This window comes from Arachis hypogaea, chromosome 3, assembly GCF_003086295.3.
Source record: "Arachis hypogaea cultivar Tifrunner chromosome 3, arahy.Tifrunner.gnm2.J5K5, whole genome shotgun sequence".
Taxonomy (NCBI): domain Eukaryota; kingdom Viridiplantae; phylum Streptophyta; class Magnoliopsida; order Fabales; family Fabaceae; genus Arachis; species Arachis hypogaea.
Genome location: NC_092038.1, coordinates 49,311,083 through 49,383,171, shown reverse-complemented (window position 1 = coordinate 49,383,171; position 72,089 = coordinate 49,311,083). Strand labels below are relative to the sequence as shown.

General features: G+C 34.6%; 1 protein-coding gene across 6 annotated transcripts; it reads right to left on the bottom strand.

Annotated features, from left to right (window-relative positions):
• Positions 1 to 30,962: 30,962 nt before the first annotated feature.
• On the bottom strand, positions 30,963 to 71,548 carry LOC112790526 (uncharacterized). Of its 6 annotated transcripts, none has more exons than XM_072232953.1 (6): positions 71,221 to 71,548; positions 70,830 to 71,045; positions 70,679 to 70,746; positions 49,306 to 49,542; positions 48,997 to 49,144; positions 30,963 to 31,493 (listed from the first exon to the last, which is right to left on the bottom strand). In XM_072232953.1, the coding sequence occupies exons 1-6, from the start codon at positions 71,365 to 71,367 to the stop codon at positions 31,221 to 31,223; spliced, it is 1,089 nt and encodes a 362-aa protein (XP_072089054.1). In that variant the 5' UTR covers positions 71,368 to 71,548; the 3' UTR covers positions 30,963 to 31,220. The 6 variants fall into 6 exon arrangements, with proteins under 6 accessions (XP_072089054.1, XP_025688756.1, XP_025688755.1 ...); XM_025832971.3 differs by having other exon boundaries at positions 49,012 to 49,144; XM_025832970.3 differs by having other exon boundaries at positions 70,830 to 71,048; positions 71,221 to 71,472.
• Between the last annotated feature and the right edge of the window lie 541 nt (positions 71,549 to 72,089).

Here is a 72,089-nt window from a genome sequence, read left to right as displayed (position 1 = left end):
TTCTTAATTTTTAATCAAGTTTCTTATGTTTTCTAGTGAAATTTCAAAACTAATCAAGTATTTCGAGTTGTTTTAGTATTATTGTATTTTCAGAAGTTTTTTCTCTCAAAGTAATTGATAAGCAGATATTTTATACGGTTTTTGGTAGTGTTTTCATATAGTTTTTAGCATGTTTTATTCACTTTTTGTTATATTTTTATTAATTTTTGTTCAAAAATCACATTTCTGGACTTCACTATGGGTTTGTGTGTTTTTCTGTAATTTTAGGAATTTTCTGGCTGAAATTGAGGGACCTGAGCAAAAATCTGATTCAGAGACTGAGAAAGGACTGCATATGCTGTTGGATTCTGATCCTCCTGCACGCAAAATGGATTTTCTAGAGCTACAAAAGCCCAATTGGCGCGCTCTCAATTGCGTTGGAAAGTAGACATCTTGGACTTTCCAACAATGTTTAATAGTCCATACTTTGCCCGAGATTTGATGGCCCAAACTGGCGTTTAACGCCAGTTAGAAACCATTTTCTGGCGTAAAATGCCAGAATTGGCACCAAAACTGGAGTTAAACGCCCAAACTGGCACCAAAGCTGGTGTTTAACTCCAAGAATGGCCTATGCATATGAAAGCATCAAAGCTCAGCCCAAACACTCACCAAGTGGACTCTAGAAGTGGATTTCTGCACTATCTGCACTTAGGAACTCATTTTTCTGTAAACCTAGGTTACTAGTTTAGTATAAAAACTACTTTTAGAGATTCATTCAGGACTTATGACATTTTTACATTTCATATTGTATCTTTGATGGCATGAGTCTCTAAACCCCATAGGTGGGGGTGAGGAGCTCTGCTGTGTTTCAATGGATTAATGCAATTACTACTGTTTTCCATCCATTTACTCTTGCTTCTATTCTAAGATATTTACTCTTACTTCAATGTGATGAATGTGATGATTTGTGACACTCATCATTATTCTCAAATCTATGAACGCGTGCTTGACAATTACTTCTGTTCTATCTGAGCTTAACGTGGTCATTGGGCGACAGCTTGAGTGCGTATCTTTTGGGCTCCTGATCCACGAGTTTGACTACTTCTCCTGACAACAAAGCATTCTCCGTGAGATCATAACCTTCGTGGTAAAGGTTGGAAACAATTTGCAGCATTCTTGAGATCCGAAAAGTCTAAACCTTGTCTATGGTATTCCGAGTAGGATCTGGGAAGGGATGACTGTGACGAGCTTCAAACTCGCAAATGTTGGGCACAGTGATAGTGTGCAAAAGGATAAATGTATCCTATTCCGACACAAGTGAGAACCGACAGATGATTAACCCTGCGGTGAGAACCTTAGCTGGACCATTTTCACTAAGAGGACGAATGGTAACCATTGACAACGGTGATCCACCAACACATAGCTTGCCATAAAAGGAGCCGTGCGTGTTTGGAGAAAAAGACAGTAGGAAAGCAGAAATTCAGAGGGCAGAGCATCTCCAAAACTCCAACCTGTTCTCCATTACTGAATAACAAGTATCAGCTATTTCATGTTCTTTTACTTTTTGTAAACAAAACTCTTTTTATTATTAAACTCCTGACTAAGAGTTACAGGATAACCATAGCTTGCTTCAAGCCGACAATCTTCGTGGGATCGACCTTTACTCACGTAAGGTATTACTTGGACAACCCAATGCATTTGCTAGTTAGTTGTGCGGAGTTGTAAAAAGTGTGATCACAATTTTGTGTACTAGTAATCAAGAATTAAAGCCTTTTTGACAACAAAACACAAATACAGTTCAAAGGAGGCCCAGACAGGATCCAAAACCTCAAAATTGGATGCCCAAATAGATGTCCAGCCTTAACAAGCAGCACGCCCGGTAGCCATCACCCACGCCCGGCCTCCAACTACAAATGCCCAGCGGCCATCACACAAGCCCGGTGTCCATATGGCAAAAGAGAAAGCAATGCCCGACAGCCTTCACCAAAGCCCGACGTCCATATGCCAAAAGAGAGAGCAACGCCCGGTGGCCAAACAGTAAGCTCGACGCTCCTAAGCCTCAACTCCTAAGATGCAACACTTGTTAAGGCCCAATTTCAACATGTAATCATGGGAAGCCTTAATCTCTTCCAAAAATTCAAGATTCAAGAGATTAGTTAGCATTAATTCTTTTTAGAAAGATAAAGATTTGGTTGTTAGAATTTAATTCTAGATTAGCTTTGAATTATTATAAAGATTTGATGTGAATTCAAGTAGTTAGTTATCTTATCATTCCTAAAGATAAGATTAGAGTTAGTCTTTGAATTTGAATTTTAGATAGAACTTAGGATATAAATAAGTAAAAAACAAGGTTCACAAGAGAGACATCTGGGGGAGAATCTTTGAATTCCAATCCAAGATCTCATACCTTTATCTTCTTCTTTTGCTTTAGTTTTCTTGTTATCATAAGTAACTAAACCTCCATTGTTAAAGGCTAGGAGCTCTGTTTGGTTTATGAGTGTTTTCTTTATTTTAATTCATGCTTCTTTACCTTTTTAAGAATGAGTTTCGTTCTTCATCACTAATGGTTAGAACTATTGAAAAGTATTCTAATTCTATCTTGGATTCTGTTATTATTGTAGAAAATTTAATTTCAGAATTAGCTTGGAATTCATCAATCTTCAATTCTTTAGAACTAGTTTTGAATATGTGAAATATAATTCAACTAGGGATAATTTTTGAATATTGTGTGGCTTAAATTCAAAACCGTTCTTCACCTCTTCTCTCAATTTGTTGACCTAGGGATTGGCGATTCATTGGGTTAAGAGAAATTAAAATACCAAAGGATTGGAATTTGATTATAAATGATTTGCTGTGAAAAGATTTTTGCATGAATTAAGATAAGAAAGCAAAAGCATTATTCTTCCAAGAATCAAACATCTTTGAGGCCTTCAACATCCCCATCCATTGATTTTCTTTCAACTTCATAAAGCATTCTTTCATTCTCTTTTTCATTGTTCTTTCTTTTCTTCAAGATCTACAGTCCACAATCCAAGGTTTGATTGATCTAATTAGAGATTCAATTAGACGTTGCTTGCCTCAATCCATTAATTCTCGAGGGAATAATATCCACTCACTGTGGTATTATTTGAATGATCTGGTGTACTTGCCAGTATCCGAGCGCATTTAATTTTCGCTCATCAACTATGTCAAACCTTGATAAAAAAATTAAACTAACAAATAATAAATTAAACTAAACAATGAGTACTCTAACTAATCAAAATTATTCTAAACCCTAAATAAACCCTAATTACACACTAATCACTCTAAATGATTTCAATAATAAACCCTAATCAACCCTAATTAAAGTCTAATCAATCCTAATCTAACAAAATTTATATATTAATATCCTAAACCCTAAACTTAATCTAATCTAACAAAATTAATCCAACCTAAACTAACATATGAACCTAAAGATAATCCAACCTAATCTAACAAAATTAAATCTATTGAACTTGGATTAATGAGGGTATAGACTGTGTCTTGCTTGGAACTTTGAATACTTGAATGCTTAAGGGAGGCAGTGATGAACATGCAATTAATTGAGAGAAAGTAATGGTTGGGAATCTCAAGGGTTTCGAAGATGTTTATTTTTCAGGAAGATTAAACCTTGTGTTTATCTATTTTGAGGCATGCAAGATCCTTGCACAACAAATTATAAATAATTAAATTCTATTTTCTTGGTAATTCAATTTATCTTTAATTAATCAATCGCCAATTTCTTGGTCAATCGATTAAATAAAGATGTTTAACACAATTCTGATTTAGTTTCAAATAAGATTCAAAAGTAGTTCTAGTTCAAATTATAAATCACGTATTCAAAACTAGTTCTAAACAATTGAAAATTATGAAAACGTCGCACACTCTTTACATTACTATTCCTAATCAAATCAAAAAGTCGTGAGAAAGGGATTTCAAGCTTTAATTCCAATATTAAATTTTCCAAAGTAATAAACAGAATTCAAAATAGAATTAGAATATTTTTCAATACTTCTAACCTTTAAAGAAAGAAGAAAAACTCAATCTTGAAAATAAATTACTGCATAACCTCAAAATAGAATGAAACTTAGATTAATAATTCATGAAAACATAAGCGGAGCTCCTAATTCCTTAACAAAAGGATTAGCGACTCATAGAGAAAGATGAAAAACAAAGATGAAAGGATGCGGCTAGGGTTTCGAACTTCTCCTCTGTGAACAATGTTCACTTATTTATATCATAGGTTTACCTAAATTTTAAATTCAAAACTAAATCTTATCTCATCTTTTAGGAAGAATAAGATAATTAATAACAATAATTCAAATCTTAATTAAAACCAAATCAACTTGAATCATATCCTAACAGAATCTTCCATAACCTTGATTGAAATTGCACTTTCTAGGGAAGTGGGCTTGCTTGGCGTTGCACTTGGACTTGTGGCGTGTCATGCCAACTTATTGGGCTTCAAGGCGTTGCACGCCTGGGCTTTGCGTGGCACACTAATTCTTGTAAAACTTCTCAGGAGATGAAGGCATTACATGTAACACCCTACCATACAGAGTCTTATGCTTAAGTCATAATTCAGAGATGGCAAGGTATTATGACCTCTAAAATAAAAATTTAGTACGTATAGTAGTATGAATGATTGATTATAACTAGGAGCCTTTATAAAAAAAGGGGTAAACAAAAATCGCAACTCGAAAGCGCAACACTCTGATCGATAACGTAACGAACAAGGATAACCAACGCGAGATTATATATATATACAAAGGAGTGTCAAAACAGGAATATCAAGACTCAAAATCCGGCTACGAAGATAACCGGTCCGAGCATAGCAATATATACATATGATAAAATAAGGAAAACCATAAAGGAAACCCAAAGGGACACAAACACATAAAACATTTTCTCCAAAATCTCCCATAAGAGGAGTCATCACAGTTTGTATTATTTAATGGAGATAAAAGTATCTAAGCAAAACATATAAACTAAACAGAGTCCCCAAGAACAAAGGATCTTCGCTAATCCAGAAGTCTCCAGCAGGCCTCAGCGAGAAACCTCACGTCCTGCATCTGAAAACCACAAAATCTGCATGGGTGAGAACCAGAGGTTCCCAGCATGGTAACAGCTTCCACATATATAAATACATAATAATAGAGGAAAGCCGAGGGCAATCCTAGAATTTCCTCCAGATAATTCAAAAGCTTATAAACAAGCTAAACCATAAAGGGCATCTGACTAAAGATTCTTCAGTCTAACTAATACTTTCCTTTCCAATTCCTTCAGACCACCCATCCACCAGCAGGAGTATAATGTAGCAAACACAGTTATATCAAACAAGAAATATACAAATAGGAACAATTAAGGCATTTAGACAATTAGCAAGTAATATGCAGTCAAATAGGCAATCTCAAATAATTCATATAGTATGCATATGATGAATGCCTGTGCCTAGCGGCTGATGATATCATCTGTCGGTTACCAAGCCAACCCGACATGTCCGGTAGCTAACCCGGACACAGTCTCTCTGTTGCGCATTATTATCATTAGAGGGTATATGCGCCCTGTCGCCCTTACAACCAGAGAGAAAACACAAGCATACTCGCTTACGATATAGGGTCAAACGAGCTTCGAGTCTCAACCTGGAGCACGTGGTGGCTAGCCACTGCTTCCTTCCAGGGAAACTCTCATCTCCAACAGTGGAAGTGCAACATTCACAATTCATTCAACAGCATATATGCATTTATACTAGCCATAATCATGGCTCCGCCGTAACACGACAATAATCTAGCCATCCGGCTCACGGTTAAATCCATAACCAGCCATTCGGCTCACGGTTAATCCATAACCAGCCATTTCATTAACAATTACGGCCCTTCGGCCCATGGCATAACAAGCACTTCCACCACCATCCTCCGCCTCTCACATAATCATGCTTGATCCTCATTGATCATTCATTTTTCCCTTGCTTCACTCGCAAGTTACCACATCCCCTAGCTCCTTTTCCCATTGCTAGGCATATCATAATTATTTAAGACATAAGTGGTGAGATCGGAGGCTTAGAAGTATGAGATTTGGCTTTTAAAACTCAAAAATCAACTTTGGGATGAAAACAGGGCCATGCGTACGCGCACTCCACGCGCACGCGTGGATGGCCACCAAAACTCATCGACGCGTATGCGTCATGCACGCTAACGTGTAGATTGAAAATTAGCCAACCGACGCGCACGCGTCAGCCACGCGTACGCGTGGGTACTCTCGTGCCCCAAGCACAAATCTGGCATAGTTCTGGCACAACTTTTCTGGAAAATGGCTGGGCATTGGGTGCAGCACATCGGCGCGCCCACGCACACCACGGGCACACGTGGATGGCATTTTCGAGAAGAACGGCGCGTACGCGCCAAGTGCGCCTACGCGCGGGGGGTCATTCTGCTAAAAATTTTCTAAGTTAAAAGTTGCAGAATTCACAAATTCAACCCCCAATCTTCCAACGGACATAACTTTCTCATTTTAAATTGTTTTTCACCCGTTCTTCGAACGGCATGGACATCCCGGATCCAATTTCATTTCTAAATAAATTTGGCACAAAACAGAGATCCGTAGTCCAAGATATGTCCTATCAAAATTATGCCCAAAAACCATGTTTTTTATACAAAACCACAAAGTGCCATTTTCAAAACAAGCCATTTTCAACTCTTTTCAAAATCAATCAAAACATGCCAATTTCATCCCTTTTCTTTGAAATCAATCAAAATATATCAAATTCAACATCAAGCCTCCTCAACTCACATATTGACACTTTACCACAATTCACCAAAATCACTATCTCATCATTTTAACCCACTTCACCCAAGTGGCTCAAACTCAAACACATTGACATATCATATACTCTTCCTCATGCCAATTTTTAACAACACCAATTCTAATAAATCATCATTGTACACAATCAATGTCATACTCACCATCAACCTGGTTCAATCCACAATTCAACCATAACCAATCATCAAGCATATATCACAACATGCATATGTCTCATACATCATACCATCAAGGCATCAATAATCATCATCACATATATGACCACATCATATATTTCAACCATTCAACAACATCAACATTTCAATGCCTATCTTAGGGCCTCTAGCCTAAGTATTTCCTACCACATTACATATTAGATACAGGAAACCGAGACCATACCTTAGCCGATTTCCCAAGCTCAACCGGAGCACTTTCAAATCACTTATCCACAAGCTCTCAAGGCCTCAACACCTCCAAGAACAGATTTTTCACCACCAAACCCTTTTCAAGCTTTTCAATGTCACCAATAAAGCTCCAATATTCACATATACACAACCTAGGCCATAACCATCATACCCATACACAACATCTCAAAACCCAAACATCATAGAACCACAAATTACACTAGGGTTGAGAATCTTACCACACCCAAGGTCCAAGAAGACAAGTTTAACCTTCTCCTTCAAGAGAGTTAGGTCCTATAACATCAAAGAGCCCAAAATCTCAACATTTTTGCTCATGAAACTCAAAATCAAGGCTAGAAATTCGAAGAGAAAAATGTGACTTACCTCAAGATTAATTGTATGGGTTTTGTAGAGCTCTCTACAGTGAACGCGTGGCTGCAAACGGAGCGGCAATCGGAGCTCTAGATCAAAAGTTATGGTGGTTTGAAGATCAAGTGAGAGAAAGAACTTGAGAGAGTATTCTTCCCTCCATGGCCTCCATGTCCATTGTGTGAGTGTGTTTAATGAGGAGAGAGAATGCTGAAAACTAGGGTTTTGGTTTAGTTATGTTGGGCCAAGGGCCCACTTTGGGTCCGGTTGACCCGGTTTGGCCCGTTCGGTCCAATCTTGGTCCGAATTCTATAAAATTGGTACCGAAATTCTCGTCTCAATCTCCTTTATCACATTAAGCCATAAAAATCACATTTTAGGCTTTCTAGAACAAATTCTCATTTATGGGTTAATTAGCCGTTAATTAACCGGGTCTTACATTCTACCCACCTAATTTGGAATTTTGCCCACCAAATTCAAATGCAATTACCTGAAAATAAATGCGGATAATCCGTTCGCATCTCCGACTCAAGTTCCCAAGTGTGTTCCTCAACACCGCCTCGACTCCATGCCACTTTGACTAATGAACCTCTTTTCCACGCAACCGTTTGATACTAGTATCATCAATTCTAACTGGAGCCACTAGAAGCGTCAAATCTTCCCTTAACTGAACCGACTCAGGTTCTAACACATGGCTAGCATCAGGAGTGTACTTCCGAAGCTGCGACATGTGAAACACATCGTGTAGGTTCGAAAGATGAGGTGGTAGAGCCATTCGATACGCCACCGGTCCAATCCTCTCCAAGATCTGAAATGGACCAATATATCGAGGATTCAACTTCTTTGTTTTAATCGCCCTACCTACTCCCGTGGTCGGAGTAACCTTAAGGAAGACATGGTCTCCTTCCTCAAATTCTAAGGGCTTTCGCCTCTAATCAGCGTAACTCTTTTGACGACTCTGTGCCGTAAGCATCCTATCTTGGATTTTCTTAACTTGTTCAGTGGTCTCAGCTATCATTTCTGGCCCCAACAAGCTTTTCTCTCCAGCTTCATACCAACATAGCGAAGATTGACATTTTCTCCCATACAAGGCCTCATACGGAGCATTCCGATGCTCGCATGATAACTATTATTGTATGCAAACTCCACTAATGGCATATACCGATCCCAACTTGCCGGTTGGTCCAAAATACAAGCTCTCAATATATCCTCTAGTGTTTGGATCGTCATCTCAGATTGACCATCTGTTTGAGGATGGTAAGCCGTGCTCAAGCTTAATCGGGTTCCAAAAGCTTTCTGAAATGAACCCCAAAACCTTGAAGTGAAACGAGGATCTCTATCAGAGATTATAGTAGCAGGTACACTATGAAGTCTCACAATTTCCTTTATGTATAACCGTGCTAGCTCCTCAAGGGTGTAAGTCATCCGAATGGGTAAAAAGTGAGCTGGCTTCGTCAGTCGGTCCACAATCACCCAGATAGCAGCAAAACCAGCCCTAGTCCTTGGCAATCCTGACACAAAGTCCATTGCAATGCTTTCCCACTTCCATTGTGGAATCTCTAAAGGTTGTAACATCCCGGAAGGTTTTTGATGTTCAATCTTTACCTTTTGACAAGTTAAGCACTTTGAAACATATTCCGCTACATCATTCTTCATACCCGGCCACCAGAACATCGCCTTTAAATCATGGTACATCTTAGTACTTCCCGGGTGAATGGAGAAGCCGCTTTCATGTGCCTCCTTTAAGATATCCTGCCTCAGAGTACCAACATTCGACACAATGATCCTACCCTTGACTTTCCATAACCCATCTTTCTCTTCTGACACTCTCCACTGTTTTCCTTGTTCAATGGCCAGTAACACCTTCCATAACGCTTCATCATTTTGATGAGCCTTTAGGAGTTCGAACTTAAAGTCACTTGAGATTTCTAATCGGCTCAAACATAAGGTTCCGGATACTTCTCGAGCACCAATTTTTAGACTCTTGAATCCCTTGAGCAACTTCTCCTCTTGGAGCATCATCCAAGCCGCATATAACGACTTCCGACTTAACGCATCTGCCACTACATTTGCCTTTCCCAGATGGTAATTCAACTTAAAGTCGTAGTCCTTCAATAATTCCATCCACCTTCTCTGCCTCATATTAAGCTCTTTCTGATCAAAGAGATATTTCAAACTCTTGTGATCGGAGAAGACTTGGAACTTAACCGCATAGAGATAATGCCTCCACACCTTCAAGGCAAACATAACCGCAGCAAGCTCCAAATCGTGCGTAGGATAATTAACTTCATGCGGTCTCAACTGCCGTGAGGCATACGCCACCACATTATGATGCTGCATCAGCATGCACCCTAAACCCTTTAATGAGGCATCACAGTACACCTCAAATGGCTCGTTCGGCTCAGGTAACACTAACACAGGTGCAGTGGTCAACTTTTTTTTCAATGTCTAAAAGCTCTCCTCGCACTCAGGAGTCCAAACAAACGGAGTGTCTTTGCGGGTTAACTTTGTCATTGGCAAAGCTATCTGTGAAAAGCCCTTGATAAACCTTCGGTAATAGCCAGCTAAGCCCAGAAAACTCCTTATCTCCGTTGCGGTGGTTGGTTGCTTCCAATCCATCACAGCCTCCACGTTAGTTGGATCTACGGCTATTCCCTGTTTACTCACTACATGCCCCAAAAACTTCACCTCCCTCTTCCAGAACTCACACTTAGACAATTTTGCATAGAGTTTCTTCTCCTTTAGAATTTGCAACACGGTCCTCAAGTGTTCCGCATACTCTTCTTCAGTTTTGGAATAAATTAGTATGTCGTCAATGAAGACAACAACAAATTTATCCAGAAACGGACGAAAAACTCTATTCATGTAATCCATGAATACCGCAGGAGCGTTCGTCAACCCAAAAAACATTACAGTGTACTCGTAATGACCATAACGAGTCCTAAAAGCAATCTTAGGGATATCCTCACCCCTCACCCTTATCTGGTGATAACCGGATCACAAATCGATCTTGGAGAAAACTCCAGCTCCTTGCAACTGATCCATGAGATCATCAATTCTCGGCAATGGGTACTTATTCTTTATTGTGACCTTGTTCAGCTGCCTGTAATCCACACAGAGCCGCATACTCCCATCTTTCTTCTTTACCAGTAGCACTGGCGCACCCCATGGAGAGACACTCGGTCGGATAAAATTCTTACCCAACAAATCCTCTAACTGAGACTTTAGCTTGTTCATCTCTAACGGTATATGCGCCCTTAGAGGGTATATGCGCCCTGTCGCCCTTACAACCAGAGAGAAAACACAAGCATACTCGCTTACGACATAGGGTCAAACGAGCTTCGAGTCTCAACCTGGAGCACGTGGTGGCTAGCCACTGCTTCCTTCTAGGGAAACTCTCATCTCCAACAGTGGGAGTGCAACATTCACAATTCATTCAACAGCATATATGCATTTATACTAGCCATAATCATGGCTCCGCCGTAACACGGCAATAATCTAGTCATCCGGCTCACGGTTAAATCCATAACCAGCCATTCGGCTCATGGTTAAATCCATAACTAGCCATTTCATTAACAATTATGGCCCTTCGGCCCATGGCATAACAAGCACTTCCACCACCATCCTCCGCCTCTCACATAATCATGCTTGATCCTCATTTATCATTCATTTTTCCCTTGCTTCACTCGCAAGTTACCACATCCCCTAGCTCCTTTTCCCATTGCTAGGCATATCATAATTATTTAAGACATAAGTGGTGAGATCGGAGGCTTAGAAGTATGAGATTTGGCTTTTAAAACTCAAAAATCAACTTTGGGATGAAAACAAGGCCACACGTACGCGCACTCCACGCGCAAGTGTGGATGGCCACCAAAACTCATCAACGCGTATGCGTCACGCATGCTAACGCGTGGATTGAAAATTAGCCAATCGACATTCACGCGTCAGCCATGTGTACGCGTGGGTACTCTCGTGCCCCAGGCACAAATCTGGCACAGTTTTGGCACAACTTTCTGGAAAATGGCTGGGCATTGGGTGCAGCACATCGGCGTGCCCACGCACACCACGCGCACGCGTGGATGGCGTTTTCGAGAAGAACGGCGCGTACGCGCCAAGTGCGTCTACGCGCGGGGGGTCATTTTGCTAAAACTTTTCTAAGTTAAAAGCTGCAGAATTCACAAATTCAACCCCCAATCTTCCAACGGACATAACTTTCTCATTTTAAATTGTTTTTCACTCGTTCTTCGAACGGCATGGACATCCCGGATCCAATTTCATTTCTAAACAAATTTGGCACAAAACGGAGATCCGTAGTTCAAGATATGTCCTATCAAAGTATGCCCAAAAACTATGTTTTTCATACAAAACCACAAAGTGCCATTTTCAAAACAAGCCATTTTCAACTCTTTTTAAAATCAATCAAAACATGCCAATTTTATCCCTTTTCTTTGAAATCAATCAAAATATATCAAATTCAACATCAAGCCCCCTCAACTCACACATTGACACTTTACCACAATTCACCAAAATCACTATCCCATCATTTTAACCCACTTCACCCAAGTGGCTCAAACTCAAACACATTGACATATCATATGCTCTTCCTCATGCCAATTTTCAACAATACCAATTCCAATAAATCATCATTGTACACAATCAATGTCATACTCACCATCAACATGGTTCAATCCACAATTCAACTATAACCAATCATCAAGCATATATCACAACATGCATATGTCTCATACATCATACCATCAAGGCATTAATAATTATCATCATATATATGACCACATCATATATTTCAACCATTCAACAACATCAACATTTCAATGCCTATCTTAGGGCCTCTAGCCTAAGTATTTCCTACCACATTACATATTAGATACGGGAAACCGAGACCATACCTTAGCCGATTTCCCAAGCTCAACTGGAGCACTTCCAAATCACTTATCCACAAGCTCTCAAGGCCTCAACACCTCCACGAACAGATTTTTCACCACCAAACCCTTTTCAAGCTTTTCAATGTCACCAATCAAGCTCCAATATTCACATATACACAACCTAGGCCACAACCATCATACCCATACACAACGTCTTAAAACCCAAACATCATAGAACCACAAATTACACTAGGGTTGAGAATCTTACCACACCCAAGGTCCAAGGAGACAAGTTTAACCTTCTCCTTCAAGAGAGTTGGATCCTATAACATCAAAGAGCCCAAAATCTCAACATTTTTGCTCATGAAACTCGAAATCAAGGATAGAAATTCGAAGAGCAAAACGTGGCTTACCTCAAGATTAATTGTATGGTTTCTTTAGAGCTCTCCACGGTGAACGCGTGGCCCCAAACAGAGCGGCAATCGGAGCTCTAGATCAAAAGTTATGGTGGTTTGAAGATCAAGTGAGAGAAAGAACTTGAGAGAGTGTTCTTCCCTCCATGGCCTCCATGTCCAATGTGTGAGTGTATTTAATGAGGAGAGAGAATGCTGAAAACTAGGATTTTGGTTTAGTTATGTTGGGCCAAGGGCCCACTTTGGGTCCGGTTGGCCCGGTTTGGGCCGTTCGGTCCAATCTTGGTCCGAATGCTATAAAATTGGTACCGAAATTCTCGTCTCAATCTCCTCTATCACATTAAGCCATAAAAATCACATTTTGGGCTTTCTAGAATAAATTCTCATTTATGGATTAATTAGCCGTTAATTAACCGGTTCTTACATTACATGCCCTTGAAATGACATTACACGCCAACTTATTTTACATGCTGGGCTTCGAAGGCGTCTAACTACATAGGTGGCATTACACACCACTTCTTTTTTCTTGAGGTGTTACACGCCACTTTGTGGCATTGCACGCTAGCTTGATGGACCTCGAAGGCGTTGCATACCAGATTTCTTGAATTAGAGGGCATTGCACGCCCTTGGTGGCATTGCACGCCACTCTCTTTGCTTGCCTTTGAATGGTGCTTCCTTTGCTCTTTGGATTTCTTCTTTTTATCTGTATTTTCTTGAAAGTACTTAGAAAATATATTAGCAATAAAGAATTCCTCAAATCAATTAGTTTAAATGAAAGAAATTGTAATTAAATATATGAACATGTGAAAATAATGAAAGAATAACTACTAAAGATGTAAATGAATTAGCGCATCTCCATAGTGGCAGCAATGGCTGATGAGGTTGAACACAATCTTCCCTCACGTAGCACCCACCTATTACGACAGAGATGGGGATATTGGTAGTAGAGTGATGGTGGCTGTGGTGAAAATGAAAGTTGGTGGTGGTAAAAGAAGAGAGAAATTAGAGAAGAGAGATAGTGGTCACAGCAAACGTTATTAGCTACGACATAGAAAGAGAAATTGACGGTGGCTGTGACAGACGTCACTGGTGGAGATAATGAAGGCTTATGGCAGTGGCAGTGGGAGAAGGGAGAGAAAATAGAAAATAGGAAAGAGAAGAGAAAGGGAAGATATATAAATGAGGAAGAGTGCGTATTCGAATTTAGGTTAGGTTTTACCATTGGATTTTCCATAAAAAATATCCAATGGTAATATTGGTTTCGTTAAGTAAAATGATGCATTTTGAATTTTTAATTATCGTTGTATTTATATAACGTAAACTCTGACAGTAATAAGTACACCATTTTACTTTGAATTCACACTAACCGTTATGGTTAGATCTTCCAACGGTTTCTTTAATTCGATGATAATACTAACAGCTTAATGAAACTGTCATCGACAGTAAATCTGTTGGTAATGGCTGACACAGAATTGGTAGATAATTTTGATGATTTTTAGCAAATTTCTTGTAATGAATGAACTGCTTGGTATTTGTGCTAGGTCTTTTAATGCAAATAAATGCATACATTTCCTTCAAAAATGGAAACTAAAGGGTTTAGGCGCCAAAAATGACCAGGAAAGCTTGGAGCACGCAACTAACTCGAATGGATCATTTGCAAGATACAACAATCATCTGAGTTTGAGAACTAATGAATAATCTAGAATTGGGGGCTGTCCAATCCACTTGACCAAAAAAATAAAAAAAAACATCAGGATCAACAGGAATGAGTTGCAAAGTCATATAAATCTGGGACCACTAATGTGTAATGTGTAATTCATCATACGGTTTAGTGATTTACAATAAAGCTTAATAAATAGGCCAAGTCTCTGGTGGCCATGCCTATGGTAACTAGTGGTGGCTATAAAATGCACCTTTAATAAAATTCAAAGATGTGCTTACGTGGCAAAATCAAAACCACACATTCTAAAACCACACTTTTCACTTAAAACCGTAACTCTTCACAAAGAAAAGCGTCACTTAATGGAAAAAAGTAAATTAGAAGATTTAAGAGAAGAAATAATTAAGTTATCAAAATTAATAGATCAAAAATTAATGATTTTAACTAATGTTAACTGTAATGACACCGAATTCTTAAAATCAATACAAAATGATTTTTCTCAAAATCTCTATTTTACTATAAGTTTTATTGAAGGACTTCAAAAACCTGAAAAAACTTATTTTTCACACGGAATTTCTAAAAAATGTTACCATGGAAATGATTCCCCACATCTATATCATACTTTTAACCCACAATTAAATTCTATAGTAGATATGCTTGAAGAAATATTAACATCCATAAAATTTCAAAGAAATAAGGAAAAAGAGAATCCCAAGGAAGAAAAATTTCAAAACATAATCAACATAACAGATTTAAAAGTAAAACCACCACTAAAATTATGAATATTGAAGAAAAATTAGAAGAAGTTACAATGCTTTTTAAACAATTAAAAATGGCTCAAGAAAATAATATTATGGAACAGGAATTTCAAATAGAAGAAGAATTAGTAAATTCTGAAAATATAGAAAATGAAGAACATATCTTAGATTATTCAAGTGACGAAGAACCAGCAATTCCAATACAAGTTAAAAATGAAGCTGGAACATCTAAGGATAATCAATCTCAATTTAAATGGGAAACAGGTTTTGATAATTATGCTTTTAAAAAAGGGTTTATAAATAAAGATTCAAAATATATAAAAATACCATCAAAATACGTCCCTAAAATCCAGGAAATGGAAGGAGAAAGAATGCTTGACTTAGACTGTAAAAAGAATGAAAAAGAAATTTTCAAAAATTGGTTGAATTCCTTTTTATTAGAAGCTTTTACTAATCCAAAGCTTAGTGAATTGTCTGGAAGAGATATTTGGAATTACATAGGGTTTCATACTAAAGGAACTATAAGAGATTATATGACATCAATAGAAAACCAAATAATAGAAGATTTAGCAACAAAAGCAACAGCTTATGATAAGATATTATATATAATGATGATTCTATATAAAGAATTTTTGAAAAAAATATTATAGATCATAAACAAGAAGTCTATAATAAAGAATATCAACAAGTAAAAAACCATTTAGCTAATATTCAGATATATGATCTATGTAATGTGGAATCTTATATATGCGAATATAGAATACATTATTACAAATTAAAAGAAGAAGATAAAAATCATTATCTTAGTATGTATATAACAAAACTTCCATATCCTGCTAATGAATTTATAATGGGAAGATTTATAAGAGAAATAAATAGTGGGACAATTAAAAATAATTTTGGTAGAGCAACCTCTGCAATAAGAGAGGAAATAAAAGAACGTTGTATGCAAGAAGCAACTCAAAAAAGATTTGCGAATATAATTAGAATTTGTTGTCAGGATAATGAAGAGATACCCCAAAAATATGGTCTTAATAAAAATTTTCAAAGAAAAAGAAAATATCAATTTAGAAAAAGAAAATACTATCCAAACTGGAGAAAAAAGAGGTATTTTAGAAAAAGAAATAACGATAAAAACAAAAGACAAAAAATGACTATTGTCCGAATAAAAAAGAAAATTGTAAGTGTTGGTATTGCCAAGAAGAAGGACACTATGCAAATGAATGCCCGAAAAAGAAGGATAAAAAGGATCTTACTAAACAAATAGAAATTGCTAAGTCTTGTTTCATGGAACCATTAGAGGAATCTGATGATAACTTAGACTATATTTTTGAATATGTCTCGGAAACAGACTCAGAGACTGAGTAATAATGCCACATTTATTACTATAAAAATAACAGAAAAGTTTATAAATGCTTTCATAGATTTTGGAGCAACACAATGCTTTGCTAGTTCAAATATAAAACTTGATTGGAAAAAATTAAAGAAACCATTAAGAGTTAGAATAGCTGACAAATCAATACATAAAATTGACCAAAAAGCAGAGATGGTTGAAATTTTTATTCAAAATTATAGGTTCATTGTTCCATCAATATATATGTTAGATTCTGGAATGGATTTTATCATAGGAAATAACTTTTTAAAGCTATATCATCCATTCATTCAAGAATTAACATATATAGTTTTAAAAGCTCCACACGATTCTTCAATAAATCAAAAATCAAAACGTATAAAAATACCAACTACTACTATAGACAAGATTCTAAAATTTAAAATATTTTCTATCTTAGAGACATGTTATTTAAATTTATACTTTCAGATAAATATTCTGAAAAATAATCTTGAAATAAAGATAGAAGAACTTTTGGATGAAATTTGTGCTGAAAATCCTTTAGATATTAAAAATACAAATAACGAATTAATAAGCATTAAATTAAAAGATCCTACAAAAGAGATAAATGTTCCAAATAGAATTCCTTATTCCGCAAGAGATAGAGAAGAGTTCTCATTAGAATGTAGAGATCTTTTGGAAAAAGGAATTATAAGATTAAGTAAAAGTCATCATGCGGCTCCAGCCTTTTATGTCGAAAACAATAATGAAATTAAAAGGGGAAAACGAAGAATGGTTATTAACTATAAGAAGATGAACGAAGCAACTATTGGTGATGCTCATAACTTCCAAGAAAAGATTCTATTTTAGAAAAAATCAAAGGAGCAACTTGGTTTTCATCTCTTGATGCAAAATCAGGATATTGGTAACTTCGTTTAGCCGAAGAAACAAAGAAATTAACTGCTTTTACTTGCCCAACAAAAGAATCAACAAGTGTGTTGCTCTATTAATGGAATGTATTACCATTCGGATTAAAACAAGCCCCAGGTATTTATCAAAGATTTATGGAAGAAAATCTAAAAGAATTAAATGAATTTGTTTTAGTGTACATTGATGATATACTAATTTTTACAAAACAGGATAAAGAAGATCATCTTCAAAAATTATTAATAGTTTTAGAAAGATGTAAAGAAAAAGGATTAGTTCTTAGCAAAAAGAAAGCAAGAATAGCAAAACAAGAAATAGAGTTTCTTGGATTAATTCTATCTACTCAAGGTAAGCTAAAACTTCAACCAAATATTCTAGAAAAGGTAAATTTATTTCCTAATAAAATAGAAGATAGAAAATAATTACAAAGATTTTTAGGGTGTATAAATTATATTTCCGATCAAGGATTTTAAAAGAATATAACAGAATACACTAAAAGCTTATTTCCAAAAATAAGTACTAAAAAAGAATGGAAATGGGATGAAAAAGATAGTATGCAAATTCAAAGAATTAAAGAACTTTGTGAAAAACTTCCAGAACTTTATATTCCAGAAGAAAATGACTACTTAATAGTAGAAACAGATGCTTCAGACATAACCTGGTCAGGATGTCTAAAAGCTAAGAAAGCTATAAAAAGTTTGGAACAAGAAAAAGAATCATTAGATTCTAAATATTCCCCAAAAGAATTACTTTGCAGGTATATTTCAGGGACTTTTACTCCAACAGAACAGAGATATACCACTCATGAAAAGGAAACTCTAGCAGCAATTAAATCTCTTAAGAAATGGAAAATTGATTTACTACCCAGAAATTTTACATTAAGGACAGATTCAAGTTACCTAACAGGTTTCATACGATATAATTAAAAGTTGATTATAATCATGGACGATTGGTAAGATGGCAATTATTTTTGTTACAATATCCAAAAAAAATTGAATATATTAAGGGTGACAAAAATGTTATTGCAGATACATTAACAAGAGAATGGAGTTCGTCTACAACGCATTAGATCAAAAAATTCAGAAATACGAACAAAAACTCGAAAAATGCAAGCATTGTCAGCAAATAAGGACACAGATCCAATCCCTCAAGAAGGCCATCGAAGCAATGAAATCAACACAATAACCAAAACCATCAGAGTTCAGCCAGCTAAGCGTGGTGGACAAATCAGGTGAAGAAAAAATTCCAGAAAATAAAACAATTGCTGAAATTATCAAAAAATCCACCCAAGATAAAAAATATTATGTAATTTATAATGGCCCCATGAAAGGAGTATATGATGCCTGGGAAAAAGCAGCACCATTTACACATCAATCAAAGATAATTCATAAAGGAGAGTTTTTAACACTGGAAGAAGCAAAGGAATCTTTCAGGGAATATGAAGCTCTTCATCCAGAGCAAACCCTAAAAAGAGCAGATAAAGCTCCAATTCAAACCCAGAGAACAGGAATAATAAGAAACATTCCTACAAGAGCTGAAATCAAGGAAAAGAAAAGGGTCTATAGATCAAATCTCAGAGAAACCCTTAACATAGTCCTGAATTGGACTGAAGAAAAAAGGGCAATCTTGGGATATTATCCTATTGCCAAAGAACAGCTAACAAAGCTGGTTATATTTCCAGATACTTCCCCATCTGACACCTATCAGTTTTTCCAGTATGGATTAATTGATACAATTTTAATTTTTAATGATTTGAAAATTATTAGTGAGTTTCCTGCAGGATTCATTGATGCAGTAAAGAGATTTAAAAATATGATTGACAACGTAAATCCAAGGGATATATCCCTAAAATTTACGAATAGTCAACCTATTTTTAATGAAGAAGAAGAATGCTTGGTTCCAGCACATCAAGTAATCTTCATGTCCGTCTTCCCAGGAAATTTTCAACCAATTGATCAAGTTCAAGATTTAACAATCTACAGTCATGAAGGAAGACTAGCCAGCACACTAGCAAGGGTCTTCGAAAGAACTCAAAAGATAACAAGGGAATCTCACACAAGAATCAATTATAAAAGCAGAAATACTTTGCTTGTGTCCAGTAAAAGGAATGAAATTGAAGAAAGAGAGATGAGACTCTTAGTGGAATTTGAATCAGCATTCTATAACTTATCTGGACTCTTAGAAAAGCTCCCTGATAAACCCCTTTGTAGGGTTTATCTTGTATTGATTTTAGGGGATTTTATAACCTTTTACCCACATTTATCCATTGAAATAGCATGGTTTTATAACTTCTCCTTTAATTGTGCTTAAGAGTGAAAACATGCTTTTTAGGACTTAAAATAGCTAAATCTAATTCTCCTTGATTCCATTAGATGCCTTGATATGTTTGTTAAGTGATTTAAGGTTTAGGAGGCAAAGATTGGATCAAGGGAATGAAGAAAGAAGCATGAAAAGTTGGAGAACTCATGAAGAAATGAAAGAACCGGAAAGCTGTCAAGCCGACCTCTTCGCACTTAAACGACCATAACTTGAGCTACAGAGGTCCAAATGATGCGGTTCTAGTTGAGTTAGAAAGCTAACATCCGGGGCTTCGAAACGATATAAGATTATCCATAGTTATTACACGTATGGTGGCGCGCACGCACATAGTACGCGCATGCGCCGTTGCTGCCACCTGGTTCACTTAAAGCAAAACGTGGCCAACGAATTCTAAAGCCTTGTGGGCCCAATCCAACTCATTTCTGATGCTATTTAACCCAAGGAGTGAAGAGAGAAACACATGTTAGTTACCATTAGTTTAAGTTTAGTTTTAGAAGTAGTTTCTAGAGAGGGAAGCTCTCTTTTCTCTCTAGAATTAGGATTAGGATTAGATTTAGTTCTTAGATCTAGATTTTAATTCATCTTCTTCTACTTCTATCCTCTTAATTTCTTGTTGTTACATTCATCTTCCTCTATTCTTTTGTTGTAATTTCCTTTATGTTGTTCTTATACTTTGTTGTAGATCCACTTTTGTTCCTTCCTTTCTCTTTCAATTCAATTCAAGGTAAATCATAATAATTGTGTTCCTTTTGATTTGTGTTGTTAATTCCTTTCAACAATTGTTGTTAGATTTTGTTCTTGTTGTTGATTTACTATGTTTTCCTTTTATGCCTTCCAAGTGTTTGATGAAATGCTTGGTTGGATTTTAGAGTAGGATTTTATACTCTTGGCTTGGAAAGGTAACTTAGGACCTCTTGAGTTACTAATGTCCAAGTGATTGATGATTGGGAGCCATTGACTCTAGTTCTCACTAATTGAATTAGTGGAGAGTTAGGACTTATGGACTAGGATTGATATAGCTCATTTGACTTTCCTTTACTACTAGTTAGAGGATGATTTAATGAGATTAATCCTTGCCAATTCTCATATTGTGGTTAGTGATTAGGATAGAGATCCTTGACCACCAACCCTTGCCAAGACCATTTTAGCCACTAGTTTACTTTCTTGTCATTTATCTTTCATGTTTCTTATCAAAACCCCAAACAAATAACTCATAACCAATAGCAAGACACTTTATTGTAATTCCTAGGGAGAACGACCCGAGGTTTGAATACTTCGGTTTATAAAATTAGGGGTTTATTACTTGTGACAAACAATCTTTTGTATGAAAGGACTTTTGATTGGTTTAGAAACTATACTTGCAACGAGACTTCAATAGTGAAATTCTATACCGTCAAAAATCAATTCATCAAAATGGCGCCGTTGCCGGGGAATTGCAATGGTGTTATGTTATTGGTTATTGTACATATGTGAATAGTGTGAATATCTTACTTTTTGCTTTATTTGCTAGTTGTAGAATTTTATTTCTCTTATTTTCCATTATCTTTTGATTTTTGTTTTCTCTTCCCATTATGAATTCTCATTTTGGCTATGAGTGTGATTACAATTATGTTGTAGGTGATGAGAGCTACAATGAGAATGTGTATCAAGGATGGGACAATCAAAGGTGGGAGGAGCCATATGCTTATGATCAATCCTCATGGCAACAACCCCCACCAATGCACTATGAAGAAGATCCATTCTATGATGCATATCAATCCAATGGCTATGGTGAATCACCTTGTGACTTTCAAGAACCACCACCATATGCCTATGAACCATATCCTCAACATAACTCTCAACCATACTCACAAGCCAAAGCCCCTTCTTACCAACCACCTTCATATGACCCTAATCCATATCCATCCTACCAACAACCATATGAGCCATATGAACCACATATAGAGCCACCATAATTCCAACATCAACATTTTCAAGAGCCACCTCCCCCACATTATTACCAAGATGAACCACCTCCAATATGTGAAAATTTTCAACCACAAGATGAATTCTACCTTCCACCACAACCTCACATGGAAGAATACTCATATCCATTGATCCAAGAACCACATGATCCTAATCATATTATCCAAGAGGAACAAGAGTCAAGGGATCGTCTCAAGGAAGCATTGGATCAATTTCAAGCAACCATGGAGTGTGTTGTGCAACAAGTGGAAAGAGTGAAAAACATTGAACCACCACAACTCTACCAAGAAGAACCACCTTCCTACTATGAACCCTTCTTCCAATTTGATGAACCCTTCCACCCACCCCAATCTCTAATGGATGAAACCCTTGGTGTTCTTATTCAAGGGCAAGAAGAGATGAAAAGGGATGTGCAAAATTTCATGGCCGCCTTGGATGCGGTAACAAATCAATTAGCCTCCCAATGCTTGAACACTCAAGGAACTCCCATGGCTACATGTGGAGAATCGAATGAAGAACATAGCATGAAGGAGAGATTGGAAACTCCGGTGGGAAATGAAGGAAGTTGCTTTGTATTGGAACAATTGGAGGAAGCTTTAATTGTTGAAGACAAGGAAGAAGTGGTAGAAGACTTAGGAGATACGGAGCCTCCATGGGAACATAGAGTTGAAGAAAACCCCTCCAAGATGATTGAAATTGATGCTAGGGAGGAAAGTGCACACCTTCCAAGGTATACTCCATATGAAGACTTGGATGGGATAGAGCAAGGATTGAGTTCCCTTGGTGATGAAGATCAAGCATCAAGTCTTAGTGGTGAAGAATCCTTTGAGCATGAAGAACCTTCTCCCGTTGGATTTGAAAGCGTTGAGGAGGTAAATTTTTCTCACCCTCCCTATTATGATTTGAGTAAAGGAAAAGGTTTAGATAAAATTGTTGAACAAAGGATTGAGATTAAGAAATCTTGTGAAGAGGTGGAAGTCCTTAGAAATAGAAGGATGGGAGTGGAATACGCTTTGTCAAGATCGTTGAAAGCATCTTTGCCTAGGTTGTCATCTACTCCTTCACTTGAGTGGGTAAAATTCATTTCTATTAGCTTTATTGTCCCACTTGAGTATGGCTTGCTTGAAACGGATGGTCAACTTAGGATGCTTTTGGGATGAAGCGTAAGCGAAAGATGTTTTGTGGTGGGCGTTGTAAATCAAGGCTCATTATGGTTGATGCATCAAACATGAGATATAAAGGTTGGAGTAGTGCTCAAATAGATGGGTCTAGGAGGATTGTTGGGCACTTCATAGAGAATTCATCTTGTTCACCACCCGGATGGACTAATAATGATGATCAACCTCAAGACGGGTGTGAAAACAAAGTGTGGGATCCCGGATTACAAGAAGAGGATCAACTTTGGGAGCCCCAAGCTTGTGAAGAACTCCATCAAGACTTGGCTCAATCCATGAAGAATCTTGGGGCACAATGGAGAACCAAGCATTGGTGGGAGTTCCAAGATGAATACAAGCATAAGCCACCTTGATGAGGAGCTCCCCATAAGTCCAACTTAAGGACAATAAACAAAAGTGCTAGGTGGGAGACACCCCACCATGGTAAATTCTTTTCATTTTCCCTTTTGTACATAATGATAGAATTAGTTTAATTTCATGTTTTGTTTAGTTAGTTGAGTCTAATTGGTAGTTTAGTATGATTAAATAAGGTTTTATGGTATTTTGGTAGCTGTTTGGAGGTTTAGAATGCTTGGATTGGTGCAAAAACATAGCAAAAATTTTTGAAAAACAGAGCACCATCCACACGTACGCGCACTGCACGCGTACGCGTACATTGAGCATTTTCGACCATCCACGCGAGCGCGCCATGCACGCGTACGCGTGGGTTGAGAAGTTCCACCTTCCATGCATTAACCCGAGAGTTAGGCCCGCACTGTGCGTGCGTTGTGCCTCTGGCACAAACACCACTTGCGCGCACGCGCACATGACGCGTACGCGCCACTCTCGAAATAAGCCATCGACGCGCGCGCGCCATGCGTGCGTACGCGTGGATGCCCTTCCTACACCACATTTCCTTTCTTCTCCTCTTTCCATTTCTTTCCTTCCCCTCTCTTCTTCCCTCCTCCTACCCCTCATCCAACACTTCCAAACACCATTGATAACCATTTATTTTAGATAGTTATTAGTTAGTTAGTTAGTCGATTAGTTAGTTTTAGTTAGTTTTCGTTTCATTTTCTCTTTTTCATTGTAAGTGTTGGATTGTTATTCTTGTTTACCATTAATTGCTGCTAAGTATTAAAAAGGGATGTTTTCTTAACATCATTATGTTTACAATCTTTGTTGGATTCTATGATTGAGGTTATACTTTACTACTTGGTTTTGAGTTTTTTATGCTTACCTTTTGAAAAATACCAAGTGGTGAGAATTGCCTTCGAGCTTGTAACTCTTCTTGAATCACATGATTTGGCCACCATGAGATTTGAGCCTTATTCTTCGATTAGGCAACCTCTTGATGGATGATGTTATGCATTTACCTTAATGCATGGTATTTCATGATTATATCCATCCATATGTTTGACTTGAATGTTTTCATGCTTCTTTAATTCTTGTTTTACCTTACAAGTTTACTTAAAGCATCTCAAGCATACTAGAATGAGTAAAGTGCATGCTTCTTTGGTGACATAGCTTTTTATGCTAATGTGTGTTCTAAACCGCGCAATTTAGAATTCACACACCTAATATTTCTTAATGTCACACTAATTCACTCACTCAATTCTAGTGATTTACCTCATTCCAACAATTATGCTTCCTTGCTTTTGTATTACCCTACCTTATGGTGTTATATTTTTATTTTTCATGTCAATGCGCCACGAGCAATAACGGAAGCAAGACTAAGAACACGTAGCAATCCAGAGAGTCGCCGTACCCCCTTGCTCATCTTTGAGTGCACCGAGGACGGTGCAAACTTTTAAGTGTGGGGAGGTCGTCCGACCGGTCGGCGATTTTAGGTGACAAGTTTCTAATTCCAACACTTTTGCATTTCATTCTAAGATTTTAGGATTTTTACTTTCATTTTCTTATTTTTGCATATGTATACACAATAAGCTTAGTCAAAATAATGAAATTTTTCAAGGATTTCTATCTATAGGGCACCAATTGATTTGAGTGAAAACTCTTCATAGAACTTGCTTGAAATATATATATTGTGGATCATATTTTTGAGCTAAGAACACAAGCAAGTGAGATTTGAGCCTAATGGTGTGGTTACATCTTATAACCACTTATTTTTCCTTCTTGTGTGCATTATTCTCTTTCTATGAATGTAATCTTTGATTTGTTTGATTCTTTATGTCCATTATTTTGTGTATTCATGCATTTATATGATTGAGGCCATCATTTCATTAGCTCACTTATCCAAATAGCCAACCTTTTATATTCCTTTGTTAGCCAATTTGAGCCTACGCTTAACCCACTTGTTCTTTATTTTAGCACATTACAAGCCTTAAAGCGAAAAACAATAAATGTCCTTATTTGGATCTTTGATTGGCTTAGACTAGTGTGTGTGAGTACCATTCAAGTGTGGGAACCTTGGGACATTGGGTGAATAAAAAGGTAATTTTGTATTGAAAATATTGAAAATTGGGTACATACTCGTGTATTGATCAAATGTAAAACCTTATGCATTGAGATTCTTGTATATAGAAAAAAAATGAGAAAAACAAAAGAAAAAAAGAAAAAAATAAATATGGAAAAGAAAAAATATAGAAAAAGAAAGAAAAAGAAGAAAAAAAAGAAAGGAATAAAAAGGGGACAAAATGCCCCAAAGTAAAGTGTAGCTCAATAAAATCAATGCATATGTGTTGTGAAATGAAAAGGAAATGCATGAGTATGTGAAAAAGTGAGTAGAATGGGTAGTTAGGTTAGAACTTAATTGTATAGGATGTCATAGGTTAGGTGGGAAGTTTAAGCTTATCAAAGATTCAAACTTCAAGCTCACTTGACCAAATATGCATCCTACCTTGACCCTAGCCCCATTACAACCAAAGAAAAGACCTCATGATACTTGTATGCATGCATGAAATATATGTTGATTGTTAGAAGAAAAACAAATCTTGGAAAGCATGATTAGGAGAGAATTGAGAGAATCAACCCTAAACACTTGAGCGAATAGAGTGCAAACACATCCGGTGAGGGTTTGATGTTCAATTACATGTTTCCACCTACAATCATCTCTTCATGCAAGTTTGTAAAAAATATTTAATAACTCGATTCAATTGTGGATTAGACTTGCTAGTCCTTAGCCCTTGTGCATATGTGCTTCTTGGGAAATGATTTATTTTGACCAAGCAATTGCATTCATGTAGATAGTTGCATATAGGTAGATTGCATTTAGTTAGTTTTCATTGAATAAATGTTGATCCCTTTGCTTTCTCTTGGTTTTAGCATGAGGACATGCTTGGTTTAAGTGTGGGAGGTTGATAAACCCCATTTGTAGGGTTTATCTTGTATTGATTTTAGGGAATTTTATAACCTTTTACCCACATTTATCCATTGAAATAGCATGGTTTTATAACTTCTCCTTTAATTGTGCTTAAGAGTGAAAACATGCTTTTTAGGACTTAAAATAGCTAAATCTAATTCTCCTTGATTCCATTAGATGCCTTGATATGTTTGTTAAGTGATTTAAGGTTTAGGAGGCAAAGATTGGATCAGGGAATGAAGAAAGAAGCATGAAAAGTTGGAGAACTCATGAAGAAATGAAAGAACCGGAAAGTTGTCAAGCCGAACTCTTCGCACTTAAACGACCATAACTTGAGCTACAAAGGTCCAAATGATGCGGTTCCAGTTGGGTTAGAAAGCTAACATCCGGGGCTTCGAAAAGATATAAGATTTGCCATAGTTGCTACACGTATGGTGGCACGCACGCACATAGTACGCGCACGCGCCGTTGCTGCCACCTGGTTCACTTAAAGCAAAACGTGGCCAACGAATTCTAAAGCCTTGTGGGCCCAATCCAACTCATTTCTGATGCTATTTAACCCAAGGAGTGAAGAGAGAAACACATGTTAGTTACCATTAGTTTAAGTTTAGTTTTAGAAGTAGTTTCTAGAGAGGGAAGCTCTCTCTTCTCTCTAGAATTAGGATTAGGATTAGATTTAGTTCTTAGATCTAGATTTTAATTCATCTTCTTCTACTTCTATCCTCTTAATTTCTTGTTGTTACATTCATCTTCCTCTATTCTTTTGTTGTAATTTCCTTTATGTTGTTCTTATACTTTGTTGTAGATCCACTTTTGTTCCTTCCTTTCTCTTTCAATTCAATTCAAGGCAAATCATAATAATTGTGTTCCTTTTGATTTGTGTTGTTAATTCCTTTCAACAATTGTTGTTAGATTTTGTTCTTGTTGTTGATTTACTATGTTTTCCTTTTATGCCTTCCAAGTGTTTGATGAAATGCTTGGTTGGATTTTAGAGTAGGATTTTATACTCTTGGCTTGGAAAGGTAACTTAGGACCTCTTGAGTTACTAATGTCCAAGTGATTGATGATTGGGAGCCATTGACTCTAGTTCTCACTAATTGAATTAGTGGAGAGTTAGGACTTATGGACTAGGATTGATATAGCTCATTTGACTTTCCTTTACTACTAGTTAGAGGATGATTTAATGAGATTAATCATTGCCAATTCTCATATTGTGGTTAGTGATTAGGATAGAGATCCTTGACCACCAACCCTTGCCAAGACCTTTTTAGCCACTAGTTTACTTTCTTGTCATTTATCTTTCATGTTTCTTATCAAAACCCCAAAAAATAACTCATAACCAATAGCAAGACACTTTATTGTAATTCCTAGGGAGAACGACCCGAGGTTTGAATACTTCGGTTTATAAAATTAGGGGTTTGTTACTTGTGACAAACAATCTTTTGTATGAAAGGATTTTTGATTGGTTTAGAAACTATACTTGCAACGAGACTTCAATAGTGAAATTCTATACCGTCAAAAATCAATTCATCACTCCCCGAAGGGATAAAGAGGAATCTCTGCTATTTGATAAAAGACAGAGAAGACCACAAGTGCCAGCTATGTGTCTCAGAGTTATCTGAAGAAAGCAATAATGAAACGGAATCAACCCACATGATAAAGGAAGAAGACAACGCATCTGAAGGTCACATAATGAAAGAGGAGGATAGCACATCTGAAGCATCTCTCAACATTATTGCGTAGTGACGTAAGCGCTTAGGTCATAGAGCACCAACAATGTAGCTGGTGCAAGATAATAAACAATGACGTAAGCAATGACGTCATAAGAAGGGTAAGGATGGGAATTGTCCATCAGACCCAACCATTATAAATAGGTTGCTTAGGCAATTGTAGAAGGCATCAGAAAACAGAAAGCAGGAGGCTAAGAGTACTCATATGCTAGGAGAGCAAGGAAGAAGCTGCCGAGGCGATTCTGTAGTCTGAAAAAAGAATTCCCTTAGGAAAAAATAGTTTTAAACTCCCCTCTGGAGTTAATATCTATAATCTCCCCTCTGGAGATAAAAACATCTTATGTAAAATATACTAAATAAAGGAAGTTTTTCTCCAGAAAGGTACGCCTTTATCCTAATCTCTTAGTTATGAATTATTTAGAAAGCTTAGAATTAATGGAAGAATCTGATTATTATAGATTAACTGCTTTATTAGATAATGAAAAACAGGCTGTTCTAAAAACAGAATTAAATCTCAAATCGAATGAAAATTTTAATAAACAAAATCTTTTAAAAGAAGTTTTTAATAGAAAAAATATAATATACTATGGAAAAATTCAACTTGAAGCCCCTATAAAGATAAAATCCGCTAATGGAGAACTTGAAATAGCTTTGATAAATGATGAAGAATTGAGTAAACAGATTGAGAAAATTAAGGATCAACAAAAAAGATCTAAAATTGGATGGATTCATATTAGTACTATACAAGTCTTAATCAAATCTACATATATGAAAGGAATTAATTCACCAATAAGTTTAGCAATCTGTGATAAAAGAATTACTGATGACCCAATAGATCAAATAATTGGAATTGTTCATGGAAACTTGGCAAACGTAAATGTTAAATTCAATGCCCATGTTGGATACGCTATACCTTTATCAACTGAAAATCTTGGAAGATCTATAAGTTTAGCTTATAAATTTCACAGAAAGAATCTAATGGAACAAGATGATGAACCATTTTCAATTACATATGCAATAAATTACGCTTTAACAAATAGCCATCATAGTATAATATTTAAAAACAGAGAAAGGATTTATGTTGATGAATTATTTCAGAAAATTGTAAAAACAAAAATACCAAAATATAAAGCTATTGAAAACCTAGTCCTATTACTAAAAGAACCATAAGGAAAATTAGTTTCATCGAATTTTCAAATAAGAGAATCTAAAATTAATAGCCCTTTAAGTTTATCTAAGTTAAAAATTAAAGAAGAAAGTTCTGAAATAAAAGAACTAACAAAAAAGGTCGAAAAATTAAATGAGACCTTAAACACTAAACTCTGACAATAAATAAAGAAGAAATATATGTAACTTATCAAGACAAGAAACAAGAGCTCTTTGAAAGAGAAAATCGTTTGAATTATTTACAGTTTTCTGAAATAAATCAAAGAGCATTTGAAGCCCTAAAAATAATCTATGACAAGTTGAAAAGAGAAGTTGAAGAGCTAGAAAAATTAATAGAATCTCTAGAAAATAGTGATGAATCGATGATAGAGTTTGCGAAAATTTTAAATAATGAAGCATAAAAAGATTGAAAAACCAGAAATAAAATAAAAAGAAATAGGACGAGAAAATTAAAAAGTAAAATAAAGAAGTATAAAAGGGAATTAAATAATTTTCAGATTGAAATTGATGATCTTATAATAAAAAGGATAGAAATAAGAATAAATATAAACAAGTTGAAATTAAACTTAAAAAATTTATAAATGCCTGGAAAATCATATTATGACTTAAAAGAATTAAAGCTGCTGAAAGAAAAAATGGAGAATGAAATTGAAAAATTAAACAGATATTTAGAAACAAGAGAAAGTGTAGAAATAAAAGAAGTTATTGAGGATTTGAGAAATTATGTTAAAGAAAAAGACAAACAGATAGAAGATTTTATATATAGTAATCCATGCAAAAAAGAATATTATAAACTAAAACAAGATTAAAAAGTTATAAATCAAAATTATAAATATACATCAAAGACTAGAGAAATAGTAGAAATGGTCAATACTTTAGAATTTACAAATTATTTTTATTCGAAGTTAAAAGTTAAAAATTTGGTATCAGAGCCAAGTTAACGATTAAGAGTAACACTTTCTCTTTAAGCAACACTTTTAATAATACGCTTTTAAATTAAAAAAAAAAAAACAGATGTCCACAATTAATTGATAAACTCCTTGTAAACACTATAGCCACAACAAAACAATGGCTACCACAGAACGCACCTAATAAATATCCACTAAATGGCAAGAAAACTGTCAGCAAAAGATAAAATATATAAGAAAAGCTGGATACCAGAGGGAGGTACACTGCTTTTTACAATTATCCTACTGCTAAAATCTATTTACTCATTTAAGCATCAGAATGACATTACAAGTACCAATCACAACTCATAAATTTAAAGAAGGCAATGTTCCGAGTTACTCCATTGGTGAATTACACATCACATTTGACGTTCAAACTTTACATTAAACACTCCTATTTTACTCATTCTATTATAATCATACTATTGTATTGCAATATTGCGACGTGTTGATTTTTATTAATTATATATTGTAAAATGGATTTATATCTTTCTAGTAGTTATCGAAGAATATTTATACAAAAATGTAATATATATATATATATATATATATATATATATATATATTAAATAATAGAGTTTATACAAATTAAATAAGTTAGTAAAAAAAAATTTTAAAAAAATGACAATGTCTTTTCAAACATGATTTTTTTTACATTATATATTTGTATGAACTTGTAAAAAATAAAGGAGTGATATTATCAAAATAGGAATGACAATATTCATTTGCTAAAAATTATAAAAAAATATATAAATTAAATAGAAATTTTGTATACATTACATGAGAATCTAAATTAGTATTATTTTGCAACGCATTATATTCGAGTATCAAGTATTTAAGGTGGCACATTTTATTCCATGTGCATCTCTTTTGAACATTAGTTATTACTGTTGTATTTTACATTTCCACCCTTCACATTCAACCGGCCGGGGATATTAACACTCCATAATTATAATATATTTGGGGCATAAGCAATCACATACATTGGCACATTGAAGATATTATTGTTACTGTTTATTTCTTACACAATATTGAAACATATACGCCCTTTAATTTATTGGAGGATGGCTTAAATTTCTAATCACTATGCAGTGGTAGTTTTCCAACAAAGTTGGAATTAAGACTACCCAAATAAACGTGATCCTCAAACTCTAAAGCTGACGTCACGAAATTCATTACTTTTCCATTGTTATCACTAAACATTTTGATTATGTTGCCATCAGTTCTCACTTTTACGATCATTGCCTTCTTGGTTGCACCATTGATCACTTTATATAGCCTTGGAAATGTAGCCAACATGCGCTTAATGACCTTGTATTTGTGCACAAACTCCAATCCTTCGATAGTTTGCTGAACAACATAAGAGACAACCAATTTAATACCACCTTAAAGGTTTTATCATAATCTTTCACTTTGTTAATCAAATCAGTTCGTGGATGAATTTAATGATTAAAATTATGGGAATTATCACGATATCCTTTAAAAGTATAAAATATCAATATGAGGTACGTCTAAAACCGCACAATAATAATGTGTTTATTAGATGCGCCATATTTATATAAACTATTAGATTTGATTAGATGAAAATTAAAAGCTAATATGAAAAAAGAATGTTGAAGGACTCTAATAAATACAAAATTTCTTAGTACATAAATAAATACTTTAAATGACAATACTTTAAATGATAACAGGATCTTTTCATCTTAAATAATTAAATATAAAACATATAAATACAAAAATATGAGTATTCTTTATTCAATAAATTTAATTATTATGTAAAATTTTTTTATGATATTAAAAAATTATATTAAAATAAAATTTTAAACTGTAACATAAAAATATAAAATAATTAAAATTTTATTTTATATTACTTGACAAATAATTAAATTATTATATTCAAAATTTATTAACTAGCTAATTTTATTAAAGATATTATATAATATAATTTTTCATCAAAATATTTTAAAAATATAATTTATTTAAAATATTATTTATAATACATGAAAATATTAACTTTTTTATTTTTTAATTAAAAAAACAGAATAAATAATAAAATTCTAAAGATATACTTATCATATTACATATTTACTTATATTAATAAAACCTAAACTAATCAAACTTATGTAATTAAAAATATAAAATATATAAATACAAAAAAAATAAAAATATTTTAAAAATATTATGACATTTGTACACTAATTTTTCATATATATATATATATATATATATATATATATATATATATATATATATATATATATTTGGTCGAGTTAGAGGATAAAAAATTTAACTAAAACAATAAGAAAATACATGGAAATAATAAAAATAAAAAATACCTTATTATAAATATATATTTTTAAATATTATATATATGAAACTTTAAAGTTAATTTTAATAAATAAAAAATATTTATTTTTTTGTATTTATATGTTTTATATTTTTAATTACGTAAGTTTGATTAGTTTAGGTCTTACTAATATAAGTAAATATATAATGTGATAGGCATGTATTTAGAATTATATTATTTTTATTCTACTTTTTTAAAAAAATTGAAAAAAATAAAAACGGTTAATATTTTCATGTATTATATATAATATTTTAAATAAATTATATTTTTAAAATATTTTGATGAAAAATTATTTTATATGATAATATCTTTAACAAAATTAGTTAATTAATAATTTTGAATATAATAATCTAATTATTTGTCAAGTAATATAAAATAAAATTTTAATTATTTTATTTTTTTATGTTACAGTTTAAAATTTTATTTTAATATAATTTTTAATATTATAAAAACTTCTTGTATAATAATTAATCTTATTGAATAAAAATACTCATATTTTTGTGTTTATATATTTTATATTTAATTATTTAAAAATAAAAAATTTTATTGCCATTTAAAATATTGTGTATTAAAGTATTGCCATTTAAAGTATTTATTTATGTACTAAGATATTTTGTATTTATTAAAGTCTATCAATACTCTTCTTTTATATTAGGCTTTGATTTTCATCTAATCAAATCTAATGGTCTATATAAATGTGGCGCATCCAATAAACACATAATTATTGTGTTCATTTTAGACATATCCATCAATATGTATGTAGTTGAAAAGTTGTTACAAGTCTTATTAACTAAACTTAGTTATTTTTAAAATTTTAAAAATCTTAAAAATGAATTTAAACTATATTGACTAGACCAAAGTATTGATACTCTTATTAAAAAAAATATACAGTAACAAATCTATAAAATTATAAACAAAGTTCATTTGCAAAAGATTTTATCATCTTTCTATCTTTTAATCGACATGATATTGGATTGATCTTTCTACCTTTGTTTTAGAAAAAAATACTTTAATAAAAAGGTGATTCAAGTCCACGCCATACAAGAGAGAAGGCCAATTAAATATTAGAAATTCTTGGAATCAGCATTTTTTTGTCAATTTTGACAAATATTTGGTCCATACGAATATCAAATTATCTTCAACAAATAAACTTTATTGATTTATTTGTGTAAACTTTGATAAATTTAGATTCAAATCGTGTTGACTTATGTGCGCAAACTTAATTAATTATAGATGCAAACTATATGTTTTTATGGACAAATATTTATAAAAATGACTGTAAATTTTTACTGGTTATGTAGCATTACTGTTTAAAATAAAAAAATGCCATAAAAATATGCATGGCTATATACAACGAAAAGGAGGCAATTAAATATTAGCATTCTGTTAACAATGTTGACTAGATAAATTTAAAAGAGCTAACCTTATAAAATTTAGAAATCAAATCAATATTTTAAAATCTAAAGATTAAATTGATTTTTTGGCTATAAAAACATTGAAATTAAATTAATTCTTATTTATCTACACATTTTTTTTATAACTCTTGAAGAGTTTTAACCCTTAAGGTTACTTCAAAAGAAAAAAGAACTTGTGATGCACTGTCCTACTAGTATTTTTCTTCCTACTATTATCACTTTATCACTAAAGGAAGAAGACTCCACCACAAACCATCGAAACTACTGAATTGTCCCTTTGCTATTGCCATCAAGACAGTTGGTAGCACTGGCACCGACGAATATTTGTAAATTACACCCAACAAAATTTTCAACACTAATTACACTAAATCACACCATAATCATCCTACGATTTTGTTTATTGTCACTGTTTCTCTAGGAAAGAGAATTCTATTGAATTTGTCAAAATAAACTCTACTTTTCTCACCTCTTGCATTAGATATCTGAATCTGTTTCTTTCAAAATATTGTGTATAATTTCACTTTTTGTCTTCATTTTACCATTTGATAATGCTTTCCTCATATGTTCTAATCATTAGCTCATTTGGAATTCCCAAGGATTCTCCTAGGACAAATTAAACGGATACTTCCACTCCACGCACCACTGCTATAAACCTATTTCTTACATCTACCATTTCAGTTAGAATACCAGCCACTTATTATATTATCATCAAGAACATATCCACCAATGAAAATCGTTATTTTTCTCGAATAAATTCAACACATAGCCACCATTGTCTTTTGTGCATCCCTTGAGGTAGTTCAATTATTATTTGTGGTCTGCCAATCTGTTTACTTTTACAAACAACATCATGCTTATGATATCTTTTTCAGTCTTTCTAATGACTTAATATCTCCTTCCAAACCTCTTCTACTAGAGTTTCTTTATTATCAAAGACTCTACAATTCCTAATGTTCTATGTCACCCATATGATTGCAAAAAACAAGTTAACCCATTTTCTAGTACATATAACTAGTCTTTATGTTATCATACCAAACTTCAAAAACTCCCTAATACCCTTCGGGTTTACCGCGTCAAACCCCTATACATAGGACTAAACACTACAATTTATTAATGAAATTACAATGAACAAACAAATGATTGTTATCCTTGACACAAACATTACAAAGGATACAATTAGATTCACATTATGAATGATGTTTATCCTTGCAGACTTTACATTTGTATTTAGTTTGCAAAGTAAGCAAACTATCCTATCATCTCAACTCTAGGTGGAACCATCCCTCTTAAATATTGTCAAAAAAAAAAAAAAAACTTTGATTCCGCCACACCTAGCTTTGCCCACACAAATGTACTTATCAATGATTTTACTGAGAAACATCTATATCAATGATTTTATGAGAAGCATATGTGATGAACGGATAATTTATACGTTTTTTGGCATTGTTTTTAGGTAGTTTTTAGTATGTTCTAGTTACTTTTTAATATATTTTTATTAGTTTTTATGCAAAAATCACATTTCTGAACTTTACTATGAGTTTGTGTGTTTTTCTGTAATTTTAGGTATTTTCTGGCTGAAATTGAGGGATCTGAACAAATGTTTGATTCAGAGGTTGAGAAAGGATTGCAGATGTTGTTGGATTCTGACCCTCCTGCACTCGAAGTGGATTTTCTGGAGCTACAGATACCCAATTGGCGCGCTTTTAATTGCATTGGAAACTACACATCTTGGGCTTTCAAGCAATTTATAATAGTTCATACTTTGCTCGAGATTCGACGGTCCAAACTGGCATCCAAACGCCCACCAAAGACCCTTTTCTGGCGTTAAACGCCGGAACTGGCACCAGAACTGCAGTTAAACGCACAAACTGGCATCCAAGCTAGCGTTTAACTCCAAGAATGGCCTATGCACGTGAAAGTTTCAAAGCTCAGCCCAAATACACACCAAGTGGGTCCCGGAAGTGGATTTCTGCACTATCTGCACTTAGTTACTTATTTTTTGTAATCCCTAGTCACTAGTTTAGTATAAATAGCACTTTTTACTATTGTATTAGGGGGCTTATGCCATTTTTCACATTTAGGAGGTTGGCCATTCGGCCATGCCTAGACCTTTTTCTCTTATGTATTTTCCAACGGTGGAGTTTCTACACCTCATAGATTAAGGTGCAGAGCTCTACTGTTCTTCATGAATTAATGCAAGTACTGTTATTTCTCTTTCAATTCATGCTTACTTCTTTTCCAAGATATACTCTCGTACTTAATTCAGTTAAGTCAGAATGAAGGGGTGACCTGTGACAATCACCCACTATCTTCGTTACTCGCTTAGCCAAGATTCGTGTGCCTGACAACCACAAGCGGTCTACATGATGTTCAACGTAGTCATTGGACGACAGCCGAAGTATAATCTCTTGGGTCTCTGATCCACGGATTTGACTCGCCTCTCCTGACAATAGAGCATTCAAATCCGTGAGATTAGAACCTTCGTGGTATAGGCTAGAACCAGTTGGCAGCATTATTGAGATCTAGAAAGTCTAAACCTTGTCTGTGGTATTTCGAGTAGGATCTGGGATGGGATGACTGTGACCAGCATCAAACTCACGAATGTTGGGCGCAGTGACAGTGTGCAAAAGGATAAAGAGATCCTATTCCGACACAAGTGAGAACCGACAGATGATTAGCCGTGCAAAAACCGTACCTGGACCATTTTCACTGAGAGGACGGATGGTAGCCATTGACAATGGTGATCCACCAATAGACAGCTTGCCATGGAAGGGAGCACGCATGATTGGATGAAGACAATAGGAAAGCAGAGGTTCAGAAGCAACAAAGCATCTCCAAACGCTTATCTGAAATTCCCACTAATGAATTACATAAGTATCTTTATTTTACTTCATATTTTATTTATCTTTTAATTATCAAAACCTCATAACCATTTGAGTCTGCCTGACTAAGATTTACAAGATGACCATAGCTTGCTTCAAGCCGACAATTTCTGTGGGATCGACCCTTACTCGCATAAGGTTTTATTACTTGGACGACCCAGTGTACTTGCTGGTTAGTTGTGCGGAGTTGCAAAAGTGTGATTGCAATTACGCGCACCAAGTTTTTGGCGCCGTTGCCGAAGATTGTTCGAGTTTGGACAACTGACGGTTCATCTTGTTGCTTAGATTAGGTAACCTTTTTTCTTGTTTCAACCTTTGTTTTCTTTTCAAAAAAGTTTTCGAAAAAAATTAATAAAATCGGAAAAACCAAAAAAAATTGTGTCTCTTGTTTGAGTCTAGTGTCAAATTTTAAGTTTGGTGTCAACTGCATGTTTTTAATTTTTCTTAGATTTTCGAAAATTCATGCATTGTGTTCTTCTTTGATCTTCAAGTTGTTCTTGATGATTTTCCTTGTTTGATCTTTAAATTTCTTGTTTTGTGTCTTTTCTTGTTTTTCTTGTGCATTTTCGAATTCATGGTGTCTAAACATTAAAAATTTTTAAGTTTGGTGTTTTGCATGTCTTTCTTTTCTTAAAATTTTTTCAAAAATATGTTCTTGATGTTCATCATGATCTTCAAAGTGTTCTTGGTGTTCATCTTGACATTCAAAGTGTTCTTGCATGCATTATCTGTTTTGATCTTAAATTTTTATGTTTTGTTTCATTTTGTTATTTTTCTCTCTCCTCATTAAAAATTCAAAAGTAAAAAAAATATCTTCTCCTTTTTCTTCTCATAATTTTCAAAATTGAGTTGACTTGGTCAAAAAAGTTTTAAAATTTAATTATTTCTTGTTAGTCAAGTCAAAATTTCAAATTCAAAAAAAGAATAAATATATATCTTTTCAGTAAATAATACAGAGAAATAAGGATCAGAACATAAAGCAGAGGAATCATAAAGAAAAAGATCTCATTGGTGTTAAAACGCCAGTAAAGAGACATTTTTGGGTGTTAAACGCCAGAATGGCTATCATTCTGGGCGTTTAACGCCAGTAAAGATATCATTCTGGACGTTAAACGCCAGAATTGGTAGCATTCTGGGTGTTTAGAAAAACACCCAGTAAAGAAGGATTCCTGGCGTTAAACGCCCAGAGAGGCAGTCAAGTGGGCGTTAAACGCCAGAATGGATAGCATTCTGGGTGTTAAACGCCAGAGTGGATAGCATTCTGGGCGTTTAACGGCAGGATGATACAAGGGAGGTAATTTTGTTTCCAATTCGATTTTTTTTTCAAATTTTCATGTTTTAATTCATAATTTTAAATGGCTATCTTTTTCATCCCTTTTAAATTTTAAAATCTTATCTTTTTCATATCATCTTTCATCAATCATATCTTTCTATCTTATCTTTTTCATTTTTCTTTTAATGTTTTTGAAAATTTTCAAACTAATTTTTCAAAAATCTTTTCTTAATCTTATTTCATATTTTCGAAAATCCTTGCTAACAATTAATGATTTGATTCAAAAATTTCAAGTTTGTTACTTTCTTGTTAAATTCTAGAATCATATCTTTTAGTTTCTTATTAGTCAAGTCATCAACTCTAATTTTAAAAATCAAACCTTTTTAATTTCTTTTTCAATTCTTTTTCAAAATAAATTTCAATCATATCTTTTTAAAATTTAAATTTCAAAATCTTTTTCTAACTTCTTATCTTTTCAAAATTATTTTCAAATCTTTTTAAACTAATCACGATTTCTTATCTTTTTCAAAACCACCTAACCACTTCTCCACTTCCAATTTTCGAAAATCACCCACCACTTTTTCAAAATTCTTTTTAATTAACTAATTATTTTAAATTCTAATTTTATTTTATTTCTTTTAATATTTTCGAAACTAACTTAATTAATTAAATAAAAACAAAAATATTTTTCTCTTTTAAAATTCGAATACTCCCTCTCTCATCTCCTTCTATTTAATTATTAACACTTCTCTTCTACTCATAATTCGAACCCCTCTCTCTCTCTCTGTGTTCGAATTCTTCATCTCCTCTCTCTTCTCATTCTTCTATTCTTCTATTCTTATACTCATATAAAGGAATCTCTATACTGTGACATAGAGGATTCCACTACTCCCTTTGTTTTCTTCTTTTTCATATGAATAGGAACAAGGATAAGAACATTCTTGTTGAGGCTGATCCTGAACCTGAAAGGACTCTGAAGAGGAAGCTAAGAGAACCTAAAGCAGAACACTCCAGAGAGGACCTTACATAAAATTTTGAAAAAGAAGCAGACATGGTAGCCGAACCCAACAACAATGCTAGAGATGCAAAGAAGATGCTTGGTGACTATACTGCACCAACTTCCAACTTCTATGGAAGAAGCATCTCAATTCCTGCCATTGGAGAAAACAACTTTGAGCTTAAGCCTCAATTAGTTTCTCTAATGCACCAGAATTGCAGGTTTCATGGAGTTCCATCGGAAGATCCTCATTAGTTCTTAGCTGAATTCTTGCAGATCTGTGATACTGTTAAGACTAATGGGGTTGATCCTGAGGTCTACAGACTTATGCTTTTCCCCTTTGCTATAAGAGACAGAGCTAGGATATGGTTGGACTCACAACCTAGAGAAAGCCTGAACTCTTAGGACAAGTTGGTCAATGCTTTCTTGACCAAATTCTTTCCACCTCAAAAGATGAGCAAGCTTAGAGTGGAAGTCCAAACCTTCAGATAGAAGGAAGGTAAATCTCTCTATGAAACTTGGAAAATATACAAGCAATTAACCAAAAAGTGTCATTTTGACATGCTTCCAAAATGGAGCATCATATGTATATTCTATGATGGTCTGTCTGAATTGTCCAAGATGTCATTGGACCATTCTGCTGGTGGATCTCTTCATCTAAAAACACCTACAGAAGCCCAAGAACTCATTGAGATGGTTGCAAATGACCAGTTCATATACACTTCTGAAAGAAATCATGTGAATAATGGGACGACTCAGAAGAAAGGAGTTCTTGAAATTGATACTCTGAATGCCATATTAGCTCAGAACAAAATATTGACTCAGCAAGTCAATATAATTTCTTAAAATCTGACTGGATTGCAAGCTGCATCCGGCAGTACTAAAGAAGCCTCCTCTGAAGGAGAAGCTTATGACCCTGAGAATCTTGCAATGGAAGATGTGAATTACATGAGAGAACCCTATGGAAACACCTATAATCCTTCATGGAGAAATCATCCAAATTTCTCATGGAAGGATCAATAGAAGCCTCAACAACGCTTCAATAATAATAATGGTGGGAAACATAGGTTTGGCAATAGCAAGTCTTTTTCATCATCTTCTCAGCAACAGACAGAGAATTTCGAGCAGAGCCCCTCTGGCTTAGCAAACATAGTCTTTGATCTATCTAAGGCCACTTTCAGTTTCATGACTAAGACAAGGTCCTCCATCAGAAATTTGGAGGCACAAGTGGGTCAGCTAAGTAAAAGAGTTATTGAAAATTCTCCTAGTACTCTCCTAAGCAATACAGAAGAGAATCCAAAGAGAGAGTGCAAGGCCATTAATATAACCAAAATGGCCGAACCTATAGAGGAGGAAGAGGTAGTGATCTCGAGTCAGGAAGACCTCAATGGACATCCACTAGCCAATAAGGAAGTCCCTAATGAGGAACCAAATGAATCTGAGCCTCATATAGAGACCATAGAGATTCCACTGAACTTCCTATTACCATTCATGAGCTCTGATGAGTATTTTTCCTCTGAAGAAGATGAAGATATTGTTGAAGAGCAAGTTGCACCATACCTAGGAGCAATCATAAAGATGAATACCAAGTTATTTGGTAATGAGACCTGGGAGGATGAACATCTATTGCTCATCAATGAACTGAATACCTTGGTTCAGCTGAAAATACCTCAGAAGAAAAGATCCTGGAAGGTTCTTAATATCTTGTACTATAGGCACTATGACCTTTGAGAAGGCTCTATGTGACCTGGAGTCAGGTATAAACCTTATGCCACTCTCTGTAATGGAGAAATTAGGAATCTTTGAGGTACAAGTTACAATAATCTCATTAGAGATGGCAGACAAATCAATGAAAAAGGCTTATGGACTTGTAGAGGATGTCTTAATGAAAGTTGAAGGCCTCTACATCACTGCTGACTTCATAATCTTAGACACTAGGAAGGATGAGGATGAATCTGTCATCCTTGGAAGACCCTTCCTAGCCACAGCAAGGGCTGTGATTGATGTGGACAGAGGAGAGTTAATCCTTCAATTGAATGAGGACTACCTTGTGTTTAAGGCTCAAGGATCTTCTTCTGTAAACATGGAGAAGAAGCATGAAAAGCTTCATCTAATTCTCTCCATACAGAGTCAAGCAGAGCCCCCACAATCCTGCTCCGAGCATCTGTGAAGCTCTGTAAGAGCTTCCTGTCAAGCTATTGACATTAAAGAAGCGTTTATTGGGAGGCAACCCAATTTTATTTATCTATGTTAATTAATTGTTCATTTTATTTTCTATTGTTAGTTTATGTTTTCTTTAGGTTGAAGATCATGTGGAGTCACAAAAACAGCTGCAGAATTAAAATATGAATAAAAAACAACATCAAAAATAGCACACCTTGGAGGACGAGCTTACTGGCGTTTAAATGCCAGTAAGGATAGCAAAATGGGCGTTTAACGCCCAAAATGGCAGCATTCTAGGCATTAAACGCCAGAATGGATAGACAGACTGGCATTTAACGCTAGAAAAGGGTGTCTGGTGCCTGGCTGGCATTAAACGCTAGTAAGGATAGCAGAATGGGCATTTAACGCCCAGTCTAGCAGCATTCTGGGCATTAAACGCCAGAAAAGGCAGCCAGACTGGCGTTTAACGCCAGGAAAGGTAGCAGAGCTGGTGTTAAACGCCAAAAATGGCACACAGAGGGCATTTAAACGCCAGAAAGGTGCAGGGATGAGAAATCCTTGACACCTCAGGATCTGTGGATCCCACAGGATCCCCACCTACCCCAACTCACTCTCTCTCCTCTTCACACCTTTCTATAACACTCTTTCCCAAACACCGTTCACCTATCAAATCCTACCATCTTCCCTACAATCTCTCCACCACTCACATCCATCCACTCTTCCCCAAAAAATCCCTCATAAAACCCCACCTACCTCACCATTCAAATTCAAAACATTTCCCTCCCAAACCCACCCATTCTCACACGGATTCCCTATCTCCCTTACCCTATAAATACTCCTCCTTAACACCCTCAATTTCACACATCACAAACACTTCTTCACCCCCCTTGGCCGAACCACTCATACACTTCCATCTCCTCCATTTTTTCTTCTTCTACTCCCTTCTTTCTTCTTTTGCTCGAGGACGAGCAAACCTTTTAAGTTTGGTGTGGGAAAGAGCTCTGCTTTTTTTTGTTTTTCCATAACTATTAATGGCACCTAAGGCCGGAGAAACCTCTAGAAAGAGAAAAGGGAAGGGAGTTGCTTCCATCTCTGAGTCATGGGAGATGGAAAGATTCGTATCAAAAGTCCATCAAGACCACTTCTATGAAGTTGTGGCCAAGAAAAAGGTGATCCCCGAGGTCCCCTTCATGCTCAAAAAGAGTGAATATCCGGAGATCCAACGTGAAGTGCGAAGAAGAGGCTGGGAAGTTCTCACCAACCCCATCCAACAAGTCGGAATCTTAATGGTTCAAGAGTTTTATGCTAATGCATGGATCACTAAGAACGATGATCAAAGTATGAACACGAACCCAAAGAATTGGCTCACAGTAGTTCAGAGAAAATACTTGGATTTCAGTCCAGAAACTATGAGGTTGGCATTCAACTTGCCAATGATGCAAGGAGATCATCATCCTTTCACTAGAAGGGTCAACATTGATCAAAGGTTGGAACAAGTCCTCATGGACATCTGTGTGGAAGGAGCCCAATGGAAGAGAGACTCCAAAGGCAAGCTAGTTCAACTGAGAAGGCATGACCTCAAACTCATGGCTAGAGGATGGTTGGAGTTCATCCAACGCTCTATCATTCTTACTAGCAACCGGTCCGAAGTAACCGTGGATCGGGTTATCATGATCCATAGTATCATGATTGGAGAGGAAGTGGATGTTCATGAAATCATACCTTTAGAACTATATAAGGTGGCTGACAAGCCCTCCACTTTGGCAAGGTTAGCCTTTCCTCATCTCATCTGTCTCCTATGCAATTCAGCTGAAATTATCATAAAGGAAGACATCCCCATTAAAGCAGACAAGCCCATCACTAAAAAGAGGATGGAGCAAATAAGAGAGCCCACTCATGGACCTCAACAAGAGCATGAGGAAGTTCCTCATCAAGAAATCCCTAAGATGCCTCAAGGGATGCATTTTCCTCCACACAACTATTGGGAGGAACTCAACACCTCATTAGGAGATTTGAGTTCCAATATGGAGCAACTAAGGATGGAGCACCAAAAGCACTCCATTATCCTCCATGAAATTAGAGAGGACCAAAGAGCCATGAGAGAGGAGCAACAAAGGCAAGGAAGAGATATTGAGGAGCTCAAGCACTCCATAGGATCTTCAAGAGGAAGAACTAGCTGCCATCACTAAAGTGGACCCGTTCTTTAATTTTCTTGTTCTTATTTTTCTTTTTTTTTGGTTTTATGCTTTATGTTTTGTCTATATTTGTGTCTTTATTACATGATCATTAGTGTTTAGTGTCTATGTCTTAAAGCTATGAATGTTCCATAAATCTTTCACCTCTCTTAAATGAAAAATGTTTCTATTTGTAAAAGAACAAGAAGTACATAAATTTTGAATTTTATCTTGAAATTAGTTTAATTATTTTGATGTGGTGACAATACTTTTTGTTCTCTGAATGAATGCTTGAACAATGCATATTTTTTTATAGTGAAGTTTATGAATGTTAAAATTGTTGGCTCTTGAAAGAATAATGAAAAAGGAGAAATGTTATTGATAATCTGAAAAATCATAAAATTGATTCTTGAAGCAAGAAAAAGCCGTGAAAAACACAAAGCTTGCGAAAAAATGGCAAAAGATAAAGATAAAGAAAAACCATGCAGAAAAAGCCAATAGCTCTTTAAACCAAAAGGCAAGAGCAAAAAAGCCAGTAACCCTTTAAACTAAAAGGCAAGGGTAAAGAGAATCCAAGGCTTTGAGCAACAGTGGATAGGAGGGCCCAAAAGAATAAAATTCTGGCCTAAGTAGCTAAATCAAGCTGTCCCTAACCATGTGCTTGTGTCATGAAGGTCCAAGTGAAAAGCTTGAGACTGAGTGGTTAAAGTCGTGATCCAAAGCAAAAAGATCGTGCTTAAGAACTCTGGGCACCTCTAACTGGGGACTCTAGCAAAGCTGAGTCACAATCTGAAAAGGTTCACCCAGTTATGTATCTGTGGCATTTATGTATCTGGTGGTAATATTGGAAAAAAAAAGGCTTAGGGTCACAACCAAGACTCATAAGTAGCTGTGTTCAAGAATTAACATACAAAACTAGGAGAATCAAGAACACTATCTGAATTGTGAGTTCCTATGGATGCCAATCATTCTGAACTTCAAAGGATAAAGTGAGATGCCAAAACTGTTCAGAAGCAAAAAGCTACTAGTCCCGCTCATCTAATTAGAACTAAGCTTCATTGATATTTTGAAATTTATTGTATATTCTCTTCTTTTTATCCTATTTTGTTTTTGGTTGATTGGGGACAAGCAATAATTTAAGTTTGGTATTTTGATGAGCGGATAATTTATACGCTTTTTGGCATTGTTTTTAGGTAGTTTTTAGTATGTTCTAGTTACTTTTTAATATATTTTTATTAGTTTTTATGCAAAAATCACATTTCTAGACATTACTATGAGTTTGTGTATTTTTCTGTAATTTCAGGTATTTTCTGGCTGAAATTGAGGGACCTGAGCAAAAGTCTAATTCAGAGGCTGAGAAAGGACTGCAGATGCTGTTGGATTCTGACCCTCCTGCACTCGAAGTGGATTTTCTGGAGCTATAGAAGCCGAATTGGTGCGCTCTTAATTGCGTTGGAAATTAGACATCTTGGGCTTTCCAGGAATGTATAATTTTCTATACTTTGCTCGAGATTTGACGGTCCAAACTGGCGTTCAAACGCCCACCAAAGACCCTTTTCTGGTGTTAAACACCGGAACTGGCACCAGAACTGGAGTTAAACGCCCAAACTGGCATCCAAGCTGGTGTTTAACTCCAAGAATGGCCTATGTACGTGAAAGCTTCAAAGCTCAGCCTAAATACACACCAAGTGGGCCCCGGAAGTGGATTTCTGCACTATCTGCACTTAGTTACTTATTTTCTGTAATCCCTAGTCACTAGTTTAGTATAAATAGCACTTTTTACTATTGTAATAGGGGGCTTATGCCATTTTCACATTTGGGAGGCTAGCCATTCGGCCATGCCTAGACCTTTTTCTCTTATGTATTTTCCAACGGTGGAGTTTCTACACCCATAGATTAAGGTGCGGAGCTCTGCTGTTCTTCATGAATTAATGCAAGTACTATTGTTTCTCTTTCAAATCACGCTTAATTCTTCTCCTAGATATACTCTCGTACTTAATTCAGTTAAGTCAGAATGAAGGGGTGACTCGTGACAATCACCCACTATCTTCGTTACTCGCTTAGCCAAGATCTGCGTGCTTGACAACCACAAGCGGTCTACATGATGTTCAACGTAGTCATTGGACAACAGTTGGAGTATAATCTCTTGGGTCTCTGATCCACGGATTTGACTCACCTCTCCTGATAACAGAGCATTCGAATCCTTGAGATTAGAACCTTCGTGGTATAGGCTATGGCAGCATTCCTGAGATCCGGAGTTTCGTGCACCAATATGTTTTCCGAAAAAATCCAAATTATCATCCTTTGTATCTTCATTAAAACAATATTCTGTAAAGTAGTATGTAATTTCTCACAGTATTTATACTTCCACTCAAAGAAACATCTTTTCTATGTGAGATTCCAATTTCAAGAAAGACCATCACAGAAGCTGCAGTTTATAATCAGCTCAGAGTTTTTTATTGAAATGGAAGAGTGTTGAAAATTCATCTTTTAGGCTCTTTTCTCCCACCCACACATGCCCCCAAAATCTCATTTTGTTTCCATTTCCAACACACATTCTAAACCCTCTTATTGCTATCTCCTTGAAAGTGTTGTCTTCATTCACCACCTTAACACTATCCCTCCACGGTCCATTCGACTTTGATATTCCATTTTCTACTACCTATTTTTTTAGTTGACCCAAATTATAGGATACCATTATTTTTTTCCAAAGTTATTTATCTCATTTTCAAATTGCTACCATTATTTGAACAATAACGTCACATTCTTGATTATGATATACTCACCCCAACCCACCATGTTCTTGGGTCTTTGAAGCACACTCCTCTTTATAGTTGGCATTCTTTTCCTTCTATTTTTTGTCCCCCAGAAAAAATTAGATTAGATTTTTAGGGAGTTTGAATAAACTTAGATAGTAAAGAGAGGTTGTTAACCACCACTCTAATCATAGTAATTCTTCCCGCTCTAGACAGTTAACCCGCCGTCCACTTACTTAACTTATTCTCGATCTTATTTATCACCGGTCTCCAAGTCGCAACCTTTCTGGGGTTAACTCTAAAGAAAAAAAGTGTTGACTTCTAATAGGTTATTACAATCCCGACATAAGACCAAATTACAATAGGATTCTCCTATAGTTCTATTCTTTTCTCCGGAGGAAAGAATAAGATGTCTTCAGCAAATTAGTAGTGGGACAAAGGTATTTTGTCTCTTTCTACCTCCAATTTCTTGATGATTCCATTCTCCTTTGCCAACCCCAATATTTGGTTTAACACTTTCGCTACCAATATAAAGAGAAAAGGTGAAATTAGATCACCTTGTCTCAATCTCTTGTTCATTAGAAAAGGCACAGTTGGAAAACCATTTACGATATAAGATATTAACACCATGTTGAGAAGACCTTGTATTCATCCTCTTTAAATTGTCCAAAACCCTATTTTTTCTAGTACATGATCAAGAAAAAACTACATTATAGTGTCATACGCTTTTCTGATGTCTAACTTCACAATTACCCGTTCTTTAATTCAAAATTTGCTAAACATAGATATCTGTTTAATGTTAAAAAAATAAACTAGTTTGAGAAAACTAACCCCGAGACAAGTGGAGCATGCATGAAAGAGTCAGTCTTTTATTTTTTTTCCTTGGCGCAACTGGGCCATCCTAGACTTGAACCAGAGACCTCGCCCGTGAAGTAAATCATCGCACCTACGGTCCTATCCAACTGATTGAAAGAGAATCAATAGATTTCTTTTCGAGAGTGATTCATCCTTTTGATTGATAAAAAAGAAGAATCCACTTCAACCCTTTGTCAAACTATTGTTCTCTTGTTTTGTTTCTAATTCAAAATTGATTGAAAAGGATCTTTCTGATTCTCGAAAAATGGGATGGGATAAAAGGATTGATCGAGAAAGACCTCTCTTTCAAGAGGATTTGTGACATGTTAAGCCCTGGTAAGGTTCTTCGCTTTGCATCGAAAAAATCGAACCAACCAAAACCAATAAAAGAAAAAGGATACTTTCATCGAGCAAATAGAAACTTTCCAAACCATGAGTATATGAGGCTGATCTTGAGCCGCAATCCACACATGAATACCTTCGTTTATGGCAGCTGCTTCTTTTGAAGGAACACCAGGTTGATAAGTTACTCGAAATACTGCCAAGATATCATATTTCTAAGTACATTCTCCATAAGGCCCTCTTATCTCTTCCTTCTTTGAGTTCGGATTATGCAAGAAGAGACCGAGAAGAAACTATCAGTAACAACTGAGTTTATTACGAGATAGCTCATCATGTTTAGCCGCCAGTGTTCATCCTAAGCCATGATCAAACTCTCTATGAGATTCCTAGTTGCATTACTTATAGCAATTACAACCCAAGAAGTTATAAGTACTTGGGCATGCACTTGAAATCTCCCTAATTGCCAATAGAGATGTTGACCTATTTCTATGTATCCTTTTATCTCATGCCTTTCTTTGTTCATGGTTCGGGCCTATATGACATGACCGATCAATAAAAATACTCTAACACTCTGTCTTTGCTTATTTTGTTCCAAATTAAAAAAGATATTGAAGAATTATCCATACATAAAATAATGACATAATCATATTGCTCTAATTTATTGGGTTGAAAAAATACAAAGTAAAATAGTCTTCTTCACTATACATACTATAACTGACTAGTACTGCAGTACAAGGAATTCAAGTGAGTCTTCGATACCCTTTCGATGACTTATGTTGTGTTGAAAAGATATCTACATGATCTGATCAATTGCTTAAAGCGCGCGGTAGCAACGGAATTGGGGAAAAAGAATCAATGAAAAAAGAATCAGAAGTGATCAATATATCTCTTGAAACAAATATAGAATTGAATCGTATCAATCTCTACTGGGGTTATTACTCACTATCCAATCCCTATATGGGAATCGGACTTCCATTGGCTTTATAGTATATCTTAATATGGAGGACGAGAACAAAGATTTGTATCTGTTTATAAATTTTTTGGAACTTAATTTGAAAACCATATTTTGACCCGGAAGTTTTTGGGATGCCCCTAATAACCAATGAATGAATTCATTATGGCAAGAGTTTTTGCTCATGAAAATTGAGACCCATTATTCAAATCCATGGGGAAAAACTAATAAGCTCAAATATTAATAAACTCTATAGAAGAGTTATCTATTGCAACAATATTCTGAGCCTTTCTTCAGCCATGTTACCATTTCACATGTAATGTCTATCTTGAATAAACGCTATTTGGACCTCTCCCACTAAACAATCATCACCCCTTTTCATTCTCTTGACCAGAAATTTTTATATTACTTTATAGATACTTCCAATCATATTAATTGGCCGAAAATTGTTCATTTTTGTAGGCACTTTCACTTTTGAAGCGAGAGTCACATATATCTATCTACACATTTTGACTACTTTTGAGTGGATTATTTCACTTTTGAGAGATATTTTTTCTTTTCTTTCAATTTTTCTCCTACTCATTTTTATTCTACCAGTTCAAATATCATGGCTAAGTTCAATGCACTCTTATTTTTACTCCAAGACATAATACTCATTTTTTGTCCTCATTTATTTTTACCATGATTGAATTATTACCAAATTCAATGTTACCCGAATCAAAGCAATCCAGAAAGAGCCATCAGGAGCTAGATTGATATTATCAGGTCCACCTGGAAGATTTTCAATGAAAATGTCTGTTTTGCCCTTGTTTGCTCCTTTTAGCCAATATCTAAGGACTCTTGATCTGATTATATATATATATATATATATATATATATATATATATATATATATATATATATATATATATATATATATATATATATATGTTATATATCTTATATAACACCCAATTTTGGATATATTATGAGATAAAAAAAGAAATATATGTAAACAGATACTTACTTCCAAGTTTCACTAACCAAAAGATAATCTTCATCTTTAGAAAGTGCAACTCCATTGGGAAAGTGCAATTTATCTATGACAATATCCACTTCATTTGTGTATGGATTGTACATAAGAAGTTGTCCATTAGGCCTTGCTTCTAGCACATCCAGATACCAATTATGGAGACCAAACTTGGTGCTTGCAACACTAAAATATACAATTCCATCTGATGCTTCGATCACATCATCTGCAAAACTAGTTGAACCATTTGAAACAAATTAAATATACTTTTAAACTTTAACCTGTGAGGTAATCCAGATACTAATACAGACACTAACACTTAGAATCATAGACACATCAAACTTTAAAATAATTTAGGATATATATATAGATCTGTGTGTGTGGACACATCAAACTTTAAAATAAATTGAGTGTGTGTGCATGTGTGTGAGTGATACTTAAGCATTTACATATTAATGGCGGACTATCAATTCACTTTTATTTAGACTTTGTCAAAATTTATTGAAAATTTTAGCATACGCCATTGTATTTAAGCATTTAGAGTATATTTAGTTTGTATTTTTATTCTTAATATATTCTATTTTTAAGATTGTGTGTGTGGACACATCAAACTTTAAAATAAATTGTGTGCGTGTGCATGTGCATGTGCATGTGCGTGTGTGTGTGCGCGTGTGTGAGTGACACTTAAGAATTTACATATTAATGGCGGACTATCAATTCACTTTTATTTAGACTCTGCCAAAATTTATTGAAATTTTTAACTTACGCCATTGTATTTAAGCATTTAGAGTATATTTGATTTGTATTTTTATTCTTAATATATTCTATTTTTAAGATTTTGAAAATAATAGTTAGGGTTGGTAGCCATACCTATACTTGCAGGTATCCAACCTACTCCCACCCAATGGAAGTGGGTTGGCAACCTGACATGCAATGATAGAATTGAGTTGAGGTATTAGGCTAACTCTATTAGTCCAACTCGTACTCTTAATATATTATATATAATGAACATACATACATATGATAAACAAGTAGATATTTAAACTCGGATTTCTCTCTTTTGTATAACTATTTAGTGTCACTAAGCTAATAATTCAATTTATTAATAATATATAAATAGTATTTGATATTATAAAATATGAATATACCAAATATTATGTTTGAATAGAAATGAATTTGTTTTATGTGATCAACTTGAGTATGGTTAGGTTGAGAGAGTTACGGTGCGAGTAGAGTTTGAATTGAGTAATTTAAATTCAGATAGGATTAACGTAGCGTTTAAACTCTACTTTATCTTATCTATTATTACCTTAAAACAAAGTCATTATTTAGGAGCCATAGTAAAATAGAGTATGAATTTGCTTATTTTTTGGCTATTGTAGATTAGAATTTTTTAGGCTACTATGTCATTTTTTTTCTATTTTTATATGTGTTGTGTATATTCAACTAAAAAAATGGTATAGGAGTGAAACTAACCTCATAAATGTTCAGTTAAAATTTGACTTAAGAAGTGACTTCAATATTTGATTGGAGGTGAGAGACCTGGTTCATCTAGGAGATTATGTGCCATAGAAGGTTTGATACACAACAGTAGTTAGGCTATAGTAAATTAGTGTGTATGTGTATGAGTGAGTGTATGTGTGTGTATGTATGTTTGACAAAAGAAATGCAGCCACATCTGAATTTGGATATAACTTTATCCAAAAATAGAAATAAATCTATGTAATGTGTGTGATCGTGTTTGTGTTGTACTAAAAAAAAAGAAGTAGCTTTAATATAAAATTCTAATTGAATGTATGATAAAATATGTACTAAGCTTTATTTTTAATTAATAAACCTAAAAATAAAAAAGTTAAACCAACTATTTGTTGGTCAAATGTCTCAAAGACCTAGAATGACCACTCAATTTAAGTTAGACCTGATTGAATTTCATCCTAAATATGGGAGATCCCAAAAATAAATTATATCATTCATTCATCATTCTCAACCAAGTTAAGGTTCTAACTCGAGCCATCTAGCAGAACTCAAAGAAAAATCTAATTTTTATAAGAGTAAATCACTAAAAGCATCTCTGAATTATTAAGTAGTTGACCAAAAAATTTAAAAATTAATAATGACAAAAATATTCTAAAAGCTATTTTAAATATAATAAAAATATCTGACGTTGAATTTATATTTCTAAAAGTATTGACATATTAAATTTTTTATGATTTTCTCAAATATGATTAAAATTTAGATATTTTTATTTTTAATATGTAATTATTTTAGGTATGTTGATATTTTTTTTCAATTTTTTGTCAATGCCATAAATATTTTTAAAAATAAAAATCTAGAGAAAAAAATTTTGATCTAGCTTTTTGCATGTATTTTTATTCAAGTTTTCTTTCAAAATTTCAAATTAAATACACAAGTCATTTGCTAAATCTAAGGTCATTTGTTGCTTATTAAAATTGTATTCTTTTGTTACTTTTTTGTATTTTAAATATTTTGAGAATATTTTATTATGGTTTAATTACTTTTTTGGTCCCTATAGTTTCGCAAAATTTTTAATTAGGTCCATATACTTTTTTTCCTTTTAATTGGGTCCTTGTACCAAATTTTTTTTTTCAATTGAGTTCCTACACTTTTTTTTTTCTTTTTATTTGAGTCTCTACACCAATTTTTTTTTAGTTGGATTCCTATACAATTAAGCCAATTACTACTAAGAGGGACCTAATTGAAAAAAAAAATTGGTGTAGGAACCTAGTTAAAAGGAAAAAATGTATAGAGACTTAATTGAAAATTTCGCAAAACTATAGGGACCAACCGAGTAATTAAACCTTTTATTATTAACAAATTTTAAAAATATTTTTGTCAATAATTTGCTAATTTTGGAACATCATTCGAAATATACTTTTCTTATAAGGACAATGTAGGAGGAATTAAGCACTATTGGTCTAATTTTGTTTTACTTTTACCAGCTTTAGATGACATGACAAGTGACAGGGGATAGAAGGCGAGGTGAGGATGGGCAGGTTAGTGGTCGTTGTAGGGGGTGGCCTAAGAAAATACAGGTATCTTACTTGACTTGGGTTATCCTCAGAGGCAGGTAGCACACATCAGACACCTCCACACTCGTAGCCGCAGCCTCAAGCACAGCCTCAGCCACAACCATAACCAGGACCCATACACCACCCCAACCACAGGCATCAGTTAACCTACAGTCACAGTCAACACATTCAACAGTTGGAGCCTCAAGAGATGCCCTATCTACACAGTCTATTAAACAGAAGCTAGTGTTGGATGGAGGTGACTAGTATGTTTTATATTTTTGGGTTTAATTAATTTTATAGTATAACATGTATTTGTAGTGAAAATTGTTTATTTAATGATAGGTGGGACCTCCCGAGACAAAAGATAAAGGGAATTAATTGGGTTTTTAAAGAACCACTATAGGTGGTTCATACCCAAGTTTAGTGTAGCTCTAGATGGCATCCATGATCTTTGGTGGCAACCTTTTAAGGTAATTAAGTATTTTTCTAACATCAAATTATAAATTTATATTGATATGATTCATTTGCGTTTGATATTGCAGGACCACTTTGACTTCATCCACAGTGAGAAGCAGAAGATATACAATGCTTGGTAAGTGAGAGCTGCCAAGCACCTCTAGGAGATGCTAGCAGACATCCACAATAAGAGTGCTCCTACAGACTGGATCCAGATGATATCCTTGTCCATCTAAAGGAGTATTGGAACACAGTAGCTTATTGGGCAATTCGGGCTAAGGCCCTAGCCAGTTGAGCATCTGAGACCAGTGGATCTATCCACACGGGAGGTTGTTAACTTAATTTGTTTTCTTTATTATTAATAAAGTTGAAACAAGTATAATGACTTCTTGAAATTCTAAACCCTATGGAAAAAAGATAGGGATTCTCGCAAACTTCGTTGGAGTGAGGTCTTTCAAAGGACACAGACGAGGAAGAAATATCATATGAAGTGGATTGAGAAGCGGTCTTAGGACACTTCTATGAGTTTAACAAATCCAAATATATCTCAATAAATTATATTTGTTTGTTTATTTAACTCTATCTTCATCTATTTTATTCGATTTTAGATAGAGTTGATATTTAGCTAGCTAAGGTCTAGGAAAAGCATGTGGCTTAGATTGTATAGTGCGACAGGAGCCACCACTAATATCTAAGGATGAGATATAGATGCAGACAGTTGGTGGCCACAAGCGAGAGAAGATCCATAACATGGGATATTAATCCACCACAACTACTCCATGATTCTCTAATATTAAGTCTACTGCCAGTGGAGGTGTGAATATCAAGAGCCTCCAGGAGACCGTCATCCACTAGTAGTCCGATCTAGACTAGTTGAAGAATATGGTCACGGACATGAATTCCTTTATGCAGGAAAAGCTAGCGAACGACGTGTCTAATAGTGTGCCAGCCATGCCACCTTTTCTACCGCCTAGATATCCTCCGTCGACATCATCTGATCCCCAACTATTAGCGCCACCAGCACCACCAGTGCCACCACAAACCCTAAGATCTCAGATGGAGCCAACGACAATGATGACAAATTCATCTTAGATGATTACAAGTACTGTACTTTCCTTTTCAGTTTTGACGATATTTTCCTATTTCTATTTTTTCATTGTATTTTAGTTAAGGACCCAATATATGTATATATCATTTACGAAATCCACACTTTTAGCGGTTAGTACATTATGTTTTAAAAAAATAACAAAAGGTACTTTTACATTTTACCAAAGGCTTGTCCATCGAAAATATTCAATTAATATGTTTTTTTATTTACCATTAGTGTTATTGATGATTTAACTGTTAGTACAATGAAAATAATATTTTCCCATGCCATATTTTACCAACGGTCCATAGCCATCGGTAATAATGATCTGGATTTACTAATGGCAGCTTCGCTGATGATCTTTTTTTATGGCAAAAGGGCTTTGCCGTCGATAAAATTTTCCTCTCTTGTAGTGATAATAATTTTTATTTATTTATTAATATCAGATCTAGATAATATTATCATTGAAGTGGGATAGACAATAACATAAATAATATTATATATTTGAAATGGTTTGACTTCTAAATGATATATATGAACTTTTATATTTAATTTTATGTTGTGTTTTTTAAAGAATAAATTATGAATATTTATCTTCTAAAGTAAATTAGGTATGATTATATTGTGTTATGTTTATTATTTTGTGTTAGTTTTTTAAATTTTTTTTGAAATTTTTCTTCAATCAATATCCTTAAATATCCATCGAAGTTTACTAAACTAACAAAAATTAATATAAAGATCATGTGACAAATATGGAAAAGAAATGAGGGCCATTTTTTTTAATAAAGATGGGATTGTGTAAAGGGAGAGATACCCTCTCCACTAGGGGGTGCAAAAGCGGGTTATCCTGTGATGAGCCAAAATTGATACACTCTTATATTGGCAAGTGCACCAAATCGCTCCAAGTAATACTACGATGAGTGGATATCATTCTCACGAGGATTAAAAAAACTAAATCAAATAATGTCTAATTGAATCTCTAATTAGATCAATAAAAAATCGGCAAGAGGATTGTGAATCTTGAAATAGAAGCAAAAAACAATAAAAAAGATTGTACTTGTGAATGAATAAATGCTTAGTAACTTTGGAAAAGTAATCAAAGAATGGTATGTTAAAGACTTTGGAGGTGTTTGACTCTTAGAAAAAGTAATTCTTATCTTTTCCTACTTTCACTCATGGAAAATTATTTTTACAGCAAATCATTTATAACCAAATTCCAATTCTTTAGAAATTTAATTTCTCTTAACTTAATTAATTGTCAATTCCTTGGTCAACTAATTAAGAGAAGAGGTTACGCAAGGTTTTGATTTAAAGCCATACAACTTTCAAAATACTATTCTTAGTCAAGTTGAAAATCATGAGAAAGAGTTTCAAGCTAATTCCAATATTAAATGTTCCAATGTAATAACAGAATTCAAGACAGAATTAGAATATTTTCCAATACTTTTAACCGTTAAAGATGAAGAATGAAACTCAATCTTGAAAAAGTAAAAAAGCATGAGTCAAAATAAAGAAAATACTTACATTATTAATTTATAAAATCAAATAGAGCTCCTAACCTTTAACAGAGGAGGTTTAATTACTTATGATAGAAAAGAAAATAACCTAAGACTATTGAAATTCAAAAACTAATCTTATCTTCTTTTCTCCGAAGAATGAGATAATAATTATTCAAATTCAAAACAATAATTCAGATATAATATAAACTAAATCCTAACAACCAATTTTATCTTTCTAAAAGAAGTGAATGCTGACTAATTATTTAAATCTTAAATTTTTGGTTGAATTTAGTGCTTATTAGGAATGGACTATGATCTTGGCGCTGGGCTTGATCCACTAGCTCTGGGCTCTGATGAATTTTGGATCACTAGGAGTTGCGAATTCACTTGGAGTTGGGTCCGGGATTGGGCGATGGGCACCCAATACTTTGAAGTTAGGTGGCGCTAGGTGCCAATTCTGGGAGTTGGGGCCAGTCCATTTGGGTCTTCCTATCGCACGAAGGCGTCGGGCTTTGGACTAGGGAGTTTGGGCGCCTAGCTTGGAGGTTGGGTGATGGGCGCCAGTGCTTGGAGTTGGGCTCCTGTTCCTGGCGCTAGGCTTGGCCTCTTGAAGCCTGGCACTAGCTTTGTGTTTCTTCCCTAGAAGTGCACTTGTGTTTTCATATAAATTTCATCCTGATTTACTTAAACATGTTCTAAAAATATAATCATTCTAAAATAAATCAAATAAATTTCACTATACATATAAGAACTTTGATTTAAATCTAAGAAAACTATTCAAAAAACAACTTAAAAACAACTAAAGATGCCTAGCCATAACCTTGCCCTAAAACGAGGCGAGCCACCCTACCCTACCAAATCAATACAGAATAGACTTCCTAAACCACCTCACAAAAGGGTGGGCCGACTAATGACGAAGCATCTTATACCCTTTTCCACAGCATTTTAGTGTGTTTTTTGTTATATTTTATTAAGTTTTATTACGTTTTAGTATGTTTTAGTGGAAAATTCACCTTTTGGATGTGACTTTGAGTTTTTGTGTTTTTCTTATGATTTCAGGTGATTTTTGGGTGAAATTGGCAAGTTTTGGCAAAGTCTGATTCAGAGGCAAAGAAAGGATAGCGGATGTTGTCAAATTCTGACCTCTGTGCATTCCAATGAGTATATCTTGAGCTACAAAGGTTCAATTGATGCGATCTAAAATGACGTTGGAAAGCTAACTTCTAACGCTTTCCAACTATATGTTTTTTTTAGAATCACTGCCCAAAACAGAAGTTGAACGCCCACCTCTAGAGTTCAATGCCCAAGAAGGTCCAGCCTCCAAGTGGAACCCACAAGACAAGAGTTCAATGCCCAAAGAGGAGCAAGCTCAGTGTTGAACGCCTAATGCTAGAGTTTAACGCCACCCAGGGAGCAAGGAAATGCTCACCCCCCTAATAGATGTTCAATGCCTAGAAGCCCAAGTTGAACGCCAGGCATACAAGGCACATGACCAAAGTGGGCGCAAAGTGGATTTTAACACTTCTTAGCTTACTTTATTTTTGTAATTTTTAATTAAGAACAATATCTTTTAGGTTTAGTCTTAGAGTTTTTACTCTAAATAAGGAACTTCCTTCCTCGTGAGGATCATGCCTCCCAAGAAGGGAGAAGCACAGACACATTACATTACACCTTCTTATCTGTTTTTTCTATAAAGTATGAGCAATTAAACCTCCTAAGTTAAGTATAGGAGCTCTACTCATTCTTATGGATTAATATCATTACTTTTCTATTTTAATATTCATTTGATTCTATTCTATAATGCATTTTTGTTCTTCATCCTTATGAATCTCGGGTGGAACGGAAGTATGACCTTTTATTCTACATGAGTTCTTGCGATTCCCTGACAGGATAGTATTGAGCTGTAGCTTGAGAATGCATCACAGATTCCAATAGAGTATCTGGGTTAATTGGGATAAGTGACATAAAATCTCGTTAGTCATAGGTAATTGAGGTTTCTGTGGCGTTAAGGCTAGAACCCTGAGCTTCATTTTTCGATTCGGAAGATTTGACCTTGTCTGTGACATTTTGAGTAGGATCACCAGAGATTGAATTGCGTGAGCTTCACCCTCGTTCAGATCGAATGACCACTAACCCTGGCATTTGGTGTGGATCAGAGGAGATTAATGACCACTGACCCTGGCTTTAATCACTTACAGCCTTGCCATTGAATGAATCATTCATTGTTAAAATAGTCAGTAAAAAGTATTAATCCGGAAGAACAAGCATCTCTGAGGCCTTAACTGATTTCTCATAATTAGTTTTACGTCAATTAGGTATTACTTTTGTTTTTATGTTGTTTCATGCACCTACAACAACAACTATCTTTTCTATTGGCCTGACTATGACCAGCAAGATAACTATTGGTTGCTCAATCCAACAATCCTCATGGGATTGACCCTCACTCACCTGAGGTATTACTTGGACGACCCGGTGCACTTGCCAATTTAGTATTGCGAGTTCTAATTTCACGCATCAAGTTTTTGGCACCGTTGCGGGGGATTGTTCGAGATTGACAAACTACCGGTTGTCTTTCTCCTTAGATCAGGTACTTTTTACTGTTTTTCTTTTAATTGTGTTTCTTGTAAAAATTTTCAAACCATCTTTGTTTATCCTCTTAAAAGTTTTCAAAAATTCATCTTAATAATCTTTTTCTCTTTTTCAACTTTTGTTTTAAATCTTAAGTATGGTATTTTTTGGTTTTGGTTGATTTTCCTTTCTTGATTTTCAAAAATTATTCTTGTTTGTTTTCTTTGGGTTCGAATTTCTTTAGTGTTTTCCCTTGTTGGATTTAAAAATTTTTAAGTTTGGTGTCTTTTAGTGTTTTTTCTCTCAATTTTTCGAAATTAGTGTTATTTGATTACAAAATTTCTTATGTTTGGTGTCTGTCTAGTGTTCTTCTTTCTTTTTAATTTCCTCGAAATATTATATATATATATATATATATATATATATATATATATTATATATTCGAAAATCTTTTTCTATTTTAGTTTCAAATTTTAAGTTTGGTGTCCTGTTAGTAATCTTTTTATTTAATTTAATTTTCTTGCTTATCTTTTTTTCTTTGATATTTATCTTTTCTTTTCCTTTGATTTCAAAATTTTGTTATCTTATCTTTATTTTAAACTCAAATTTTAAAAATTTAGTATTTTGTAAGTTTTTCTTTCTTTCAAATTCAAAGTTCAAAATCTTTATTTGACTTTCTCTTTCTAATTTAAAAAAAAATTTCAAAATCAAATCTCCTATCATAATTTTCAAATCTTATTTTACCTTGTTTCTTTCCCTTGACTTTTTCTTTCTAAATTTCAAAATCTTTGAATTGATTTTCTTTTAATTTTCAAAACTTGCATCTTAAATTTAAATCTTGCTTTATCTTATTTTAATTTTAAGAGTTTGGTATATTTTAATATTTTATTTTTCTTTATAAATTTCAAAAATTTCAAATCTTTTCTTTTTCTTTTTAATTAATTTTTTTTAAGATTTTCAAATCATATCTTACTTATCTTTCTTGATTGTTAATCTTTATCTTATTTATCTTTTCTTTGATTCTAGTTATTTGATTTTTAATTTAAATTTAAATTTTAAATTCAATTTTTAAGTTTAGTGTTTTCTTTAGTTTTTCTTTCTTTCAAATTTGAATTTCAAAATCTTCATTTGACTTTTTCTCTCTCTAACTTCTCGAAAATTTTCAAATCCATTCTTCCATCTTTAATTTCAAATCTTGTTAGTTAATTATTTATCTTATCTTGTTTTATTTTTAGTTTTGTGTCTCTTTAATTTTTCTTTTACTTTCTCTTTGAATCTTGAAAAATTTTAAACCCCTCTCTTTCTAATTTTTAAATTTTTTTTGAAATTGTTAGTTATTTTTTATTTTCAAATTAGTACTCTATTTTTTATTATTTATTTTGAATTTTCCAAAAAAAAAATTTTCTTCCTTGCTTTTCTGTTTACCACCTGGTGTGTTTAATTTTGCTTGGTATTTTGTGCTGAGAAACAATCATGGAGAAGAATCACATGGGTTACTACTCACACCCAAGTAGTGATTCAAATTACTATGAATGGAGAAATTATCCAGATTTTGGTTAGCAAGGTCAAGAGTAAGGAGATGTCAATGTTCCATATTCCGTCTATCAAGAACCATCATCTTCTTACTCATATGAAAAAGTATCATCTTTCGATCTTGCCTGCCAAGAACTGGAGCAAATAACAGAGAAAATTTTGCAAAAATTTCCATCTTCATCCCCCTACATATTCATACCAAGAACTACCACCTCTTTATTTATACCAAGAACCATGCTCTTTTTACTCATATCAAGAGCCACCATATTATTATTCATATCAAGAGTCATCATCTCTTTATTCAAAACTATCAGCTTTAGAACTTACCATGAAAGAATTAAGGGATGTCTCTCAAGATTGCATACAAGAAATGAGAATGAATGTCAAGAATGTAGAGGGGCATGTGGAGGTAATTACCAAGTGCTGGGCAGAGGAACAAGAAAACTCCCTCACAAGAGAAGCAATATAAATTCCTGTAAAATAATGTGAGGGAATCATTCAAAGGAGTCCATACCCCAGTAAATTAGAGAGTTTTTCATCCTCACACATTGAAGAAGAAGGAGATACACGAACAAAGGATAGTGTAAGGGAGGAAGACAAGTTTGGGAAGTTACACTCTAATGAAGCAGAGAGCTAATAGAGGGTGAGTTCACTGAACTACCAAACCTAAAGGCTCTTGATGAAGGGTATACTCCACCCATCACACAACATTGAGGTCCTGAATTTAGAGTGGTAGAGATAATCAAGGAATGTACTGAAAAGGGGATTGTGACCAAGGAACAAAAGATGATATCCATGAAAAAGAGAAGGTCAACAAGAAACAATACAATCCTACCCTAACAAGCAAGGAGAATCAAGCTGATAACCATAAAAGAAAGCTTGTTAGGAGAAATTCAAATCCAAGGGCACTATTCTCCTCCTCTTCTCCCTTTGAGTCATTTCTTTTAACCAACTGAAAGAAGAGGAAAAAACTTCAACAATCAAGTGTCAAGCTAATGACATTAAAGAAGCGCTTGTTGGGAGGCAACACAACCATAAGTATCCTTTATTTTATTTTAGTTTTACTTCAATTTTATTTTAGCTTGATTTCATTTTAATTTTCGTTGATTTTCAAAGTTTTTCTAGGTTTTCTAATGTTTGTGATCATGCACAGTGCTTAGAACAGAAACAGGAATGCGTGGCAAGGAGAACAGAACACCCTGGTGTATACCCCAACTGGAATTCAATGCCAGAAGGGGGAAGAAAACTTGGGCATTCAACACCCATAAGGGAACAGAGAGGACCCTCTGCCATTCAAATGCCAGTCCTGGCGTTCAACGCCACTAAGGAGCCAAGTTTTCTTTGCTTAGGGACAAGCAAAGTTTTTAAGTTTGGTATTACAGAGCGAGCTCTAAGTGTATATTTTCATCAATGGCACCAAAGGGAGGTGAACCATCTTCATAGAAGAGCACAGCCTGAGCAACCATCTTAACTGAGGTGGTTAAGTTTCATCATCCCTTCCTCTATGTTATTTTCAGTTTCTATACTAGCTCTTGCATGATCACTATTAGGATTTCATTTGCTTTCTAATCTAGTAGTTCAATTTTGAAAATTTTAAAAATTTTATGGGTAGAAGATGTCTCATGCATTACTCACTAAAGCTTAAAAAGAAAATTTTTGAAAAAAAAATAGTAAAATACATAAGATCTTGAGTTATATCATGATTTATTCCAATTACTTTGATGTGGTGGTCTTGCTTTTACTTTCTAAATGTATGAATTAACTGTGCATAATTGACAATGAAGTTAAGCATGTAAAACCCAGTCTAACCATAACTAATTAAATAATAAATTAGATATGAGTGAAAATGGATAGAAAAAATAACAATCAGAATTTAATAATTTAAATATGATATTTGGACTCAGTGAATTTTTTTGAGTCGGAAAACATAGTTTTCAGCGTAAAAACGTGCACTGGAATTTTGACCGGCAGTACCGGCTGAGATCTTTCTGGTACTACAGTTGAAAAAATTAATTATAAGTAAATGAGGTTAAGAAATTAGGAATTTTAATTAGGGAAGGTAGAAATATTTAAAGTGCGATTTAGAGTGTTAATCTTAAAGGTTTTGGCCCAAAATTGGGCCAACAGACAAAAATAAGTGAACTGGGCCCAAGTGGGCCCAAGATCCAACATATATAAATATTAGTTATGAGCATTTCAGCTCATTTACCATAATGGAAGAGGGTAGGGGCGCAGCTTTGGAGAAGAGAGAAGAGAGGAGAAAACTGTTTGACAAGCCGTTTGCAGCCATAACTTTCTCTCCGAAACTTCGATTGACAAGCCGTTTGCAGCCACGCGTCGCTCTTCTCATATTCTATGATTCTATCTAAGTTTTGTGGTGATTATACCACTTTTCTCTGCCCAATTTTTGTTTTCCGCTTTAAATTCGAATTTGGTTTGGGTTTTGAGGAAATCTTGTGATTTTGGTTGATTAGGAGTGCTCTAGTATGACCCATGGGTGATATTTATCACAAACCTCAATGGGTTAAGGTAAGGAACCCTCCAACCCTTGTGATTTATCATTTTCATGAACCCTAGGTTAATGTATATATGCGAAATTGGTTATATTAGTGTATTTGGTGATTTTGGTGCACAATTGGGAGGTTGGTGTTGCTTGAGGAGCTTTGGTGAGGCTTCGAACTAAGGGTTGGTGGAGACTTCCAAGAAGAAGCTCAATTATTTTGGATACAAGAGGTACAGTTAAGTTTCATTTAAGTATCGTGTGGTGTGATGAGAATTTCTATACTAGATGCCCCTAGGATTAAGTTTGGATTGTGTAAATCAGTAAATGGTTGGTGCAAATATGCATAGTTGATATGTCATGTGAATTAATGATTGAGTTGAGAAATTGTGTGGATTTGTATGTTTGGTGTGTTGAGAATTTGATGAATTGGATAATGAATATTGGTTTAGGGAATATGCAATTTAATTGTGAATTTGGGCTGGAGGCCGTGAATTTTGGGCCAAAGGCCGGAAAGAGATAAAGAAGGTAAGTTGATGTGTGTATTGTGTGATGATATAAGAGATTAAATAGATTTTAGATATTGAATATGTGAATAATTGGTTTGGTTATTGAATAATAAGGTTTGAGAAATTGAGGTGTGGAATTTGATAGTTTTAGGTGAAAATTGTATAGAGGAGGTAGGTTTGGTTTAGTTGCGTGTAATTATGTGAATGTGGTTGGGTTGTGGTCATTTGGATGAGTGGAAATGAATTTGGCTTGTGAACATTGGAAAAATAGGTGATTTCCATTTTTGGGTAAAAATTTATTTTTGACCAAATTTGGCGGTTCGTAACTCGTTTCACGAAGTTTGTAATTCTTCAAAAATAGTTTTTTATGAAAGTTTATTCAAAGATCTTTCCAACAGTTCAGAAATGGTTGAAAAAAGAATTTTGTAGAAGAAGTTATATGTGTTTAAAGTTTGGGGTTTAAAAGTGTAATTCTGCAGCTTTTTAACTTAGTAAAAATTTTGGAAAATCGTGCTTCCACGCGCACCTGTGGCCGACGCGCACGCGTCAGTCTCGATTTTTACTCATCCATGCGTGCACCTGGCTGACGCGTATATGTCGCTGCACTGATGCGAATGCCCCATAGAAAATCCCGAGAGTTGTGCAGATACTGTGCTGGTTTTGTGTGAGGAGCACAAAACGCACCCACGCGTACGCGTGGTTGACGCGTACGCGTCGCTTTGCTTTTCTGACTACCACGCATGTGCGTAGGCGACGCGCACGCGTCACGTTGTTTTTCTGGCTTCGACATGTGCGCGTGGACGACGCGCACGCGTGACCCTGTTTTCAGCAAAAGTTGGTTTTTAAGTTTTTTTAAAGCCAAATTTCAGACTTCTAAGCTTCCATTTTTATCCTCTAGGTCCTAAATCTTTATAGCATGCCTAGTAATAAAAAGAAGTTAGGACATGTGGTAACTTGTGGATGAAGTAAAATAAGAATCAATGATGAATGATGAGTAATGATGATTGTATAAGTTGCTAAGGATGATGGTGAGAGTGCTGTATATGTTATAAGTCGGATGGCTGTGACAAGCATTGAAATATGGCTGAGTATGTACATGTATATGATTAATGATTAAATGATTATGATTGATTGAGTAAGCTTGAACATGTGGCGAGTGTGCCGGAAATGCATATATGATTAATGAATGTGGTAAATGAATAATGATGAAAAGTATTGAATGTGACGTGTGACCCTGGGTAGTAGGCAGTGGCGTTGTCCACTTGCTCCTGGTATGAGATGGGGAAGGAAGATTATGATAAATGAGTTTAATTATGGAGTTATGAATAAATGTGTATTTGTGATACCTGTGTAGTAGCAAGGGTTGTGGTTTGTCCCACTTGCTCCAGGTCAAGGATTGTGATACTTGGGTAATAGTAAAGGTGGTGGTTCGTCCCACTTGCTCCAGGTTAACGTTTGAGATTTGATAAAAAGGATGATTGATTTTAAACTAAATGAATGTATGTTTTGAGATCCTGGGCAATAGCAAGGATTGTGGTTCATCTCACTTGCTTCAGGTCATAGATTGTGACGCCTGGGTATTAGCGGTAGTAGTGGTGAATCCGCTCGCTCCAGGTTGAGCTTTTAAATACCCGCCTGGGTAGTAGCAGCAGTAGTGGTTATTCCACTGGCTCTGGATTGAGCGGGTAGTAGCAAGGGGTTTGTAGCTCAAACCTACTTGCTCCGCGATGGGTGTTTCTGTCCATGGTTAGCTACCAGAACGTGTCGGGTTGGCTATATAACAGACAGATGATATCATCAGTCATAGGACAGGCATATATCGTTTGCATATGTTTGAATTGTTTGGGTTTGCCTATTTTCTTTGGATTGTTATATCATATATGCTATGTTACCTGATTATGTGCTACTTGTTCTACTTGTACTTTAATGATGTATTACTTGTCTGTATTGCTTGTGTTTGTACAATTGAGAGGTCCCTCATGCTGGTGTTGGTGGACACTGAGGGCTGTTCTTGATGAGATGAAATGATGATGTAATTGAATAATGATGATGACTATTGAATGGGATAATTTGAGTTCTCTGGGTAGACGCAGTGAAGTGATTTCACTTGCTCCAAGTGAGAATATAAAGTATTGATATAGAATTGTTGAGACAACATAGTTGGTAATGGTTTGGCTTATGATTCTAATTCTGATTTGTAAGAGAGTTAGAAAGTTGGGAAGCATGAAAAATATGAATTAGATTTAGTATTCCCTTATGACAGTTGCCTGTTTATGGATTAGCAAGAACATTGGGTGAATATTTGGTGAAAGGAAGTTTAGGATGCTTAGTGAGTTTTTATTACAATGCATTGTATTTATTTGACACTTTTACCGTACTGGGAACCCATGGATTGGGGATTCTCATTCCGTATATATCTCTTGTTTTTCAGATACAGGTCTAGGTGCTCAGAAGTGAGTTGTGGTTCATCTGAGAGATGGCGAAGATCTTTACATTCTCCATTTTATATTTTGCTTAGAATCTCTCCACCTTTTATTTTGAAGAACTTATATTATGTATTGGACTCTTTTGAACTTGCCTATAGAGGCTCTTATGTTTCTTTTGGGAGAGATTATGAGATTCTATTGTCAACTACTGTTATACTGTACCCTAGCCGACCTAAACTTCGCGGGTCGCGACTAGTGGCTATTTACTTATGTTATATATCTATATATTGTCCTTCTCTTATTCTCCTTTATGCCTTTATCTGTATATCACTTTCGGCTTCACGCTTTACCTTTTAGTTGTCGAAATGTGAGTGATACATCTTCACGATTTTATTTTACTCCTTTTTCAGGTTTCTCGATTAATAACTCCTTTCGAAATTACCTATATTTATGTATTAAAAATCCACCTGAGAGTCGTACCACCGTATATCATTGACTTATGACTCGAGCATAAGGATTTGAATATTAGGGTGTTACAAAGCATGTTGGCTCTTGAAGAACAGTGAATTTAGAGAAGTATTATTGGTTCTTTGAAAACAAAAATATGGATTCTTGAAGCAAAGGAAACAACAAAAAAAGAAAAAAAAAAAGAGAAAAAAGAAGAAAACCAAGAAAAGGGTCCAAGGTTTTGAGCATCAATGGTTAAGAGGGTCAAATTTGGCCTAAAAAGGTCAAATGAGTTACTATCCCTAACTATATGCTTGTGGTGTGAAGGTATCAAGTAAAATGCTTGAAACTGAGCAGTTAAAGTCGTGATCCAAGGCAATAAAAGAGTACGCTTAAGAACTCTAGGCACCACTATTTGGGAATTTAAGCAAAGCTAAATTCAAATCCAAAGGGTTCCCCAGTTAAGTGTCTATGGCGTTTATGTATCCGGTGGTAATACTTGAAAACAAAATGCTTAGAGTCATGACTAGGCTTGAAAAGGTGCAAAGGACTAAAATAAAAAGCTGTGTTCAAGAATAAAAAAAGCTAAAAGAGAATCAATAATATCTTCCAGATTCTAATTCCAAGGGATGTCAATATTTCTGAGCTTCAAAGGAAAGTAAGATGCTAAAACTGTTCAGAAGAAAAGAGCTAATAGCCCCATTCAATATTTGGAACTGAGCATCATTGACAACTCTGAAACCTATTATATTTTTCTCTTCCAATTGTCCTATCTTGTTTTTGATTGCTTGAGGACAAGCAACAGTTTAAGTTTGATGTTCTGATGATGGAGCATCTTATACCCTTTTTCACAGCATTTTTAGTTATATTTTATTAAGGTTTATTAAGTTTTAGTATGTTTTAGTGCAAAATTTACCTTTTGGATGCTACTTTGAGTTTTTGTGTTTTTCTTATGATTTTAGGTGATTTTTGGGTGAGATTGGCAAGTTTTGGCAAAGTCTAATTCAGAGGCAAAGAAAGGATAGCACATGCTGTCAAATCCTGACCTCCGTGCATTCCAACGAGCATATCTTGCGCTACATAGATCCAATTGATGCGTTCTTAATGTCTTTGGAAAGTAAACTTCCAGGACTTTCCAGAAATATATAATTGTATATTCTTTGCTTTTGGAATCACTACTCAAAACGGGCATTGAATGCCCTTCTCTAGAGTTCAATGCTCAAGAAGGACCAGCCTCCAAGTTGAACGCCCAAGACTGGAGTTCAACGCCCAAAGAGGAGCAAGCCCAGCGTTGAACACCCAAGACTAGAGTTCAACGCCACCCAGGGAGCAAGAAAATAGCACGCTCACCCCCCCAATATACGTTCAACGCCCAGAAGCCCAAGTTGAATGCCAGGCATATAAAGCACATGACCAAAGTGGGGCCAAAGTGGATTTTAACACTTCTTAGCTTATTTTATTCTCTTTTTGTAAAATTTAATTAAGAACAATATCTTTTAGGTTTAGTCTTAGAGTTTTTACACCTTCTTATCTGTTTTTTCTTTAAAGTATGAGCAACTAAACCTCCTAAGTTAAGGATAGGAGCTCTACTCATTCCCATGGATTAATATCATTACTTTTCTATTTTAATATACGTTTGATTCTATTCTATAATGCAATTTGGTTCTTCATCCTTATGAATATGGGGTGGAACGGAAGTATTATCCCTTATTCTACATGAGTTCTTGCGAGTCCCTGACAGGATAGTATTGAGCTGCAGCTTGAGAATGCATCACAAGTTCCAATAGAGTATCTGGGCTAATTAGGATAAGTGACATAAAATCTCGTTAGTCATGGGTAATTGAGGTTTCTGTGGAGCTAAGGCTAGAACCCTGAGCTTTATTCTCAGATCCAAAAGATCTGATCTTGTCTGTGGCGTTTTGAGTAGGATCACCAGAAATTGAATTGCGTGAGCTTCATTCTCGTTCAAATCGAATGACCACTGACCCTTGCATTTAGTGTGGATCAGAGGAGATTAATGACCACTGACCCTGACTTTAATTTCTTACAGCCTTGCCTTTGAATGAATCATCCATTGTTAAAATAGTCAGTAAGAAGTATTAATCCGGAAGAACAAGCATCTCTGAGGCTTTAACTGATTTCTCATCATTGGTTCTACGTCAATTCGGTATTACTTTCATTCTTATTTTGTTTCATGTGGCTACTACAACAACTATCTTTTCTATTCGCTTGACTAAGTCTAGCAAGATAACTGTTGCTTGCTCAATCCGACAATCCTCGTGGGATCGACCCTCACTCACCTGAGATATTACTTGGACGACTCGGTGTACTTGCCAGTTCAGTTATGCGAGTTCTAATTTCGCGCACCACGGACCCAGCTACTCACAATGCACAATAATTATTTTGGCAGATTCGGAGATGGAAAAGGAGCTGGAGATAGTAGGGAATGGCTAGTTAGAGACGGTGATGATATGAACGACGACTAGACAAGGCTGTAGGCAACGAAAAGCTGGACAAAAATGAGGCTGGGTGCGAACTCGAGTTGGAAGCTAAAGGGAGAAAGTGGAGTGAGGAGGTTTAAGCACTAGCGATGGCAAGAGAGAAAGAGAGAAAGAGAGAAAGGTAGAAAGTTAAGAGAGAGAGAGAGAGAGAGAGAGAGAGAGAGAGAGAGAGAGAGAGAGAGAGAGAGAGAGAGAAAGATTGTGTTGACAGAGGCAATGAGGTTAATCACTGATGTGGTGACTAGATGAGAGAATGAAAGTATTAGTGACTATAAGACTAAGCTTTTACCTTTGAAACCTAAATTTTGGTATGTATATCCTTTAATTAAATATCAACATTGTCCTCTTTTTTAAAAAATAATAATATTACAGGTTCATGGAGGTTCATGGAGCTAACCCTCCTGACCTTGCCAAAGCTCATGAGTTTGGCTATGTGGGTTTGGCGATAATTAAATATTAACATTGTCCTCTTTTTTAAAAAATAATAATATTACAGGTTCATGGAGGTTCATGGAGCTAACCCTCCTGACCTTGCCAAAGCTCATGAGTTTGGCTATGTGGGTTTGGCGATAATTAAATATCAACATTGTCCTCTTTTTTAAAAAATAATAATATTACAGGTTCATGGAGGTTCATGGAGCTAACCCTCCTGACCTTGCCAAAGCTCATGAGTTTGGCTATGTGGGTTTGGCGATTTTTTAAAATTAATGGGTTCAAAATCTCATATCGATCCATCTTTTTTTGACAATTTTGACAAATTGGCCTGACGAATTTGATTTATTTTACTACTCCTACATCCCACAAAATTGTTTTGTCATTCTTAAATGTGAAATCAATTAGATTTAAATCATATCTATAGCTTATTTTAATTTAATTTAAAAATGACAGTATTTTATAGAGTTTAAAATCCTATAAAATTGGCTTATTCGTCTGAGTTCTAAATTTATAGTTAGATCTAAATTTAAACAAATTTAATTTTATTCCATCTAATAATTCAAAATAATTCTATGATGAAAAGATATTTATATAAAGAAAATGAAAAGTAGTCTGTATAATTTTTTTTAAAATAACAAAAATAAAATGACATATTTTCTCAAAAAAGATTTAGTTATCTATAAAAATAAATCTTTTATCCCTTCACCATTTTTTCTCAACATAGTATGCACCAATAATTCAATAAGTTAACGGGATCAATTGGCGAGTTGGACTTTGATAACTATGCTTGTACATACTCGATAGATGATGGATCACTGTAACTAGTCTAAATGGTCCCAGCAGAAAAGTATTCCTCCTTGACAGAATCTAGTAGCCACGTCCATTTCAATATATCATTAATTCATTATGTGTCCTTGACAAATGGTATTGGTATCTTGCTATTCCCTTGCACGTGCCTATCTTAAAATTATTTCCCTCTTTCCCTGTATCATTTTCGTATGGAGATGAATTTTTTTGTTCTTATTTCTTTTTTTGAAAATTGATTAACACACGTTAATTTATTATTAGAGTGATATGAGACTAGCTTAATGTGTGTTAATCCAATGCCATATTTTAAATTACAGTCTGCAATCGGAAATACGGCTGCATAACTGTAACAATTGGTATGTTAAATTGATAAATTCACATAATTTTAACTGCAACGTAATGCATCAAAAGTCAAAACAAATGGGCCTCAACAAGTAGCAGAGACGTATGGACTCCAAATTGCTAGAGAAAAATAAAGAAGTTAAAATGGTTTTCCAAAGTTTACGTTTGCTAAAAAAAATTCAAAAATTTGAAACACAAATAAATTCAGAAACGAAATTATAAAAACGCGATAAAAATAATAAAAATATCATTCTTTAAGTAGTGGCAAACTATTTTTCGGACAAATAACTTGTCTATTTGATTTGAAGTTTTGTATAAATATTTAAATAATTATTTAAAAGGTGCATGCGAAAAATTGAAACCAAATTCGATTTCTATATTTTCTTCATTTTTTTAAAAACATTTCAGTTATACAAAAAAAAAAAAACAAAATTTACCTTGTATAAAATTACTAATTAAAAATAAAAATATCTCATATTTCTAATTTTATTTGCAAAACATTACATTAAAATATAATTTCAAAAGTCTTTTTAAAAAATATATTTAATATTTAGTTAGTTTTGTTATGTTTTTAAATCTTTTAGAACTTATCGTTCATACTTTTTGTAATTATATTTTCAATCGTGTTAGATATACGTTAAAATCAACTATTAAAATTAATTATTAAAATAGAATTCAATCAATTCACATTAGAATATAAAATATAAATTAAAAATAAGTTAAATTATATATATTTACATATAAATATATAGTAGTTAATTTTTGTGTATAAATAGTATTTTTATTAAACTAGTCCATAATTTAAACTTTCAAGTTTCAAGCACTATTTTATTAGTTTACCCAAAAATAAATAATAAAATAAGCTACAATAACTACAAATCTTCTAAAATGTATATGATGACTTATCACCACTGCAGTTGAAAGCACTGGTCATTTTAAAGTGAATGTGTTATGAACTTCTGATCATGACTCTACTGACGTACAATTTAAAGTTGCTGACGCAGCTTGCTTAACGTTTTTTAGTTTATTTATTTTTATTTTTCTTCCTTATTTTCATTAACAAAAAGATAAAAAAAAAATTACAAACAAAACAGAGGTGCAAACATTTGGGTGAAGCAGATTCAGTGAAGAATTAGATCCGTATCATCACAAGCAAAAAGGCAACCAAGTATTTTAAACATAATTTCAGATTTTATTGAAGCAAAATATTATGAGAGTAAGAACTCACCTTAACCGAGAACCATTCACTTGTGAAAGGAGAAGGCTAAAACCATCTTCTGTAACCTTGAACAAACCCTGCAATATAAACAATTATATTAACCATGTTATTATGCTCTGAACCAATAAATTAAGATATGAATGAGAGATTCAGTGGTTACCTTTTCAACGTCACAAACAAAAAGGCCACCATCTTTAGAAGCAGCGATTCCTAGCAAAGTGTTACTGTCAATATGCTTCCAGTTCTCCCAATTTTCGTTATTTCTGGGCAATCTTTTGATCCAACCGTCGCGAGTCGCGGCATAGAGAGTTCCGTCGTTGTCCACACACACATCCTCTGGATCCTTCAGAGCCCCTTCTCCAAGCTTAGTTATGTTCTGCTAAGGAAACAAAGTAACATATAACAAAAATTTAAATATTAATTACGGAGCACTTTAGCTCTCTTTTATTTCTTTAATTTTTTTAATTCTTCAATTATAATAAGCTCCACTATAAGTGTTAGCTCCTTTTTTTTTCTTAAAAAAAAAAGTATATGATATGCATTTTCTGAACCTGTAATTGGTTTCCTGGTGTAGAAGATGAAGGTGGAAGTTCCAGAGGGAGTGGATCGATGGGAGAGAAGTAGAAGATTTGAACTGTGAGAGACACTATCACTGCTAGAACCAAGCTTGAGCTTATTGTTATGATGTTGGAGGCCATTCTCTTAGAACTGGTTGCTCTTGTTCTGCTTTAGAATGTGGTGAACTTTTGAAATTGGATTAGGGTCACAGGAAGGAATACGTTCTATAAAATATCCGACACCACCCAAATTCTTGACCACATTTTCATAGAAAATTGGTTGACTTAATTCTTGACCGAATTGAAATTAGTTGATATTAGTGTTTTTGTACATAATTATTACGAAAATATAAATCTTTTGAAATTAGTTAATTTTTATTTTAACATTATAGATTATAAAAAAAATTTAAAAATTAAATTACTTTTTTGAAAATGTCATGTTCCGTGAGTTACCTGAAACTGGGAGGTCGATCTCGGACGAGATCTTCTGGACAGGTCGAGGTTGCCGCATCTGACTTGTTGGAGTGGGAAGCGCTGCTGGTGAACGTTCATCGGAGGGGAGTGGTACCTGCAAGAGACTCCAATGCTTAAGTCAATACGGGCTTTTGGCAGGTTTTTTTGTAGAATTGGAGTATGAGTTATACCTGGGTGTTCCAGTATATTTATAGTAGTGTTCTTGATGATCTTTCTGAGATAAGTTTGTTATCTTATCTTTTATCTTTTGTGGATGAGATCATCTTTTTAGTTAACCGCCTTTCTACTCAGGCGCTGGTTTCTTCTGGGCCTTCTTGGGCCTCTTTGCGATTTGTGCGGACTCTGCACGGAGAGTTTGTTGTAACAGCTTGTCCTTTAAAGAGGTTGGC

Excerpts from the sequence above, each read along its gene's own strand:
- LOC112790526 (XM_025832970.3), bottom strand. The coding sequence starts at position 71,367 with ATGGCCTCCAACATCATAACAATAAGCTCAAGCTTGGTTCTAGCAGTG. Across the intron at positions 70,747-70,829 it reads TTGTTTGTGACGTTGAAAAG|GGTTTGTTCAAGGTTACAGA; the intron begins GTAACCACTGAA and ends TTTATATTGCAG. Across the intron at positions 49,145-49,305 it reads TTGGTTAGTGAAACTTGGAA|ATCAAGAGTCCTTAGATATT; the intron begins GTAAGTATCTGT and ends ATATATAATCAG.